Source organism: Girardinichthys multiradiatus, chromosome 9 (assembly GCF_021462225.1).
Source record: "Girardinichthys multiradiatus isolate DD_20200921_A chromosome 9, DD_fGirMul_XY1, whole genome shotgun sequence".
Lineage (NCBI taxonomy): Eukaryota > Metazoa > Chordata > Actinopteri > Cyprinodontiformes > Goodeidae > Girardinichthys > Girardinichthys multiradiatus.
In genome coordinates, this window is record NC_061802.1 from 8,308,162 (window position 1) to 8,369,438 (window position 61,277).

General features: G+C 37.4%; 2 protein-coding genes across 2 annotated transcripts; both read left to right on the forward strand.

Moving 5' to 3' along the window:
- Window positions 1–27,148: 27,148 nt before the first annotated feature.
- foxd3 (forkhead box D3) lies at window positions 27,149–29,209 on the forward strand. The gene has a single exon (XM_047374153.1). The coding sequence runs from the start codon at window positions 27,554–27,556 to the stop codon at window positions 28,751–28,753; it is 1,200 nt and encodes a 399-aa protein (XP_047230109.1). The 5' UTR covers window positions 27,149–27,553; the 3' UTR covers window positions 28,754–29,209.
- Window positions 29,210–37,850: 8,641 nt separating this feature from the next.
- alg6 (ALG6 alpha-1,3-glucosyltransferase) lies at window positions 37,851–60,601 on the forward strand. The gene is made up of 14 exons (XM_047373735.1): window positions 37,851–38,042; window positions 38,276–38,360; window positions 38,456–38,545; window positions 39,321–39,409; window positions 39,815–39,897; window positions 39,981–40,045; window positions 40,453–40,638; window positions 42,974–43,109; window positions 48,938–49,023; window positions 50,062–50,146; window positions 52,007–52,077; window positions 53,013–53,081; window positions 54,789–54,981; window positions 59,874–60,601. The coding sequence occupies exons 1-14, from the start codon at window positions 37,961–37,963 to the stop codon at window positions 60,069–60,071; spliced, it is 1,518 nt and encodes a 505-aa protein (XP_047229691.1). The 5' UTR covers window positions 37,851–37,960; the 3' UTR covers window positions 60,072–60,601.
- The last annotated feature ends 676 nt before the right edge of the window (window positions 60,602–61,277 follow it).

Sequence of the window (61,277 nt, forward strand, 5' to 3'; positions counted from 1 at the left end):
CTGTAGACAGCAGAGAGGGCAACAGCAGCAGAGCTTATTAGAGGAGGCCCAGACTGTGTTAAATTACATATGGGAGATGTTTGGAGTTCAAAACAATGCCACAGTGCTCTCTAACAAGCATGTTTTATTGTTGTGTAACAGCATAATCGGAGTGATCACAAAATTAGGTAGCAATTCATTCATTAACTGTAAAAGCTTCTAATACATTTTCAAAGATGCTTTTAAACTTCGTTGATGAAGATGTACGGTGAAAGTGTTTCTTTTCCAAAGTATTAGCTCTAGATTTAATTTACACTGTAGCAGATAATATCCTGATCCATTTTACAAAATATGAAACAAGTTAATCTTCTTAAATGTTTTCCCTTAACACCAGGGCTCAGTTGATAATCAACACGCCTGCTTTTATCTAATCCTGTTGTTTTTCTCTTTATATGTAGTTCAGTATCCTTCAATCATTACCAGGTTATTGTCACTGATTACTTGTTCATAGGTGTTTCCTGTTCTAAAACCTTTCTCCCTTTTTGTTGTTTTGTCTTTGTATTTGTACTGTGTCAATATTTTGAAAAGGTCTCTTGTTTGATTATTCTTATTTTGTTCATTTAAATATTCAGAAAGCTTTTAATTTTAAATTAATTAACATAGATTATTTTACTTTAAATGTCAATTAATAAATTGCTAATCGATTAATCTATTGCTAAATTCAACCTGTTTTTTATTCAATAAAATGAGTACATAATTGAAATCTTCAATGTGAAAACGGTATCTGTAATGAGATAGTATTTTATGTTAATTAGTTTGACATATCTTTGTTTCTTTTTTATCAAACAAATTTTCTAGTAATAAAAAATAATTATAGAATCCAGTCCTCCTTAGCAGTGTAACTTGACCTCTATGCTCTCAGTCGGCCTCTGATTGGCTGATCTGTCCCTTGTGATGCCTCCTCTTCAGGAAGTGCACATTGCCAGGAAAAGAGCTGAAGTTTCAGTAACACAAAACCTGCGAACCCAGCAAAACAGCCTGGCTGAGCCAGACTGATCATCAGTTATGTAACAATGTTTTTGTTTGCATCACACACCTTGCTTTGTTTTTTCTTGGATATGTGTCCAGCTTCCTTCCTTCAAAGACATCCAGAAGATCTGGGCCAGAACAGAAGCAGTCTCCAATTGACCTTTATGCAGATAAACTGCTGTTGTAGCAAAAAAAAGCACCTCCAGATGAGAAAGAGATGGCGGTGGCCGACCCCTGGAACATTTTTTTTGTTTTGTCTACATTATGTGACTGATTATAAAAAATGTATTACCATAAATATAGTTTTACAAAGCACATCTAGTCTACTATACAGGTCCTTCTCAAAATATTAGCATATTGTGATAAAGTTCATTATTTTCCATAATGTCATGATGAAAATTTTACATTCATATATTTTAGATTCATTGCACACTAACTGAAATATTTCAGGTCTTTTATTGTCTTAATACGGATGATTTTGGCATACAGCTCATGAAAACCCAAAATTCCTATCTCACAAAATTAGCATATCATTAAAAGGGTCTCTAAACGAGCTATGAACCTAATCATCTGAATCAACGAGTTAACTCTAAACACCTGCAAAAGATTCCTGAGGCCTTTAAAACTCCCAGCCTGGTTCATCACTCAAAACCCCAATCATGGGTAAGACTGCCGACCTGACTGCTGTCCAGAAGGCCACTATTGACACCCTCAAGCAAGAGGGTAAGACACAGAAAGAAATTTCTGAACGAATAGGCTGTTCCCAGAGTGCTGTATCAACGCACCTCAGTGGGAAGTCTGTGGGAAGGAAAAAATGTGGCAGAAAACGCTGCACAACGAGAAGAGGTGACCGGACCCTGAGGAAGATTGTGGATAAGGGCCGATTCCAGACCTTGGGGGACCAGCAGAAGCAGTGGACTGAGTCTGGAGTAGAAACATCCAGAGCCACCGTGCACAGGCGTGTGCAGGAAATGGGCTACAGGTGCCGCATTCCCCAGGTCAAGCCACTTTTGAACCAGAAACAGCAGCAGAAGCGCCTGACCTGGGCTACAGAGAAGCAGCACTGGACTGTTGCTCAGTGGTCCAAAGTACTTTTTTCGGATGAAAGCAAATTCTGCATGTCATTCGGAAATCAAGGTGCCAGAGTCTGGAGGAAGACTGGGGAGAAGGAAATGCCAAAATGCCAGAAGTCCAGTGTCAAGTACCCACAGTCAGTGATGGTCTGGGTGCCGTGTCAGCTGCTGGTGTTGGTCCACTGTGTTTTATCAAGGGCAGGGTCAATGCAGCTAGCTATCAGGAGATTTTGGAGCACTTCATGCTTCCATCTGCTGAAAAGCTTTATGGAGATGAAGATTTCATTTTTCAGCACGACCTGGCACCTGCTCACAGTGCCAAAACCACTGGTAAATGGTTTACTGACCATGGTATCACTGTGCTCAATTGGCCTGCCAACTCTCCTGACCTGAACCCCATAGAGAATCTGTGGGATATTGTGAAGAGAAAGTTTAGAGACTCAAGACCCAACACTCTGGATGAGCTAAAGGCCACTATCGAAGCATCCTGGGCCTCCATAAGACCTCAGCAGTGACACAGGCTGATTGCCTCCATGCCACACCGCATTGAAGCAGTCATTTCTGCCAAAGGATTCCCGACCAAGTATTGAGTGCATAACTGTACATGATTATTTGAAGGTTGACGTTTTTTGTATTAAAAACACTTTTCTTTTATTTGGGTTTTCATGAGCTGTATGCCAAAATCATCCGTATTAAGACAATAAAAGACCTGAAATATTTCAGTTAGTGTGCAATGAATCTAAAATATATGAATGTTAAATTTTCATCATTACATTATGGAAAATAATGAACTTTATCACAATATGCTAATATTTTGAGAAGGACCTGTATTGTACAGACTGAAGGGTTCAAGGCTTAAAACTGAAATAACCTGGTTTGTGGAACTGGGAAGGAAAATATTGCTGAGCTTGTTATGCTTTGTATACCCACTCTGTTTAGTGAGGAAATAAAGATATTCATTAAATGGACTGAAATTCTTTACACCATAGTTAACAAGTTATTTTACCATAACAGTTTTAAAAACAATGTGAATTTTTAAAACAAGTCACATGATTGTCTTTAGTGGATCTATTGACAAGGTGAATCCAGATTCTCAACTTTATTTATTTATTAACTGTATTTCTGCTCTTTCCATTTTATTTGACGTGTTTGACTTTGTTGCCCCTCAAAGCGAGGCATTCAGCTAAAACACTAATTTAACCATATCATTAAATTATTACCATATAAACGACCTGGGATCTTGCACGTGATCAAGCACTCCAAATGCCACCAAATGCTAAAAACTCCCATTAACAGATAAGTAACCCAGGCAGCCTTGGTGAGAAATTCCTTACTGAGCCATTTTGGGTAAAATAAAGACATGTATTGGCCATAAGGAGGGAGACATCTGACAGTTAAGGGGACCAGTAGAGGTGAGGATGATAATGATGGCTGATCAATGTTACACAAGGTCTTACATTGACTGGAAACACATGTGAAATTGCTGAGGTGGTAAAGGCAACACATGGCCTATTCATTTGTAATTAGGGTAGCGATCTCTGCAGGATGATTTGATAGGCGGCAATTGACTCAGTCCCTCATTAAGAGTACAGTCACATGACTTTCTGTTTCGGGGAAAAATTGATGATAAAAATCCTGTGATTGTAGAGGAAATTGATGCATATTTCTGTTTGTGTTTTACTTACATAGGTCAATTGAATGTGTCTTTTTACCTCAATACATATTAGTTTATCAGTCATCTACAGCTTTTTTAATCTGTTCACAACTTTTTGCAAGCTGTCATCATGGGTTATTCCTCAACATACAAATAAGTGACAAGAAAAATCAAATAGGGTGAGAAAAATAAATTTTAGAAAGCTAGATTTGGGATGGCAATTGAATTTGTACTCTTAAGTTTTAAATTACACCATTAAAAACATGTTTAAGTGTAATTTAAGTGTGAAATTTCATGAGGTCAAAACAACTGGTAAATAGTGAAGAACTGACCAAAAAGAAAATTTTCTTTGCTTCTGCATGCTTTCTAGTAATATATTTTGGATAGACGTTTTTATCAGAATTAACAAGGAAGAGTTTGTGTAGAAGACATATTAATTTATGGCCAGAAATAATGTCACTTGGACCATTTTCACAGGCACAATATTCATTTAAACACTGATCTTTTTGGCCTTCTATCCATGTGAAAATGAAACTTAGGTTTGCAACAAAATGCTCTCTAGAAAAACATCCCCAGCTTTTCCAACTTTTCTGCTCATATTTATGTAATATTTAGATAAATATATTCTCATTTTGCATTTTGATTTATCAGAAAAGTGACACAGGAGGACATACTTGCTTCCAAACTCAGTTTTTTCACCTATTTTGAATTGTTCTTTAATTAGAAACGCGCACACACTGATTTCTTTAAATAGTACATGCAAAATGGTACAAAGCGTTCTCTACATTTAATGGCACCCCTTAGTAAGGATGTACAAAGACTCTGAATATAATCTTCTATTAAAGCAACACTGACTGTGGGAGGAAGTCGGAGTACCTGGTGAGAACCCACGCGTGCATGGGGAGAACATGCAAACGCCATGCAGAAAGGACCCAGGACCTTCTTGCTGCAAGGCAACAGTGCTACCAACTGCGCCACCATGCAGCCCTTAAAGCGACATTGTCTTACACAAAAAAATGTAGAAAAAACACAATCTCAAATTTGAGTATTTTTATTTAGGAGGATGAAAAAATTTGAGATAGAATTTAATTACAATTTCACACTCATCTGCACCACTAAACATTTCTATAAAATAGCAATAAAAAGCAATACATCATGCCATGATCTAAAATATTTTAGGAACAGATGAGAAGCAAAGTCTGAAAAGTGATAGAGTGCACTGAAGACTTCTGCTGTTTTCACAAAATATCTTCAAATAATCTATGCATGGAAGAATTACGTAGCTCAGCCTCCAAAACATAATTTACTGAAATTCTCCATTAAATAAATCTGAGAGCAAGCAAAACAACTGAGCTTTAATCAAACTGAAAAAGTAAGATTGATTTTCTGTATAAACTGAGCTTTAGCAGTACACAATTCACTTTAGGAGAGTGACATTTTGGCTTCATATCTTGGTCCTGTCATAAAAATTGACACCATCACAGAGGAGGACAAGAAAATCAGCAGTGAAAGCAGGACAGATCATGGATCCCTCACATATCATTTATCTGGCAGAAGGCAGTGAAAGCAAAAGTGAAATTGAAAAAACAAGGAAAAATCTTGACTTCCCCGCCAATCTTTCATCCTCTCTGAACTACTCCATCTTAATCTGGTTCTGCCAAAGAGTGGCCAACAAAGACCTTCAGCCATTGAAAACAAATGACCTGGGCAGGGAGGGGCAACAACTCACGGTTTGCTGTGCAACACAGCTCAACATCTGGGGTTTACTTTGTGTTAACGTGGATTTAAAACCTTCTTGGTGAGCAAAGACCTTCTGCAAAAAATGCAAAAATGTACCGACCAAAACAGAATTACACAGATCCCCTAATTGAAGATGTAATCAATTTATCCACTTGAGCTCTGAACTGAAACTTGAGGTATGGTTTCGACAAAGATAGTCAGAAAACAGGTAATTTTAAATTTCTTGCAAGCCTAATCAATGTAAAACCAGATGTTGACATATACAAAGAAACACAAATGCCACAATAATGAGATATATATTTTTATTACTTTTCTGAAAGTCAGATATCTACATACATTACCTAATATTTGGTTTGGGTTCTTGTTTTGGGTCTTGCCTCTGATCATAATTGTTTATGTTTGACAGGTGATGCTTTAGTTCATTCTGTTTATGTTGCATTTTATGTTCTGTCACCTATGTAAGATTTTCCTTTGGTTAGATTATGTTTTTTGGATTTCTGTTTGGTTCCATTCATGTTTTATTTTCACTCTCTGCCACTGCCATTGTAATCAGAATGATTCAGTCCACCTGCGCCGTGCCAATCTGTCTCCTTGTATCCACCTGTGCCATCCACTTTATATGCCCTTCTGTTCTGTTTACTCCTTCATGGAGAATACCGTTTGCCACGCCAAGTCTGTCCATGTCCTCGACGGTTTCATGCTGTAGTCATACCTGTTTTCTTTGCTTTTGCTCCATGCTTCATCCGCCTCATGCCTACCAGTAAGTTCTCGCCTTTTATTTATTAAATTCTTCAAATCACCTGCCTGCCTGCTTGCATTCAGGTCTGCTCTGAAAACCACGCCGTGACAAACAATGCAAAAAAATGGACCGTATGACCTGAGGTACATGCAAATAATTAAATTATCAAAAGGGACATAAAACTATCAAAAGGTCATTGTATAAATCACTCAAGTTGTGACCGAAATGAAACAATGTAATTTTGACAAACTCCACATGTTTTCACTGATGTCAGACAATGACAGACATGCAGCAGAGACAGGACAAAGGCTGTGTTCGAGTCTCATTAAAAAAGAAATCTGTGTAGTGAAGTGAGAAACAAAGTGGCTACATGGTGACATTTGTGACTCTATCGATGTCAACCTAATTTTCCTGTGAAACCAGACGCCCTGTGTCATACTCATGTGAGAGTTGAGTAAGAGGCTTAGAATAAACTAGGGAGATGATACCCTGTACACACATACGCACAAACACACAAAAACAAAATGCAATCTACTGTATAAGATGAATAAAAATTATCAATTAATACAGGAAAAAATCTGACTTTTCACACAAGGTGTATGAGATGATATGATGCATATAAAGGCATGGTGATGGAGCTCCCTCCTCGGATTACAGCAACACTGACAAAATCCAGACGCACACTAGCACAGGGTAAACTTTGTGACTCCGAGGGATCATCGCGCAGATGCCTCTGAATGGACCATGTCAGTGTTTTCGGAGTGAAGACGTATGAGTCCCCAGCGCACAGAGAAAGCAATCTCTATATTACACGAGGAGGCAGAAAGCTCCTGTGGCCATTCCTCTGGGTGTCTGACTAGAAGAATCCGGTTTTGAACAGCACAGATCCCAACTGGTGCCAGATTGCCAGCCCCTTGCAAAAGGATCATTATCAGGGAATTAATTTTACATATTGTCACATTACAGTCACAAACTTCAATTTACTTTATGGAATTTTGTGTGACAGACCAACAAAAGTTGTGCATAATTGTGAAGTTTAGCAAAAAATGATACATGGTTTTCAGGACATTTTTTTGCAAATAAAAATCTGAATACAAATGCATCATGGTGTGCATTTGTATTGAGTCAATACTCTGTAGAATACCCTTTCATTGCAGCTCTAAGTCTTTTAGGGTATGTCTAAACAAGCTTTGCACATCTGGAAACTGACATCCATATTTGTTTTGAAAACATACTCTGAGTGGATGGAGCACATCTGTCAACAGGAATTTTCAAGTGTTGCCACAGCTTCTTGATTATATTTTGGTCTAAGGCATTGTAACTCGTAAATATACTTTGGTCTAAACCTTTTTGTAGCTCTAGCTGTATGTTTAGGGTTGTTGTCCTTGTGGAAGGTGAACCTCCACCCCAGTCTCAAGTCTTCTGAGACGTCCAAGAGGTTCTCTACCAAGATTGTCCTGTATAAGCTCCTTCCATCTCTTCCATCAATTCTGACCAACCTCCCTGTGCTGCTGAATGAAAGCATGACCACAGCATGATGCTGCCACCACCATGCTTCTTGGTGGGGGATGGAGTGTTCAGGGTGTTATTGTTTTTTTTTACCACCACACATAACATTTTTCATGTTGGCCTAAAAATAAAATTTTGGTCTTATTTGAAAAGGTTACATTTTTCCTCATGTCATGTTCCTTGGGTGTCTTTGTGTGTTGTCTATTTCTCGTCTTTGTAGGGTATTAAATATTTGAGGACATAGCCGCTCATGTTGCTCTCTTCTCCCAGTTGTTGCTCACCATCTTATCAGGTCCTATCCATAAAATGAGCTGGAAGAGGTCACCTTTCCAGCCAATGATCCACGTGTCTGTGCTAAACAAAGCAACAAGTTGAAATGTTCCAAGAGATTAAACGTATCTCATCTCACGTGTCTCTGTGCCTTAGAGTTACACCTGAGCCTCACCTCCTGTTTCCAAGAGGATGCACAGTGCTTCGATCTCGTCCATGCCACACCCAATATTCTCCTGGAGCCACTTGTCTCCATGGACGTATTTCTTCATCTCCTCAGAGCAAAGCTGCCCCACTTGAGTGTCTGTCTGTCCTAGTTCTTTATTCTCTGGTTGTAAAATAAAAGGTTTTACATACCTCATTGACCTTCCGGTGTGTTTCTGTGCTTGAGTCACAGTTAGACCATGATTATGAAACTTTCAGATGGTTGCTGTGTCTGCTTTATGGCTTATGGTAAAATGTAGAAGGACCTTATTTTGGCTTCCATTCAGCAATTTAACAATCCTCAATAATTGTTGAATTTGTTGAGTCCACAGCAATAGTTATCCTGTGGACAGATTCAGCCATCTCAGATATGGATCTCTGCAGCTCCTTCACAGTCGCCATGGACCTGGTGGCTGCTGGTCTCATTAATAGCGTCCTTGCAATAATCTGCTGTGGTGTTTTCATAGCCTTTAAATGCCCTCATTTGTTTATTGTAAGGTTAGCTTTTGCCAGAATAATTACATTTACCTTACTGCTTGACCAGTAATAAATAAATTAGCTTGTAAATTGAACGTAATATTTTAAAAGGCCCCTGATCTGCAAACACAACAGGCTGCCCCTTATGTGAGATTTGTACTAGCAGTGCGATGGAGAGAACCCCCATCAGATGACTTTGGTTTTAAGTTAATACAATTTGAAGTAATGAGTCGCATCTTTGAAATGGATCAAATGTTTATGAAGCAATTCATTTGATAAATTAAGATGAATCCTGGGGTGGTAGGAAAAGGTCATAAAATGTGAGCACACTGAACTCATTGTAGACACTTCTGAGGTCAAATTTGTTTCGTTTGTACTTACTACCCATAAAACAAAGCATCAGGCTCATTGTTAGCTTCTTTATGTGCTCGAAAAAAGGCATGTTTGCATGTTTAAAATTCCTAGTGTGACAATATCATGGATAATCTGCTGTTGCTAGACTACAATGTGGAAGCGTCTGAAACCCATTTTCAAACTTTAAAGTTCATCATTTTTTAATAAAGATTAGCCACAAGTTGAAAAAGTGTAGTGACCTAATCACTCAGTTATGACTTTTTCTACAGATTTAATCACATTGACCAAGACCTGTGATTTTCATAATTCATAATTTCCATAAGTGAAGTGGAAATAATAATTTGTCCCACAGATAATGTTCTTGAGATCTTCAATTAATTTCAGTTGAATTGTATTTATATAGCCCCAATTCACAACACCTTGAGAACATATAATGGTTATAAGGTATTCTGATGAAGAACTTGCATGTTTGAATGCCTGGTAATACACGGTTCAGTATGATGATCTCTGGGCTGATGGGGCTTTCAGTTAGGTCAGGGGAGCATGGAGGCCAGTCAGTGGTATCAATTCCTTCATCCTCCAGGAACTGCCTGCATAGTCTTGCCACATGAGGCCTGGCATTATCATACACCAGGAGGAACCGAGGATCCCAGGAACTAGCTACTCTGACCCCGGTCAAATGCAAAACTACTGAAAAGCAGTGAAACAAAATGAGGAGGTGGCCTCCACCTGCAAAACCATTCCTGTTTTTGGGGTTGTCTCATTATTAGTGCACCTGTTGTCAATTTCATTTACACCAAAACAGCTGACACTAACGAACAACCCCCTCTACTTTTGAAGTGACCAGATCAGTATTCTAAAAGTTCAACTGATTTGATATTATACCCTGATTAAAAATTTTAGTTTTTTGAGCAGGATATTTTTATCCAGTGTTTTGGATCTACCTCTTCTCAGAAATTTAAACAGAAGGGTTTGAAATTTAGTATATTCTATTTCTGCCTTGACTGTGTGATGTGCAACAAACACACATTTTGCAAACACTTCGCCTGTTGTTAAGTTCTTCCCAGTTGGATCTGTTAAGTCTGATTAACCTGTTCGGTTGCTTAGTTGTTTTTGTTCATCGTACATTTTTGTTTTTTAAATACATTTGATACTTTAAAGTTCCAGCAAGGTTCATTTTGTTTTCCTTTCAGGTACCTGTAATAGAGATGTCTCAGTGTGAAATTTTTTGGACTTTGTTTGTGACTTTGTTGTTTACTCTTTGCTTAGTTGTTTCACTTAGAATAGTTTCTTTATGTCTGTCATTATTATAGTTCTGTATCTCCCTTGGATTCTCTGTGTTTATTTATGTTAGGCATTTTGTTCCCTCTCCTAGTTTGGACCCTTAGGTTTAGTTCTAGTTAGGTCAACTTTAGTTATTGTTTACATCTTTGTTTGTCCTCGTTTCATCTGCTTTATTCTCAGTTTGTTCTATCAGTGTCGGGTTAGGTTTGTTTACTTTTGTAGTTTGGGTTTCTTTATGGTTTCTTTGTTTAGTCCTTAGGTCTAAGGTGGTGGTTACCTCTAGCTTCTCAGTTTCCTTTTAGTTCATGTTTATTCTTGATTCTATGTTTTATTTGTCTTTGTCTATAGTTTTCGTTCAGGTCTGTTTCACTGTTTTGTTAATTATTCCTTTTCCTCATGTCTCAGTTTTATTAGGTTCACCTGCTCCCTCTGCCTTCCTGCCTCCTTGTCTCACCTGTTCTTAGTTCCTCTGATTACTTGCCTTTGTCTCTCTCTGTATATTAGTTGGTTTTGTTTCATTATGCTTTGTTGGTTCCTCGCGTTCACTACCCGCATCCTTGCCTTGAGTACCTGCAGTACTTAAGTTTAGATCTGACTCTGGTTTATACTTGCAGTGTTTTGTTACGTTTTTTTTTTTTTTGATATTTTGAATAAAGCTGAAGACTGCTTTGAAATGCTGCTTCCAAACTCTTGTCTGCGCCTTCGTCCAACCACAAACCACACCGTGACAAGATGAAAGCCAGCTTATACAGTCCTCTTGACAAATTTGTTTAATATTCAAAGTGCGGAACCACCAAGATATCCAGAGATGGTGCCACAGAAGCATACAACCTTCCAGTTTACCTCCCTGGGCAGACAGAACAGTAGTTGGATCCGAAGATGACAATTCCTCACTCAGGGATATGGAGGGAGCTGATGGAAACAAGAAGGTAGGTATTCTTTTGTCTTGTTCTTTGATCATGGTTCCTCCTTTAAGTTCTTCTGTTTTTCTTCCAAACATTTCCTATTGATTTAAGTCACGTAAAAAAACAAATAGCAGGAAACCCTCTTGAAAATTTAAAGAGAGAAACATTGATGGATTTCTGATAAAGTTAGACTTTTATCAAATACTTGAAACAATCTCTTGAAGTAGTCTTAATTTTCTTCATGTTTTGTGTTACTTTGTTTCTTTATCGTCATTTATCAATCATTAAAATATATAATTATAGAAATATTTTTATAATCAACAAATTCAATTTATTCTTCCTAAAATTATTCAACGAGAAGGCTCCCTGTTAAAGACAATTTACTTCTTTGTTTTGTAATAGATTAAATAGTAATAAATAAAATAAAATATTTCATGAGACTGATAATGATGATTTTTTGACACTTAAATATAATTTAATGTAATTCTTGTCATGGGAGAGTTGCTAATCACCCCAGGAGTGGATGTCCAAGCAGATTTACTGAGGTCAGACTGTGCAGTGCTGCAGAACCTTTAGACTGGTTGCCTGAAGAAAAGTATCTACTACCTAATAAAAGACAATGGCAGTGCACCTTAAGTTTAAGTTTTTTGTTGAATTTGAACCAACCAGATTTATGGCAGAACTTATTTTGAAAGGACAAGACCAGTTCAGTTTAGTTTATTTATACAACCAGATTCAGAACAAATAGCATACATCCAATTGTTCTAATCATACAGACAGATTCCCATTCAATCACATACATACCAGTTTGATCCTATGACACAGTGTAGTCGGGTTCAGTTATTATGCAAATTTGTGGGAAAAAAATCCCATCTCCAGACAAGCATCTGAATGTTGGTGTCACTTGTGGCCTCGCTCCTGCTCCTTCTTTACTAGATGCCATCTTTTGCACCTGAAGGCCATGTTGTGGTGAAACTGCTGCTTGGTCTGGAAGCCTTTGGTTGTGTTGGATTTTCCAGTTTTTAGTTGTAGGGTGAGGTCTTTAAACATAGGGGAAGGGGAGCGGCCTGAATCCAAGGGTCAACTGCTAGCTGGTTTGTGACTTCTCCCACTCTTTTGTTAATTTTGCCAAGACTCCCAGTTCCTTTACTGTGTCCATACGTGGGTGTAATAAAACCTTTTGTTTTAAAACATAATTTGTCTGGATTTCATATGTTGTGCGTCCTGTGAGATATCTTAGACACCAGGACCATAACAGACAGGAAGAAGCCTCCAGCAGAAACAGGTTCAGTTTGAGCGCCATCTATTTAATTCAGTTCAGTTTATTTATATAGCAGCAATTCACAACACATGTCGTCTCAAGGCACTTTACAAAGTCATTTCAAACGAATCGTACAGATCTTAAGTCAAGTACATACATTCCAATTGATTCTAATTATCAAACAGTGCAGTCAAATTCAGTTCATTATTCAAATAGTTTAAAAGGTTTCGAAGGAAACCCAGCAGATTGCACCAAGTCAATGACTTGCACCATTCAGTTCTCCTGGATAAGTATGCAGCAACAGTGGACAGTTGCTTGCATTGACTTTGCAGTAATCCCTCATACTGAGCATGCATGTAGTGGAAAGAAAACCTCTGCTCACACATACTGGAGATGTGTCCCTATAAAACACTGGGCCATGTTATTTAAAGACCAGAAGGACCATTGCTTTTATTAAATTGTGGACAGCTGATGATTTGGAGTTCCTCCTTTGAGCTTATGCATTTGGGTATTAGTACATCAGAGAAGCAGTGTCAGGTCCTGAAATAAAAACTGCAACCCTTGTTGAATAGAGGCAATGTCCTTGTCTAAACAATACAAATTTTGAAAACTCAAGGTTGCCTTGTGGGGTTTGTTTCTTGTTAAATTTGGCTCAACAGGTTACTATGTCTTTAAGTGCAGGTTTATAATTACTGTCTCAGAATTTGGTCTTCTCCAAGACCCCTGAGAACCTTGTTAGAGGACATGAAATCAGGACATTTATCAATATCAGGACATTTTAAATACAAATCTGGTAGAACCTGAAACAGAAAATGGGTCACCATAGAGTATTTCAGCAGGGTACTGAATATTTAGCCAAATCAACACAGAAATGATTATCCCGACACAAAATCAACCTTCTTCCATCTCCTGCGTGGCGAGACTGTGTGAAGATGGTCAGAGATCCCTCTCTCTTTATGTTCAAACCTTGTCAACTGTTATAGGATTTTTACTCACTTAGGAAAATGTTCTCAAGGATCAGCTTTAACAGACTGGGGAACTTAAAACAAATATTACAAATTAACTGTGTGAAACAATTACTGTGAATGCATGGTGCCTTCATGACAAATAGAGCCCCATAAATCGTTTTTTGGTTAGAAATAAACAGTATCAAATTCATAAAGTCTGCCATGTTCGTATTGTGAAAATGATACAAAATGAATATTTTTCATCAAAAAAAAACCAAGAAAAACAAAAATCCTAAAATATTTTGAGTGAGAACAAATAATTTATTCACAGAACCTCTGGTTGTCTAAAATCTGATTTCTCTCTTTATTATCTATTGTTAATTGTTAACCATGCATAGAAAGCTCTCTTAGTTTCCGTCCCTTTGTATTGACTTGACATTCCTGGTGGGGAAAATCCAGAATTCCTAATGAAGTGCAAAACATTACACATGCAAGGAGAAATTTTGGATTGCTTGCAGCTAGTTCCACAGTATTTTCCCTGCATGGATCTGTACTGACCATTCCAATGCCAAAACAGCATGAAACAGAGATGACACATGCTACAAAACATGAAATGTATGCTACTTCCTCAATATTATCCTTTGTCTGGCTTGCTTTGTTTCAAATGTGTTTCCAAACCATGTACACAGATGAATGACTTAGCAAAGGAATTCCAGCCACAACTCAACGAAATGCCTTGAGCAGGGCAAATTTAATATGTGGTTTTCCACAGACAAAGCAGGGGTTTGAGCAGATCTAACATGCCCTGGAGCTGGGTGATGAAGAAGAGCAACATGGAGGAGAATAGGGCCTCTGTGAGGCTCCAAAAGTTTGGTGACTTGTTGTAGGAAGCAGCAAAACCTGACCCAGGATAATCAGTTTGGGAAAAGGAAGTATGATATGTAATTATTACAAAAGCACAATATGTTACGAATAGCTACTGAGTAGAAGCAAACTCAAAGTGTTACAGTGCCTTGCACAATTATTCATATCTACTTGACTTTTTCATATTTTGTCCAGTTACAGCTGCAAACTTCAGTGTGGTTGTCTGGGATTTTATAGACCAACAAAATCTAGAACATTATTGTGAAGTTGACTGAAAATTACACATGATTTTCCAACTTTTTCACAAAGAAAAATCTGAAAACTCTGGCATATAAATGTATTCAGCCCTCTTGACTCTGATACCTCTAAATAAAATCCAGACTTATCACTCACTTTCAGAAGTCACTTAATCAGTGAACCAGTTCTCAACTCTAAGTGTAACTAAGTGTAAATCCTGCTGTTCTGTCAGGGTTTAGGAGGTTATTTTGAGAACATTAGTGAACAGGCTGTATTATAAAGACCAAAAAACATAGCAGACAGGGCAGGGAGAAAGTTGTGGAGAAGTTTAAAGGATAAAGTAATATCCCAACCTGAATACCTCATGGAGCACAGTTCAATCCATCATCCAAAAATGGAAACCTACAGAAACATGGCCGTCGAGCTGACCTGACAGGCCAGACTAAGTCATCATTAATAAGAAAAAAAGATATGGGTCCATGTTATTCTGTGAAAGTTGCAGAGATTCACAGCTCAAGTTGGAGAATTTCTCTTACAAGAGAGCTATTATTCATGCACTCTGAAAAATCTGATTTTTGTGAAAGGAAGGCCAGAAGAAAGTTAGACTCAAGCCATGCAGATGACAGAGGAAACAAAAAATAAAAGGTGCTCTGCTGAAATGAGGTGACAATTGAACATTATGGCCTACCCACAAATAGCTCTGAGTGGGAGAAAACTAACATTGAATATTATCCTGATCACACCATCTATACAGATAGTGGTAACGTTATGCTGTGTGGATGCTTTTCTTCAGCGGGGCAAGGAAGCTTCTCGGAGTTCTTGGGAACACAGGTTTGAGCTAAAGTATTTAGAGGCTGCAAAAGACTTGCCTTGAAACTGGAAAGGAGGTTCACGTTCCAGCATGACAAAGACCCAAAATATACAGTCAGAACTACATTGTAATGCATTTTTTTATTTTCTTAGATTAATGCATTATATTTAACTAGAAAATGTGGCAAGAATTGCAAATTAACGTTTATATACGTCTGTCTGACCTTGAGCTATTGTTTTCTATCAAGGCACCCAGATGATCTATTTTTTGAACAGGCTGACCCTAAACAGTTCTCCTTATTCCCAGTCCCTGCAAAGGTGTTTTTAAACAACTAAAGACACTAAAGAGTGAAGAAACAACCTTTCATTCTCTACTAAGAAAATGCAACATTCAACATTAAATATTGGTAAAACTTCTGCCTAAGTTTTGTGTTTTTTTACGTTTCCTATATTTAATTTTGGTTGTCTTTAATAAACCACCAAGGCAATTTTGAAAATTGCTGCATAATGCTGCTGCTGGTGCAGAATAACCAGCTGCTTCCCTGATTGCATTTTCGCACATTAAGCTCTTGTAAACATTTGATAACATTCAAAGCAGGCGTTAGAATTTCCCAATTGACATTAGGCAACCACTAACATGAGTCATCTGACAAGAATACTTCTAATTACTAGAATAGATTGTTTTTGTGCAGAATTCTAACATAATTGAATTTGCTGTTCTGAGCTACTTTTTCAAGTCCAGTCATATGCTTCCATTAGTCATTTAAGTTGCCTTTAGTTCTTGAGTTAGGGCTTTACTGACCAAGCAGAAGTCAGCCAAATAACTATTTACTACATCACTTTGATTGTAACATGTTTAACAAACAAGCTGCTTCCTTGAGCCAAAAACTACTGGTTGAAAATAAGTCAGAAGCCAAAGTCCACTTTTGTAAACCTTTCTGGTACAAAAAATATTTCTATGATCAAAATTCTTAGTATTTTCAAATAACTATTCTGTAAAATTACAATCAGATCCTGGTTAATGATCAAACACATTTTGTTTTTATTCATCAAGAGAACTGAAGAAAATCTGAATTTGTTATGATCCTTAGGTGTTCGGCTTCTGTTTGGTCTTATCTATCCACTGTTGTTCATTATGTTCTTACCCCAGCAGTCATTGAAAGGAGACAAAAATCACTTGTAGATGAATGCATGGAATTTATCTTATCATTGACTAGTTAAAGAAATAAATATTCTTTAATATTGTAAATTAAATAAAATGAGCCAACATAAGGGTAGGAAGTGAGCTTTAATATCTACACACTGGCAGCTTTGAAAAGGGCCAGTTATTGAGGTGTGTGGAAAGAGTCACAAGATTAGCACACTGTTAAGGCCATATGTTAAAACCTTTTAAGAAATCCAAATCTGATCAGCTCATGCTGGCAGCTATACTCAGCTGTTACAGCATGTGCTCTTTCCAAATGTTGATATGACCAGGTGACCTTAAAAATGATCATCACTCAGTGCCTTCTACAAGGTATCACTACACTTCTATGTCATTGTACACACAAACACCTCACATTTCACCTTTCATCTACAGGAATTGCTTTTCTCTGGGTACTTTCAAAATGTCTCTGCTGGACCATGGGTCTACCTAAAAAATAACTTATTGTTCCACACAGGTGGTATCCTAAGGTTTCCAAAGATGAGAGATAAGCATATGACCAATCAGTGATATGTTCCTCAAAGTTTCTCTATATAGTCTTATTTTGCTAATGTATTTATTCTCAAAACTTTGAAATAATCAATGATTGGTCATAGATTTACATTAATTGTTTACTGTATTAAACCCAGAATGGGGATGCTACCTTTTATTCAATGGAATGTTTACTTGTTTTCAAAAAGTAGTAAAGTGTAAACAACCTTGTCTACAATTTGGTACTTGGAGAGGTATATCTCAATCTGATTTAGGAACAAAAATATATATTTTTTTTTATTAGCTGCGTAATATTACGTATCTTTTGCTGTAACCCATGTTCACTTCTGAATGGTTGGTCAGTTTCTCCAGATGCTTAGCCTCCCATTGAGCTGATTCTAGATACTCAGAAAGACCAAACTTTGGAACCCACCAAGAAAACTTGCCCAACCAAGTCCAACGAGAGGCCTGATCAATCTATTAAGGCCCAGTTGACACGTCAATGTTTTCTGGTGAAAATGGAAATTTGTTTTGCATTTTTACTGTTTGTTTACATGGTACACATTTTCTCTGAAAATGGCACAATTTGACAATGGCGGATTACTTTTGCTGCTGACTCTTTAAAATCTAACAACGATTTTTCAATAAAGTGCTAATTTGTTCCCTCATTTTGTAAGCCGGAAGCTTTTGCACGTTGAGTTTCAAAGATCATACCGCCTACTAGTGGTGTACCGGGGGAATTACACCATTTTCACATCTCTATTGTTGTAGTGTAAACAGATTCTAGTTAAAATGTTGTCATGTAGATTTGTAAACAGAAATGAAAATCAATGGATCGTTGTCGTGTAAACAGGGCCGAAGATTCAATTGGTAAAATGTTTTAATGACATACAATATGATATGTTTGTCTATTTTTGAGGTCAGCTGTGCAAGATTCCAAATTTCTTCCATTTACCACGGATGTTTACACAGCGTAACATCCTTTAAGGGCATTTCCCTTTGTTTCCAAATAAGTTCCGAATCCAAAGTTGGGAACTATCAAAACATTAACATTATCAAACATTTAATAAGTTTAGAGAATAATATTTTGAATGTTCGGTTTCCTGGTCATGAAACTTCCATTTAATCTGGAGAGTAAAGATGATGTAGTATATTTTTGTTTCATTCCTCAGCTCAGTTACAAACAAAGTAACAAATATAATTCTTAATTGCACTGATTACTAGTTCCAATTAATTCACCTCATAAACAGGATTATTAATGCTTAATCAGGTTAATTAAATTAAAGTGATCAGTTTTAATGTTGATCCTAAATAATTTATTATCCTAAAATGGTGTACAGACATCTCCTGGTGTCTGTTTTTTACCTTAATATGGTTTAATGTGGCTTAAATACATTATACCCTCTAGTTAAGAAAACCAATCGTACATGCAGCCATATGTTTCCAGGATGCCCTCAAAATCTCTGCCCTTTTGATTTAAAATGATCATGATGATCCAGACGTTGCTATGAGCAAAATTTTAATCTTTACCATCCTGCAAGAGATGCTAGTTATGCTGCACAGTCTAAATGTTCCATTTTTCCTACAGAATCTGGTCACTGATTGAAATTAAAGACGATAAAGGGACATCAATACAGCAGTTTTACATTTCACAACAATTTTAATGTATTTAGAGTTTTAAGGAGTATGTAGAGGTATTATTCTGGTCACAGTGGCCCATAGCTGTGTATGCAGAGGGTTGACGGTACATTTTGACACCCATTCATAAGCCGACGACGGATAGATTTTATTTTAACATCTAGCAACACTCTGAGCATTGTGGACCCTGTGAAACATATTCCAAACAGCTCCCCACACACTTTTCATCGCAGCTAACTCTTAGTCACCCTGACATCTAAGCAGATAAAAAAAAACCATCTCAGCTTTCTCTGAGAACAGTATCTGCTTGTGATCTGCCTGGTCAAATGGCCTCAGAAGGGTGAGTGGCAATGTGGCCTCAGTGTGTGGTGGTGGGAGAAATAATCCTATTGTACAGCAGCTCTGGACCAGTCAGGGTGTCCTCTTAGTTGCATCAAAAGAGCTTCCTCTGGTACTGTGGAGCAGCCCACCGCCCCTGGACCTACTCGTTATTACATGTGAGGGGGGACTTGTGATCTTTTTAATTATTCTGCACTTCATTTCCATCCCACCATTCAAAAACGCAACATGGAAATTGATTGCCTCACAGATCCATCTTTATAATCTCCCCCAGGCCCATAAATTATCCAACTTTGGGTCAGAGTGGAGTTGTGCAGACTCAGGCAGATCCCTTTCACAGCAGAGCATAGCCACCCCGTTGAAGTGCTGTTGGTAGCAAAGTGGAATAAGGGGGGTGCAATACTGAATGGAGCTGCTCTTTTACTCTTGAGGGGGAAAAAATGTACACTTGTTATCTTGTGAACCCTCAAACATGTAAGATGGGAATCTCTTGAATGTCAGCGACAGAAATGGAATTAACAAGAGATCTTTTTATTGTTGCAGAAGGTCATTAGGCTGCCAATCGGGGTAATTATGGAAATGATCTCCCCAGCTCTTTGGAATGTTTTCCTGATTCCATAAGGACTTGAAAGTGTCCAATCAGCCTCTCTCGTGGGAAAGTTCAGCCATAACTGCAAGTGTACCAGCAAAATCAAATTAAGCAAAGAGATTTCATTAGTATTTATAGCCCTGAGGCATTTGTAAAAGTATGGCTCAGTGGAGTGATGTGGAACTGTGGAGGGGAGAATTATTGCCTAATGACAAAGGCCATACCTAGAAGACATACACATGGATAATGAATAGAAGGCATTGATTGCATCTGCAGTGGGGATTCTTGAGGGACTGTAAAATATTGATGCTTGTGTAGCTGACTTTGGACTGCGAGCTCGGATTTCTGGGTGCTAACTTTCTTTCAGTGTTAACCATGTTTACATTCTTAACTTCACTGTTTATATATGTTGCATTTAATTAGGTATATGAGCTAAATAACCAGGCTGAGCTAAAGTAATACACAGTTCGGAGTCCATGTATTACTCAGTGCAATTTGAAGCCAGTTTATATATACTGTTCTTAGTTGTTAGCTGTTGTTCATTTTTGTTTTTATGATTCATTATGAAAATTAAAAGATACTATAATAATTATTATATACTGAAAAAAGTGCATGTTGGTAAGTGCAAATTAGGAGAACTTTTCCTACATGGGTCACAATAAAAAAAGAAATTCAATACATAAATGCATGCACACCTTGCCAAATTTAAATTCAAGCTGAAATTAAAGAATGACTGAAAAACATGTACATACAGAGCATATCTAGCAAAACAAATTCCAGTACTTGACCCCTTAATGGATGAAATTAAGTCCAGTAAGAGTGTACAGGTATAAAGAATAAAAATGCATTCCCTATGTTAAGTTTATTTATAGTCTCTTGCAAAAGTGTTCAGAACCTTTATACCTTTCCACAACATTCCCATAGTTGCAGGGAAAGGTGATTCCACAAAGTAATGACACAGTAATCAGGCAATTATTTTCAGATACTTGTTTGTAAAATGAAATGAAAGTTATGTATCATTTTTCTTCCACTTCACAAATACACATTATGTTTTGTTGATCCGTCACACTCATGGATAACTGATGGATCTACTTATTTTTTTTAAGTGATCCACTTAAATCACACATTTCTTAAATGAATATTTTCCCTGCAGGTAATTTATAGAGAAGTGCAGATCTCTGGGCTAAACAGAGGATCCACATAAATAAAATAATTTACATTTATTTTCACTATAATTTTCACAAAATTATGTGCATGTGTCATTTATTATTACATTATTAGTCATTTTTCAAATAGAAAACTAAAACAAATCAGTATATGGAAGATTAGTTAACCATCCAAGTTATTTTGGGATGGCAACTCACTGTTTTAAAGCATGTCGTATTTAACACTGATGCAGTTTTTGCCATTTGACTCTCATTATGCACATTTAGTCTGTATATATATCAGAAGGTAAAATTGACAATTCAAAACAAGTTTAAATAAAACATTTTAAATTTCAAAAATGCCATTTGATGATCACATTTTTAAAATAAACTTAACAATATGGAGAGGGTCTGTGTCACATTTGTCCACGTAGTGTGTAAAATAAATGCACTGCATTGTCAAGGCTCTGTGAAATGAAGCCAGAGTGATGTGCAATAAATTGTACCACATGATTTGAATCATTGACTCTATTCAATCTACTTAACCTCTGTGTAATTGACAATTTAAAGGTGCTGTTCCTAATTTCAAGAGGCAGCACCATGACTTTGATAAGGATGTGCAATTCCCCACTGCAATAACAGGCAAGGACACTTTTATAAAGCAAATAGGAGATGGTGTGGAAACTCTTGCTTCAAATCAAATAAAGCCCTCCATGAAAATATGATTACTTGTAATGTGAGCACAGCAGACTATTTATTAAGAGATTTCTTTACTAATACCCCTTTTTCTGCTTTTAACATAATATTACCAAAGAAAACTGAATCCGAACATGTTTCTCTGCCAAGCCCAAACCGTTTGTCTCTTCCTCATCTTCTGCAATAATTGGGTTCGACAAGAGGTAAAGTGTCTCATAGTGGAACCTGACAGATTAGGTGAAGGAACATTATTATGGGTGCAGGGCAGGCGAATGCAGAAGGTAATTTACTGTGATGTTATATATAAATGTATGCATCAATAGGCAGAGGATATTGAGTTCAAGGGTCGCGCTGAATGAAGGGTTGCTTTCAACCTGGTTCATATGCAGACAGGAATATCTGCAAGGTGTACGTTTTCATGGGTTACCTTCCTGAGGAATAGCGTTATGTTGGGGGTGTTTCATTGTTTGTACAAATGAACCTTTCTCTAAATGTCAGTTTAAGATTAACCAACTTTCCATGACTTGTTGCGAAAATGAATAACATTTAACATCATTTTATGTAATAATTATATTCCTTTTTATTTATAAGCCATAAAAGCAAACTATGTTGTTGATCAATCCGTCTCGGCTGTTTATTGACACAGATAAACACAACGCGTTGGTGCAAAAGCCAGACTGCATGTGTTTTGACTGCGCATAAAAGGCCAGCAGTGGGGCCAATTCGCAGCTGTTTGCGGCCTTATTCGGCCTTATGCGTGCGCTCACACAATAAGACAATATTCCGACGTGTAACTTTCAGCCACATCTGAATGACAAAAAGCTACAAACTGAGTAACATTGTAACTATTTAACAAGTATACATTGGCATGGTAATCCCCTGTTGCATTTAGCTGGAGGTGTCATTCTCCCACCACCAGAAGCAACAGCATCTGGAAATCCTCAGAATTTGATGCAAGTCTGTCCCCTCCCAGTGGTCCTCTCACTGCCGGGGTGCAGGGGTCTGTCCTGCTGGGGTGATCCAACGAACGTCAGGTGGCGAGACACTTTTTAGGTTAGTAAAGGACAGGAAAATAAATGAAAATGGACACAGAATGGTGTTAAAATGAAATTGTTTTAAACAGAGAATCAAATCCATAAATGATGATCTTTTCTTTCATGAGTTATCTTTTAAAGCTCATACAAATGTAAAGTTGACAGACTGAAAACAAATCGCATTTAACTTTGCTCAGTATGAATTAGTGTCGCTTTTCCTGACATACAAATAAACGTATAAAAGTGTATTAACAAACAAATAAATTAATTAATTTACATTGTTTCTAAAGAATTATTTAATTTTATGCAATGCATATATATCTATATATCTATGTATATATAGATATATATCTATATATATCTATATATATTCAACTATGCATTGTCCAGGTTGGCAATGTCACTATGAAACAAGCCTATAAAGCCTACATTAATTATGAATAGTAATGATAACAGTCAGGGCCACTCTCTACAACTTATTTTAAACACATGGGAATAGAGGAAGAATTGGGGTGTGTGGTGGTGGGGGCTGATTGTTAATTTTAGCTTCAAATGAAACCTAAAATATGAATGAGCTGGGCACAGATATAAAAAAGCAGAGAAGTACATGACATGCTGCGTTTAATTCAAAATATGGGGCCTCCCAACAAACAGAAATCAGGGCGCGCACACAGGCACGCGCATGAGACACCGCGTGGCTTAGTGTCTGGCCCTCCATCGATGCTTTGATGTGGTGGAGAAATGTGGTTGCCGCATATCCAGCAGAGGGAAGGCTTAAAGATGAGCTCTGTCTTATTCTGTGACTCAAACACACAGCTTGGTGGAGTGGACTCTGTGGAAAAAGCTGAAAATTTCCTAAAAAATAAAAAGAGGGAGAAAGAAAACCAATCTTGCCCTACATTTATCTCTCTGGCTGGGATTCACAAAATCCACATTGATCGATGTGAAACATTCCTTTCATCTATTCCATTCTAACTTTTCTCCGTGTTTTTTGTCAGCAGCAGCTTGAGATTTTTGTCTGTCATTAAAACTGACAGGATGAAGATTTTTCTGCTGGTGTAAAATAATTAGCATAATAACAGACGCGCCAACAATGCATTAATGTATCATATCTGTGCAATATAGCGGAAGCCCTCACTTGCACTTTAACCTAATTGAGTTGAGTACATCCAGCAATGCGTTGCTGCATATTATGAAAAAGATGACGTGCAGAACCCTGTCGATACAGAAAAACAGTTACAAATCTGCACAAAATAATTTTGCAAACAAGTTGAATTTATGCTTTTAAATGTTTCAAAGCTCTGCAAATTTGTCTTTAATATATTTTTCTAATTGCGCCACAGGGGATTTATCCCCAAAGCAGCTAAACATTTGCAAAAATATTTAGAATTAGCTCTTTTTTGACCTTTGTTAAACCTGAAATACCGCTGAACAAATACCGAGACGCTTCTGCAGGTGACTGACTTCTGACTCCAGCTGCACAAATAAAACCTAGAGGAAGGGGGAAAAAATATATTAATCAGAGTTTACCAGAGCAGCACATTATTGTGATCACAATTATTTGTTATACCAGCGACCTTGGTGGTAGTTTTCCCAACGCAGTTTTCATCACCCGAGCTGCTGCCGCATCTCTTGTGTGTTTCTCCCAACGATTTCATGCAGGAGCAAGATGGCTTATTATACTAAAAGGTTTTTGTCGCGCTAAGCCGTGCATGTGCTTAAAACGCACATTTCATTAACAAACTGCGGAGGTATAAAAGCGGATTTATGAGGCTTCAAAAGATCACAGGAAGGACGTGCTGAAAGCCCCCTCACTCTGTGCTGTTCCAGTGGGCTTTTATCAGCAGGTAACTATACGCTGCTTTTCACACAATACAGCAACACAGGGATATATATATATATATATATATATATATATATATATATATATATATATATATATATATATATATATATATATATATATATATATATATATATATATATATATATATATATATATATATATATATATATATATATATATATATATACTTATATATATATATATATACTTATATATATATATATATATACTTATATATATATATATACTTATATATATATATATTATATATATACTTATATAATATATATATATATTTATATATATACTTATATATATATATATATATATACTTATATATTTATATATTTATATATATACTTATATATTTATATATTTATATATATACTTATATATATATATATATATATATATATATACTTATATATATATATATATATATATATATATACTCACATATATATATATATATATTATATATATACTCACATATATATATATATATACTCATATATATATATATATATATATATATATATATATATATATATATATATATATATATATATATATATGTGTGAGTATGTATATATATATAGCCAAGACGTTATATGGCCCTGGGCTTTAGGGCCCCAATTCACATTAAATTAAATATTAAATAGCGGCAGTTAAAATAGACTACTAATAAATAACTAGTTATATGATTATAACTACTGCTTTTGTCAGTGATTTTCAAAACTAAATGAATTATTTTTTATACTTGTAAAAGTTTGCTAATTTGTTATTCGAAAGTAAATTTGAAAGTAACCTCCTTTTCTGACATTTTTAGCACAAATTTGAAGATTTGAGATCTAAATTGTGTTTGAGAAGTCAAGCACATCAGTGGGGAGCCCCCTGCTGGCCACAGAGTGGTCCTAAGTAGGAGTTTAGTTTGCTTGTGCCTTGGGCAGGCTGTGCTAGCTGCACCTGCACGGTCCGATGACAAAACAGGCAACAGTGAAAGATGGCCAACTCCTTAAAATAAGAAACGTGGAAGAATCAATAATAATAATAATTTGACGATCCTGTGTTTTACTCTTATAAAACATTTTTTTGACGGAGACTGATTGGTGAAATGGGCATTTCTGCAAATCCTGTTATTAAATGCATACACATTTGCAAAAAAAATTTAAAATAAAATAAAAATAAAAAAACAAATAACCTGTAGCCACAATAAACAAAGAAAAGAATATAAGTCTCGTTCAAATATTTTGGAAAAAAAATAGGTGCTTTTTGTCCAATTAGAAAAGCAGCAACCAAATGAGCGATTCCTTAAACACACACATGCGCGCCGCGGATGAGCAGGATGAAAGTTGACGCGGACTCTGGTTTCATCTGCTAAGTAGTCCGTATTGACGGACCTACGGATCTCACAGGTCAGCGGAAGATTAAACGAGAATCCAGGCTAATCTGAAGCCGGTTTTCCGTCCCTTTGACCCGTACACGCGTTATTAATGATAGCGTCTGATTAATCCTCGCTTTTATCCCGAACAGCAAAGGTGCCTCTGCGGAGTGCTGTTATAGGATCAGATGTCGGCAAAGCATCAGCCAAAAAAGGTTTTCAATAAAAAAAAAAACCTAATAAAAATAAATAATTTATTCTGCTTTTGCAAGTTAAATTCGATAACTATTAACGCTAATTATCTGATAAAGAAAAGCAACAAAAATACAATTATAATAGATTTGGCCAAAATTAAAACGGAAATATAAATTAGATAAATCTGTGTAACTATAACTTAAATCGAATATTTATTAAATAAATACTTTTAGTTATATCTACGTTCTAATATATAATATTTAAAAAGAAATATGTTCCCTGATTTTAATTATAGACATTCTCTTAAACCTGCTTTTGTGATACAAATTTTCTATATTTAATTTCCAGTTCTATCCCTTTCTCTTCAGCATGCAAAATCTGCATCAATTATTCTAAACATAGTGCCGAAACAAAAAGATCGTTCTTTTCCCAAGCCCAACCTTCACCCTTCAAGCGCTCACCTCTAAGCTTGTGAATAAAAAATGCCTCTCTCTGCATTCACCCGCTGCCCACATTTCTTGTTTTTGTTTTGTTTTGTTTTTTTCAAATGCAAACGCGGGCAATGATCAGGGTTGTTTGCACCTCTTCCAAACTCTTAAGGAAATCCGTTCCTCTCCCTCAACATTCACGATCGATGCCGCTGCAGCTGCTTCTTCACGTTCCTCCCACGAATCCTGCAGGAGTAAATAGATTTGGAAATCATGATTTTTTTTTTTTTTTTTCAACGGCATGTGTAATAATGTAAACATGAAGTGGTCCATGGCAACCTCACAGCAGACAAAATAAAAAGATAAAGCAGTAATATACGCAGAAAAAACATTCTCATCATGCATAATTTCACAGTTTAAAGAGTAAAACACCCCACAGAATTCAATCAAGCAAATTCCTTTAACTTAGCTGTCGCTGTTACTGCTCTGCAGCTGTCAACAGAGTTCGAATTAGCAAAAGTTAAAGGTTGTTTTTGCGCAGCCACGTTAGAGCGGATCAGATCTTTCAATCACACAGGCCAATTTTCTCCCTCCTCCTCCTCCTTCACCTCCTCCTCCCTCCGCAGCCGTTAAATGGTCTATGACGGAAGAACACAGAAAATCAGCGGAAAGCAGCGCTGCTGATGTCCCATTGTTGACAAATCCACGCAACAACTACAGTTTGCATGGTTTAACGGAGAGCGGAGAGAGCAAGGCTTTGGAAGCGAATGGGGAGATGAGAGGTGGGGGGGGGGGGGGTGTGGCGTCACCGAACCACGTGTCCAGCTCTGATAGTATATCTTATACAAGGGGGGAAAGTAATCTATCAGTCAGTTCGGCTAAAAAGCTCCGGCCTTTTTTCCAAAAGCATTATGTGTCATTTCGACTCAGCTCGCCAAATATCGCTGGTTTAGGACGCGCGCCGCCGCTGAGGAGAGACGCCGGAGCGCAAACGGCAAGAAAGTTGCGCTTTCTCTCCAAACAACTTCTGAGGCGATACGCACCATTCTGCAGGCCCGCTCTCTTATACAGAGAGGGGAACATTTCTACAAGTTTGAAGTTTTGCACACCTCTTGATCCTTGGAGACGTGCGATTTTTGTCCACCAGAGCCTCAGTGTGTGCGCACTAGCCGCTGCACAGCTGTTTTCACACTTGTGCGTTTTTTTTTTTCTTCTTCAGTTATTTACATTAAAGTGTGGGTAAGCCGTGAGATGACCCTCTCTGGAGGCAGCGATCGAGCCAGCGACATGTCGGGTCAAACTGTGCTCACAGCCGAGGACGTGGACATCGACGTGGTTGGCGAAGGAGACGATGAGGGCATGGAGAGGGTGGACAGCGACTGCGACAGCCCGGGGGGAGGCAGCATCTTGCACGGCTTTCGAGGAGAACCGGCCGACGATGACTTGGAGGATGAGATCGAGGTGGAGAAGGAGGAGATGAGGTCCGGAGGAGGGAGCCCATGCTGTGAGAGCTCCGGGGAAGGAGAGCCAGGCGCAGGGAAAGGAGAGGGTCACGACCAGAGCGGAGCGCCGGGAGGAGCGATTCAGAAGCCCAAGAGCAGCTTGGTGAAACCGCCTTACTCCTACATCGCCCTCATCACAATGGCTATCCTTCAGAGCCCGCAGAAGAAGCTCACCCTCAGCGGGATCTGCGAGTTCATCAGCAGCCGCTTCCCATATTACCGGGAGAAGTTCCCGGCGTGGCAGAACTCCATCCGGCACAACTTGTCTCTGAACGACTGCTTCGTGAAAATCCCCCGGGAACCTGGCAACCCCGGAAAGGGCAACTACTGGACCTTGGACCCGGCTTCAGAGGACATGTTCGACAACGGCAGCTTCCTCAGGAGGAGGAAAAGGTTCAAGAGAGTTCAGCCGGATCTACTCAGGGATCAGACCGCACTCATGATGCAAAGTTTCGGGGCGTACAGCCTCGGAGGCCCCTACGGAAGGCACTACGGAATCCACCCGGCAGCGTATTCCCACCCAGCGGCTTTGCAGTACCCGTACATCCCACCTGTGGGTCCCATGCTGCCGCCGGGCGTCCCCCTGCTACCCTCAGCGGAGCTCAACAGAAAGGCGTTCAACTCTCAGCTGAGCCCGAGCCTCCAGCTGCAGCTCAACAGCCTGAGCACGGCGTCCATGATCAAATCCGAGCCTTCAAACCGGCCATCCTTCAGCATAGAGAACATCATCGGGGTCTCCAGCTCGTCTTCCGTTACGCCGGGCGCCGCCCAGGCTTTCCTGCGGCCTCCGGTCACCGTTCAGTCGGCCCTGCTCAGCGCGCAGTCCCTCTCTCTGACCCGGACCTCAGCCGCGATTGCTCCCATCCTCAGCGTCCCTTCAAATATTATTTCTGGACACGTTTTACCTTCAGTGACGGCGGCGGCGGTGTCCAAATGGCCCTCACAGTGACTCAAAAGCAAGAACAGAAAATAAAGAAATAAACTCTTATTTTTATATTGAGACTTTATCACTGGGAGTTGAGAAGAGCACAAATCAATAGGCAGCACTGGACTGTAAAGCCATGAAAAAGACTCTTGAAATACAGAGTAATAAAAAATGGAAAGGAAAGTATTTCTGTACAGGTAACATTTGTAAATATTTGTAAAAAAGGGAGAATAATTTTACTCGTTTGACTTTTATCTGTTCTTTGTTCCTGTTTAAGACCTGTGATAATTATTATTTTGATTTTTCTTTTTTTCTATCGGAGGCTCGACTTGACACATTTCATACAAGACACGAACAAGTGCAAAAAGACTGTTTATTATAATAATAATAATAATAATAATAAAATCTAATATGTAATTCTATGTAGCTATTTGGTGTTGTAAACTGAAATTATTTGTAAATAAATTTATGAAAAAGTTATTTTCATTTCTTTTAAACATTTAAAATTATTTGACATATGTTTAAAGAAATGCGTATGCGAGATTAAATAACAAATTAAATAACAAAACAGAAAAATTGGTAATTTTGTCCAATAATTCGGAGTACATATTCCTATTTCTTACATGTAATTCAAGTTAGATTGTTGAAAAAAAATCCTAATTTCAATTAATTTACAAACATAAAACATATGTTCTTATGAATATACTTTTAACTATTATTTTATTTTTCATGATGGTAAAGAATCACAATGGTTATAATTGATATTTCCCCGGCTGATAATTAAAAAAGAATATAATGGCAAAGCTCTCTTTATCAACCTTGTCAACATCAATTTTTAGTTTGTCCTGCAATTTTAAAGCTTAAATCCAAAAATTCTTACAACGTGTTCTTAAAGGTTAGCAATTGATTTCACAGAAGCAGTAATAATTATATTCAAATAATTTTCACATGTGTCATAGAAAAGATTTATAGAATATTAAATAGTTTTGGCGCAAAATATCAACCTTCAAGCAATACAAAATAAAATAAAACAAATAAGGGGAAAAAAACAGCTTTTAAAAGTTCAGAATATGTTATGGATAATATTTATAACTCATACACATATGGAACTGAAAGGGTTTTCCAGCCAACGATCCTCGGCCTGAGGTCACAGTTTAGACACATTTTCATCTCCCATCGCCTCACAGCCGGATCATCTTACAGAATATTCAGCGGCTTGGCCACCATAAAGGTAACAGTTTCGCAGTTGTGTCTGGTTAATCGCTTTTAGACAAACAGCAAATGGCGAGTGTGTGTGAGAGTGTGTGTGAGAGAGGGCTTTCAGGCGCTATATTTATCCGATCCCCATGGGAAAGGGAAAGGACTTCTCTCCCTGCCTCCAGGCAGCCAAGAAGGTGCTGCTGATGCAAAGTTTCTCATCAGATTATTTCTACTGACGGAATTGATTCACTCCTTTTCGCCATATTTATGCATGTGACAATATTATTTGTCAGTAAAGACGCATAGTGTTGTGTAAAATTTACAAAGGTTGCTCCCGGTACGGGTCACCTTAAGTGTCAGAACCAATAAAGGTGCGAAAAGGGAAAAAACAGACATCTTTGGTTTTTAAAAATGTATACTATTCCCGTAATTCAGCCATAAAATTACGAATTTTCCAAAAACAAAACAAAACAAAAACAAAATACAGAAAAAAAGTTTATTTCAGGGTCTAGAAAAAAACCGAGAATTAAATTACAAACGAACATGTCAGTATTTTTATTTCTTGATTTTGACCGAAAACAAAATTACAATCGCAACTAGTCAAGCATTTGCTCTTTTCCACCTGTGATTTGGAGACACGCGTGGGGAAAGGCGAATGCTTGCTTTTCAAGCAAACCCAGCCTCTGCAGAGAGAAACAAGAAAGAATACCCGCAGAAGGAGTGAAGGCAGAGCCAGTTATTTCAGTGGGACTTCGCCGCAGGCTGGAAACACAACAGAGGTTCAAGCCGCTAGGGGGCGCTGATTAGCAACAAGAGCTGTTAATTAAGGAAATAACAGAAATGTTTCTCAAATCTTATTTAAAATTGATTTAGGCTTTCAATCCCTGTGATTAATCAGTTATGTTGCCCCCAAACTAAAGACAAAAATAACGTCAAAAACCCCTTACATTAAACAAATGTAGTTATTTAGGATCCAGAGTTGAACTGGATAGTTACATTTACAAACAACCTTACAAACCCAAACTTTAGTGTTTCTTATTTGGAATGTTAGGTGATAGACCAACACAAAGTAGCGCATGATTGTGAAGAGTGATGAAAAGAATGAATGGTTTAAAACATTTTACTAATAAACATCTGAACATCTTGGTGTGCTTTTGTATTCTGCACCTTTTATATTGACACCACTACATAAAATAATTAAGGTGTGATTTTCTTCAGAGGTCACCTAATACGTAAATGGAGTCCACCTCAAAGAAAATAAAGTTTTTCTGTGAAGGCCTCAGAGGACTAGAAGCATAATGAAGAGCAATGACTATGCAGACAGGTCAGGGATAAAGTTGTGGAGATGTTTATGGCAGGGTTAAATTATTTAACAATATTACAAGCACAGAGCGCCTTTCAACCCATTATCCAGAATGGAAAGATTATGGCATACCTGCAAATCCACCAAGCATGGCTGTCCACCTAAATTGACAGGCAGGGGAAGTACAATAACAACAACTATTTGTCGTGCTTTCTATAAACCTGGCTCTAATGGGTGGCAAGAAATTGAAGAAAGTGGCAAGAAAAAACATTTGAAAAAAAAAAACCTTGAACACACCAACTCCATTGTAAAACATCATAGTGGCAGCATCATTCTGTGGGGGTGCTTTTCTTTAGCAGAGACAGAGAAGCTGGTGGGAGGCTGTTAGAGGCTGCAGAGGACTTTAGACTGAAAAAGAGACTCTCCTTCCAGCAGGACAACTCAAAATCAAAGCATATCCATGTGATAGAATGGCTCAGTCAAAGTCTAGATCTAAATACAATTGAAAATTTCTTCTCACAGACTATTTGATCTTGGGGAACTATTTTGTGAAAAGGAAAGTAGGGAGGTAAGAAATGTCAGTCTCTAAATGTGCAATGATGGTAAAGTCATAAACCGAAAGGTTTTCTGTTGTAATTGTAACAAAAGGTGGTTCTACCCACCACACTTTTCACAATTTTCTTTGTAAAAAAATGAGATTCATGTATCATTTTTCTTTCACTTCAAAATTATGTATTACTTTGTGTTGCTTCGTTACATAAAAGCCCTAGAAACTGCATTGATGTTTGTGGTAGTAACTTGACAAAATGTGTAAAGTTCAAAGGTTATTAATGGTTTTGCAAGACTCTACCCACAACGTCTATTTTGACATTGCTCCTCCACAAGGTAGGAAAATGCCATTAACAAAAACAGATCTTTACTTAAACCAGCAAAATTACAATGTGCTTCTAATTGCTATAGTATGTTGATGAGATTCTAACAACCCTTTTGGATTAAATGCTCACAAAGACAAGCTGAATAACTTCTGATTTGCTGTACATCAAAGCCTAAGGCAAAATAAGGTGATGTTACAACCTTCATGCTTGACTACACATACAGTAAACTACACTAAATGTTATACCACTGTTTTAACAACCTGTGATGAGGCTTGGGTAAGAATTCATTTACAATAAGTTTATCAGCCAAAACCACAAGCATCTAGATGATAATTAAGTTTTCGAAGCATTTGAGCTAAAATTCTTATTATTGCAGAAGACTAATTGTGCCATTTATTTTTAACAATTATATATACCCTGAGAAGTAGCACAAAATTAAAAACAAAAAGTATAAAACGGTCTAATATTTTATTTTATTTTAAGCAGAATGCAACTCTTATTTAAACTGCTGCTCAAAAATACAGAATATTGAATATTTACAGATACAGTTAATTCTAATTTGTTTTCTTTTGGCAGATTTAGCTTTAAGATAATGGCTGAATTTTATCAATATTTACCTCCTTATATTTACCTTTTGGAGCGACCCAGCCAGAATCTTGACTTAAATTTGATAGAGAATCTGTGGAGGGAACTAAACATGAGGGTGATGGCAAGAAGGTCTTCCAACCAGAATGACTTTCAGCCCATCACCAAAAATACCTTGCCAAAAGCTGTCCAGCAATTATAAGAAGGGTTTGATAGCTGTGACGCCAATAAATATTTTTCCGGTTCCTGAAAGTGATTTCGAACGGTGACGTGTGTTTCCACGTAAGCTGTCTCGCAATCACGCTGTGTAACGCCCACTGTTGATGAGTCATGCTAGGTTCCTAAAACTGGTGGAAATGCACGACGGTGCTCAACAAAACACCCAAGTTTGAATGCATGCGAAACAAACCGGTTCAAGAATGAGAATTCCTTCGGTGAAAACACACTGGAGGACAAAGTTCCAGCAGAACCCAGCTCAGTGAGCGGCCATTTGCCTAAACCAACTTAGGGTTTAAGAAGACAAAGCAGACAGAGAAAAAACACAGAGGCACTGGTCTTGGTGTATTTTCTATGTCAAGCAAATAAAGTTTACAGAGTTAAAGGCAGTCGTAGCTCGTTTAGTGTCTTCATCTAGAAGAAAGACAATGTTAAAAACAGGCAAATATGTCATCCATGTTGAGAGAATTATCTTTTTTTTTTATTATTACATAAACTTAAGCAAAAATATAGAAAACACTAAATTTGGCAGTAGTTATAAAGTAGTTAAGCTCTGAGTCTGTAGTACAATCTATGGCAGGGGTTCCCAAACCTTTGAGCCTATGACCCTAAAACAGTGCCAGAGAATGGCGACCCCCTAACACTGCATATATAATTTTATTTATAAAATATAGAGTGAAATAATTATATGTATTTTTAAATTAATGTAGTTTTTAAAAATGACAATTAATTATTTAATTTCATCTTATATTATTTATTATTTAATGGGACACTTCATGGTACATTTCTTTATTTCTTGGTACATTTATTTATTTCATGATAAATGAATTTATTTGATTTGTCCCTTTTGGCCCACCATACCCCTCAACAGTCACATCACTATGATCCTGAAAGTCATCTCCCGACCCCTGATCGATGGGATGCAGAGTATTACTTTATCATTATTTTTGCTATTGTGCTTTTATGAAGTAATACAAGTACAATACGTTTATATTAGCTTGTTAATTAGTCAGTGCATCTGCTCCATTCTTACATTAAAAGGACTTTAACCTAAATGAAGGGTAAAAATACTGGTGATTTTAAAACTAACTAACCCTAACCCTTTGCAACTTTTTAAGACCTTGACACAAGTAACCCACCCATGCCTTTACTGCTGCATAAACAGCAAAACCTCGGCCTACCATCTTTACTACATCATCCTCCACCAGAAGCTACAGCCCTTTTCTGGGCAGAGAACACAGACAGTAAACCTAGATACACCAGTCGCTGAATATTTAAAAAGGCATAGAGATGAAGCAATAAATGACAAAGTAAAGCTGGCGTGGCCAGGCATTAATAACTAATAGGTAGCACTGAGTTATAGGCTGCTGCTGTTGGAATGAAAGTGTCATTGCAAATCAGCAGTTGTGCGAGGTTATTATTATTTATGCATAATTGATGGCGGAACCACAAGGAACATGTCACACCCAACAAATCCTAACACCTTGGGAACAAGGATGATGGTGTCAACAGAAGAAAAGGTCACATGGAGGAAGAAATGGCCCTGGGCTGGGATTTACATTGTGAGGGGAGGATGTACTGTAACACAGCGTCTGTGTACAGAGGTCTTCCAATACTAAACATACAAGGTGCCTAAGATTGTCATGATAATATCCCATAATAAGAATTAATTTTATGATTTTCAAATATGAGCTAATTTATAATTTATTTATTTATTTATTTATGACTTTTATTAATCAACAGAGTCAAAATTATACACAACTCTCAAAAACATGCACCCCAACTAACGGTTTAAATTGCATAGAAACCAAAACGTTTTTCTTCTAGGCAAAATTGGTGAAGATATTTTTACATCAGCTGCTTTGATACTTTGACCCAGCTTCTAAGCATACTGGACAAATCTTCAGTAGAACTTAGGCTTGGGCTATGAGGAGAACATTCTAGAAACTTAATATTAGCCTACCTCATCCACCCCAAAGCCAGTTTAAATCTGTGTTTGATATTATTGCCCTGTTAAAACCCCCTACTCTCTAGCTGTTGCATTGAGGTGTAGTTAAAGAACTTAGAGTTATTTCTCCTTCTTCATTATTCTATCCACCCTGTGCAATTGCACCAGTATCACTGACAGTAAAACAGTCCCACAGCATAATGGTGTCATCACCATGCTTAACAGTGGGTACAATGTTCTTAGGTTGGAAACCCTCACTTTGACTTGTCCAACAACACAATTTGTCGCTGTGTGGAATCATCTCAGTCTTTGTCTTATCTGACTGTAACTATTTCTCCAGATGACATCTCACTAAGTTCATTAAATGGGCCAGCTGCAAATTTGTCCCTGATCATTTTAGCCAATTTTCTTTCTTCTAAAGGTTTTCAAACAGGAGAGTAATCTTAAATGCATTACACATTCGTGTATGTATTTTAATGTGTATGTACAATTATGACCATCTGTGGATTACAGAAAATTCAAATGTGCACACATAGTTAAAAATAAAATTTTAAAAAGCACCATTTGTCTCAGTGTTCTGGGGTTCGATTGAAAACCCCGGGCCGGTTACAACAAGCATGTCTTCCTCTTCTCTTTCTGCTCTCCCTTCTGTCCAGCTACTGATAAATAAAGGCTACAAAAATCTTTGGATAAAAATAGCATCTTGTATCTGTTATGAAACAAATCACACAAATCGTTAACAAAGACAAGAATTAATCGACTTCGTAGCAGGAAATGTGATTAGTCAGTGAGCAGTATTTCATAGTTTTGGAGAAAGAACTCTATTAAAAATTCAAAAGATAAGTCAAACGAAGAAAGCTAACTGCTCAAAGGCGAATCTTATGAGATTTTACAATTCTCTCTGAATAGGGGAACAACTTTGGATTAGTTCTGAAAAAATATCGGCAGAAGTGGGAGCTAAACCAAACTGGCAGATGTGTCAAAAACAACACGTGTTAAATTTTAACTAGCTTTTTTTTAACACATCTCTTATAAGAGGGCACGCAAAATGTATACAAAAGAAACATATGTGTTGGTTTAATTCAGTTAAAATTGTGCAATGATGATACATGTACATCTGACTTGTTATCAAGTCATTTTAAACTTTTTTTTCTCTAGTCTTTCTGTTAGTTGTAATAAATAGGACCTTGCAGTTTGACACCAAAGTATATAAGTGTGAGGTGGAAGGAAAAACATTTTTTTTGTTTGTTTTAATTTATAATTTTTGTGTACCAGGTCTGAACATTGACTGTCCCATTTTAACATGTGGATATGCTTTGACCTAAACTATTCCAAGCTGTGAGTTTAAGGATATTATCCTGGAGCCTCTAACAGGTTTTCTTCTGGGATTGCTCCATATTAAGCTTCAACAATCTTCCCATCAATTCTGAACAAATGCCCTGTCCCTGTTGAAGAAAAACTATAGCATGATGCTGCCACCACCATGTTTCTTTTTGGGGTTGTGTCTTCAGTGGTATGTGCTGTGTTTTTCCTCAGCAGATAGCATTTTGGATCTACACAAAATAATTCTACCCTAGACTCATCTGGCCAGAAAACTTCCTTTTACACATTAATGTGTCCCTGGGACTTCTCATATTTAAATAATATGCTACCCCTCCATAACGGACAGGTTTGTGGAGTTCACAACTATTAGGTTACCTCTAAATAGATTATCTTCTCTCCTCGCCATAGTTACCATGGTACTGTTGGCTGCTTTTCTGATTTATGCTCTCCTTGCCCGATTTGTTAGGTTAGGTGGATAGCCATGTCTTGACAGAATGGATTGAACAGCACTCTGTGAGAGTTTAGGATTTTTTTTTTTATAAGCTAACCGTGCTTCAAACTTCTCCACGAGTCTATCCCCAAGCCAATCAGTGTGTTCTTTGGTCTTCCTGATGGGATTTTTTTTTCATAATGTTAACTGACAAACGTCTGAGGCTTTCACATAGCAGCTGTATTTACTGAGAATAAATTAGACACAGGTGGGCTGTGTTTTCTAATTAAAAGATTTCTGAAAGCCGTTGGTCACACTGGACTTTATTTAGAAGTATCAGAGTAAAGCGTGCTGAATATAAATGAAGACATTTTAAAATTTTATTTCTAAAAAAACAAGAGCTATGTTTCCTCTTTTTACACTTCAGCCTAATGCATTACATTGTGTTGGTGGATCACATAAAATCTCAATAAAATATTTTGAAGTTTTTGGTTGTAGCATGACATAATGTGAAACGTTTAAGGGGTATGAACACTTTTGCAAGTCATTGAAGTAATGAGGGAAAATGTCTGTATTCATGTAAAACTCGAAATACTCAGTAGTTTCTTGATTTGTATAAAACTCACCAGGTTGATTTCAGTTCTATTTACATGCTTGAATTAAATTAATTCATAATTTATTTTGTTATTTAGTTTTGCATTTTAAGCAGTTGTGTCGTACATTCCTACAAGTAACATTATCAGTATACAGTTCCCTGCACATTTATCAGTTTCTAAATTCCAGCAGCCAAAAACAAAATAGCATAATGAAAAAATGCTAGCTTTTAATATATATCTCCGTCTGTTAAATGGTGTATTCCTATTGGCAGAACCTAGTACCATCGGAAACTGAAATTGAATTGCTCGTACTAAATCTGTATTCGCGCTATTTGAAATTAAATGCATTGGTTTGAAAATGAAAAAAAATGGCCCATGCGTTCACCCTACGTGGGAAATGATAGTATCAAATTGTACATCCTACATGGTTAAAATAACATGCTGAAACCATTATTAGAAAAGTCTTAGACTTTAACACCACCTTCCAGCTTTTCCACCACAAACATCTGAAAAAGCCACACAATTAACATATTCTTACTTCAATACTTAAGCGACAAATGCATCTACAAGTGATAAATCCAGTTTTACTGAACGCCTCATCATACTTCCTCTAACGTCATAACGCTATGACCAATGAGCCTGTGAAACGTAGCCTTGGTGGATGACGTACAAGGAAACGGGCTCCTGAGGAGACTGAATGAACCTGCTTTTCTCGCTCGTTTCTGAAACAACGTCTCGTTGTACCGCTCACAGTTATGCAGACGTGGAGTTTAGTATCAATTAGCGTTTTACTCGCTGTTGTGGTGAGATGGGGAGTGTCGTTAAACTCATATTCAGGTAGGAAGGGTTTGAAGCTGCCTGTCCGCCACACTAACCGTTGGCTGGGTTGTTTCAGTGCAGCTGCTTTGATTGATCTATAAACTATTTCTTGGAACATGTGCAGCATACGACGTTTCTTTATTAAGAAAATATTTACTGGCTTACGTGGCTGTTGATTGTTTGTCTTTTTGCTTTCTCTCATTCATCAATTGTGGCTCAGCTTTAGCTGACAGCTCATGATTTGTGTCCAGGTGCAGGGAAACCTCCCATGTTTGGTGACTATGAAGCCCAAAGACACTGGCAGGAAGTGACCTACAACCTCCCTCTTCAACAATGGCTAGTCCGACACAGTCCTGGTGGTCATAGTATCAGATCCCTGCTTTGCTAAAGCAATCCCTTGTTGTCTTGTTAATATTTTTGTTTTTCAACAGGTACTTCAACACCTCTGACAATGACTTGAACTACTGGGGGCTGGACTACCCTCCTCTCACTGCCTACCACAGCTGGCTCTGTGCTTATGTGTTAGTAATCAATCATCTAGACATGACTTACATTTCATGTTCTTGTTGAAAAAATAATTCAAGGATTTAATTAATTAATTATTTATTATTAAGAAAGAGGCCCTGTCTATAGTGATGGGAAAAAACAACTTTAATATATTAAACATATGTCAAAAAATGCTTTGCCATTAAACTCAGAAAAAAACTATATGGTGCATTGTTGTTCTCAAACAGCAGTCTTTAATGAAACTATTCAAATTTATTGTTTGTCCATAAAATCTTTTGTAACACTTTTTTAGTAAATTTGTATTAAGTAAATACCAAGTGTAGGGGGTGTCACCTTAAATCACTGACAACCTGTCAGAGTGATTTAAGTGCACTGAGTCAGGTATTTATTAACAACAAAATTGTGCAGTATTAAAATATAAACTACGAATGGTCACCTGCCTATTGATGGACAGGCAGAAACTGAAGGTGTGAATCAGATAAACAGTCTTTATGCAAACTTTAAGACAGAACTTTGATGTCGGCATACAAACAACCCTTGTTTATACAAGCCACAAGTGGACATTTGTCACTTTCGCAACTTCATCTGATCGGGTAGAAATGGGAGATACACGAGTGCAAACCCTCCTCCTTCTATTCACTGCTTACCTCAACAGCACATAAATGACGTATGCCTCTGTGTAATCTTAGTTGGGTGTATTGTGCATTTTCTCATCTATTCTGACTGTTTGGAGAGTTAGCGATTAGTAATTTGGATTTCTCTTTTTTTTTCTTTAATTTCTGTTTGCAGAGCAAAGATGATAAACCCTGAATGGGTGGAGCTGCACAGATCCAGAGGCTTTGAAAGTCCTGCCCACAAGTTATTCATGAGAACTACAGGTATAGTTACATTGAACCTATCTGAATCTACTGCAGCGTTTTCTTCACAATTATGTCTGTAAACAATTTCAAGTTGACATTACAGATGAAGAGATTTTTTTTTAAAGCTTTTTTTTTGTCCTAATTTTCTGTACCTATTAAATAGATGTGCCAGGATATGTGCACATTTAACTTTACAGGGTTTAGTTGTTGTTTTTCTGAACCTGCTTTTTATATCTGTTTCTTTGTATATGTATTTTTTAAAGCTTTTTCTGTTTTTTTATTATTCCAATAACTTTATAATGTGAGGTTTTGGCGGGGTTTTTTTTTTTATGTAAAGCGAGGACACTGAACATTTGGGGACACAAAAAGTTTTAGACTGCCTTTAATAAATGAATGTAATTTTGTTGTTTTTCTGTCTTTTAGTCCTGGTGACAGATGTGTTGATATACATTCCTGCAGTTGTTTTATACTGTTTATACCTGACAGATGGCTCTGCTAAGAAAAGGGTAAAGGTTGTACCAAAATGTCTACATAGCAGTTAAGTCTAAAGACCGAAGTTTAGTCATTTGTTCTAAATTTCTCTTTCTAGGTTTCCGTTCTTCTCAGCATTCTTCTTTACCCGGGACTAATTCTCATTGACTATGGCCATTTTCAGTATCCTTTACGTACACATACATTGTTTTTTTCATTGCAGTATAATTTGTATACTTTGATTTGTTGAAATGAAATGTACACTGACTTTAAGTGTTGCAGTTGAACAGTGTAGTAAAGCATCAAATCAAATATCAATCAAGTTTTCCATCACATGCACCATATCGTATTTTGAAAATAAACCTATTTTGCAGTGGGGGTTAAATAATGTTAGATGCAACTACAGGAGAGCATTGGCTACATTATATGTTATGTTATGGTATTTCCTCATGGTCTGTACTATTTTTATATTTTGTAAAAATGTCTTAAAATTGTAACTCTTTCCACCTGATTTCCCTTTTCTTCGTTGTTTAGACATCAGTAATGACGCCTTTGAAACTATTCATTTGTGTTTACCTTGACTGTATTGGGTATAATGGAGTGAGCCTGGGTTTTACCCTGTGGGGGGTTCTGGCTCTGGGGCTGGGCTGGGACACTTTGGGCTCCATGGCCTTCTCCCTAGCCCTTAACTACAAACAGATGGAGCTGTACCATGCGCTGCCCTTCTTCTGTTACCTTCTTGGAAAATGTGTCAAAGCTGGGCTAGTTGGGCGTGGGTAAGCATTTCTGCTTTATTTCTGCAGGTTTTTAAATTTTTCATATCATTATTATTGGTAGCACTGCTGCCTTGCAACAAAAAGGTCCTGGGATTGAATCCCAGCCCGGGGTCTTTCTGCATGGAGTTTGCATGTTCTCCTTGTGGGTCCTCCCCAGCTAATCCAGCTTCCTCCTACAGTCCATAAACACAACTGTTGGGTAAACTGGTTACTTTAAATTGCCTTTAGGTATGAGTGTTTGTATGGTTGCTAGTCTTGTGTGTCGCTGTGTTCCACGGTGATCAGCAGGCCAGGGTGTGTCCCACCACCTGCCCAATGAATGACAAGTATTTTATTTCAGTTATATGCATTAGGCTGGGCATAGATGTATTGGCAATATAGGGCTATAAATTATTTGTCTGAATAGTTCTATTGCTAAAAGACTTGTACTTACTCCCAGTTTCCAGAAATCAGAACAGGGTCAGAAGTGTCAAATATTGAAACAGAATTTTTAATATACTCTCTAAAACAGCTAACCATAAATTAATAAAGTGAAGAAAGATAATCTTCAATCTCTAAAACAGTGGTGCCCAAGTCCAGTCTGTGACGCCCTGTCCTGCAACCTTTGGATACATCCCTTCTCCTACGCATCTGATGAGTTCCCTCGTCAGGGTGTCATTCAGCTCTGGAAAGGCACTTCTAACAACCCATTGATTTGATGCAGGTGTGTTGGAGAAGGGATGCATCTAAAAGCTGCAGGATAATGGTTCTCAAGAGCTGTTGTTGGGCATCCCTGCTTTATAAGCTTGCAACATTGTTTGTTCTGAAAAAAAAAAGGTGAGCTAGTAAACACAAGAATACGGTACGGACTACATTTCAGAGGCGACGCCATTCTAATTTAGGCCTGTCTTACTGCTGATGGATACTGTGCCTCAGACGTTCTCAGCCCGATCTCCAGCTTCAACACAATTAACTGTTTATTAAGTGAGACTAAATGCAAAGCTGACTGTGAAATGGGTAACTCAAACTTTGTAAGTACTGCAAGAGAGGCTGTTCAGAAAACACAGATTTATGTCAGAAACTACTGGGCCCTCCACTCTTCTTTACAACCCTGGTAAAGTTAAGAAAAATGTTGCAAGGCTTTGGTCCCCCATTCATAATGTCATGCTTTGTAAAAAGGTCACTTAAAGAAGAAATTGGCCCACAGCATCATAGGTCCTCCATGTGGATCTTCTTTTCACACTTTTTTCACACTTAGCTATCCATGCCAGACCCACCTGAAGTGTTTGCTCCTGAAAAGCTTAATCTTAGTCTCATCTGACTTAAGCAAATGATCCCAGAAGAGTTGAGCAAACTCAAGATATTTAAATTTGTTTGTAATATTTTAGAAAAAATAACATGTTGTGGGGAAAAATTACAAAAACGTTTGAGTTGTGTTTTAGGAAATACTAAATTGTACATATATAAATGAGTAATAGTTGTAAAAAAAAAATAGATATTTAAACAGTCAGTCAGTCATTTTCTGCCGCTTCTTCCAGTCTATGGGCAGGTGTTCACCCTGGACAGGTCGCCAGTCCATCGCAGCAGATATTTAAACATTATTCTTATATTTATTTTGCATCAAAAAGTAGTTATTTAGGAAATGTTTACTATTGTTTTCGGTGTAATGTTATGTTTTCTGTTGTCTGATGTTTTGGTCAACTTTATGATGCCCAAACTCCACCAAGAAAAATAAGACTGCTTAAAATGATCCCTGTGACAACATTGTTATTGAAGAGTGCATTTGTTGATTATATTGTTTTGTCAGTGTGCACAAATGTGTCAGCTGCAAGCCCACACTCGTAATGTGAGCCTGTAAGAGAGCAGTGTCTTCCTGAGAGTCACAGAATGACTGAGGTAATCAGATTGGATGCTATTACCAGTGTGTCCAGTGTCGGTTTATCTAGTAACAATGTACCAAGGGCATTTAGTAGCAAATGGAGTGCCGGATTAGGCCCCTGGGAAGATATGTCCAGATGACACTCTCGCCATGCCCAAACTCCTCAGCAATGCCTATGTGTGCAACTTAACCATCAGCTTCATGGTTACAGCTGACAAGATACTCTGACCCATGCTGGGGAGTTTCAGCTGATGCATGGCTTTCACTACATTCCTCAGCAGGAGGGTCAAAACCCAAATTTAGGACTTGCAGATAGTTTGTGCTAATTGTCTAGGGAAACCCTGCAGAAGCAGACATGTTCAAACAAAACGCCAACACCTATGTCCTCTATTTAGTCCAGAGTTACTTAGTTTTTTTTATTGATATAATATAGTTTTACTCCCCACAGGTAAAAAATATTGTCTCTCTGTCATGTAGGTTAATCCTGTTGGTGAGAATTGCTGCCGCAGTGTTGGTGACCTTTGCCCTCTGCTGGCTGCCCTTCCTACCTGACACCAGTCAGGCCTTGCAGGTGGTCAGGAGGATATTTCCCGTGGCTCGTGGCTTGTTTGAGGTACAGTGCAGAATATTGAATCTACCCTCAGTCCCGAAGACAAATTATTAAATTGATCAAAATTGCAACATTCATACACACACCAAAATTGCTTTATAGAACAATGAAGAAACACAGGTTAAAAAAAATAAAAAACAAGAAATACTATAAAACAATACTAGACATTTAGGCAATACATACATTTTTTAAAATGCTAACTAAAGACATGATTAAAAAATTAACTGATAATGTTTTACCTCTATGGGGAACTGCAGTAAACAGTAATATTTTCAGTCCCGATTTAAAGGAGCCTACAGTTTTTGAACACTTGAAATTTTCAGGCAGTGGGTTTCAGTGTTTAGGAGCATGGGAAACTAATTGCTGACTCTTCTTGTTTTGTTCTGGTCGTCGTAACACAGAGTGAACAGGTCTCAGTAGTCCCGAAGGGTCTGCATGGTTCATACACGACAAGTAATTCTGAAATGTATTTGGACCCATAACCATTCAGTGTCTGATGGATCAACAACAAGATTTCAAAATCAACCCTTCAACAAACAGAACCAGTGCATTAAGATAAAGATGTGTGTGATATGGTCCATTTTCCTGGTGTTGGTCAGGACTCTGACAGCAGCATTTCTGTTAAGCTGCATCTGATTTATTTTTGTTACTTTTTGTCTTGTCAGAGACCGGTAAAGACAGGATTACAATAATCTAAACTATTAAAAAATTAATTGCATGAACTACTTTTCTGTATTTTGTGTAAGCCCTTTATTTTGGTTGTGTTATGATGATGGCAGGCATATTTAGTAATAGACTTTGTGTGAATCTTGAAATTTAAGTCTATGTCTATAAGGATGCCTAAGTTTCTTCTCTGTGTAGTTGAGTGCTGATCTCTAACCTTATATTTTTTTAGGACCAAACAGAATGACTTCTGCCTTCTCTGCATTAGGTTGGAAAGTTAGTTGAGAAATTTGAAGTTTGAATCATCATTGTGAATATGGTTAGAAATGTTGTAATCCTTAATCTGACATTCTAAATAAGTGACCTAAGAATAGAGCCTTGAGGAACCCCACATTTAATGATTGTTTGCTCAGATTTATAATTACCTAAACCACATCACAGATGTCTAAGAGAATTTGGTGAATTTATAACTCCCCATGTCAGGCTTGAGGTAAATAGGTATTTGTCGATACTGAATCACAGTCGGATTATAAAGACATGTCATTAGTATCAGTGTACACTTAATCAACAGTAATGCTCCAGACTCGGCAGACTCCTATATCCTATTTTTCTGTCAGTAAGTCAGCTTAGTTGGGGACCCTTATTATGCTGCCCTAACGTGAACATAACTAGGTTATAAAGCTAATATAATAATCTGATAGCAAGTCACCTAAAACCTGCTTTATTGTCAGTTTTTTCTAAAATGTATTTGACTCAGTACCTTTCTCACCTCTACACTCCTCAATAAATGTATGTTTTGGCCCTGCTGACAAATTTTTAATCTGGAGCAGTTTGCTGAAATGCTAGGCTGACATTAACATTTTTCCTGTCTGTTTTGATATGATTATGTCATAAATCAGCTCATAACATATTTCATAGCAGTTCAAGTTTATTGTGTAGAAAAAGCTCATGGAAAGTTTTATTCTCTTGCATAAACTGAGCACTTTGGATTGAATGTAGTATGGTTTAATGGTGTGTTCAGTGCAGTTGTCTCCCATATCAAGAGCTGACTGGATATCTGAGCAAGTCACTTGACATAGTCAGTCAGAAAGCTACAGCAACCAATACAATCTATTTTACAGTGAAGAGCATTGTAAAGGGTGTGAAACACTTTGTTTGAGCAAACCCAGATTCATTTAATCCAGAAAATAATGTGCACAGCCCGTACTACAGTTGAGAAAGCTGTGCCCATAAAAACAGAATTGTTATTTTAAAAGACCATAACAATATCTTGTGGTATTTATTGCAATCATGATTAAAGTGACAATAAAAAGTGAATGAAACTCAGTCAGGGCCTCGGAAAAACAAATACTGCTCTAAAGGCAAAACTTACCCTTTATCAAATATTCTGCTTCAAAACATCAGTTGCATCAGGTAGTGCAATTGTACTGCTAGGCAGAACACATCAATCATATTTTCAAATATTAAAATTTTTCTTGATGCTTTCATGGAATCAGCGGTGAACAAAATGGTTTAAACGGCAAATGTAGCAATTCCAACAATACGGTTGGTTTTTGGAGGGAGTTTATCATTATAAGGACAAGTAGCTATTCTCATTTGACTAATAACAATAAAAGGTGCAATATTTGCCCAACACATATTGCACGACTCGCTGTGGTTAACAGACAAAATCATTGAGATTAGACAAGTATTGGTCAAGTATCGGTTTAAACACTGTGATCTGGACCCTGTTCGGGATCAGATCAGCTCAGATCCAGTGTGTATTACTAAATCCATGATCTGACAAGCCACAATGCGAGTAATCAATAAGAAATATTTAATCTGTTTTTTAAAGTAAAGTCTCTGAAAGCTTGATGCTGCTCCAGAAGGTAGACCCATAATAAAGGATTTTAAACTGATTTAGTTTAGAAGAGAAAATTCCCCTTCACAATTTTTAAATTTTCTATGTAGGATTTTGTTGGTTGAGTCAGGAGTTGCTGTTTTACAACCTGTGACATTTAACAGTTTAAACTCATTTTTATAATAGTTTCACACCAAGTTATAGCAACAAAGCTGTGTCTGATGATTCCATTGACGTCAAACGCAACCCATGAGGCACACCTCGTTCCCTACACAATGTTCCCGACTTTCAGCACAGCGAATAGCCTTCCAGCCCTTGCAGTGCTTAGCTTGCTGGAAACCGATACCCCACCGGATCAAAGAAAACAGTGGAATAAAATGATGAAAGGTCAGGAGATCAGTTTCACCCTTTTCCCTGGGAGGTGTTGGGACTCATGATGTACAGTAGGAGGATGCAGATAAATCTAACTAATTTATGGCCGGCTTGTTTTCAGCACTTCATAGCTCAGCCATGTTTCCAGCCATAGGGGCCGATGAAATGGGCGAGTGATACACTTAAAGGCATATCAGAGCACATTAGGGACAGCTGGTGTTCCCCTGCTGACTACGTCTTTGGAAAAAAATTAAATAAAAACACACATGTGCATGACTGTTTCAAACACTTATAAATGCTGTACTGTGACCGCTCAGTTGTATAGGTGGTAACTAGTACATGATTTTATTTTAAAAATGACAAAGGACGATGGAGAAAAAGAAAACTTGAAACACTTCCGAAGTCACAGTGTTGAAAGCTGTCATGAAGGCAGCAGGGTTAAAGTAACTTCTGTTTGAATGTTTAGGTGACAGCTCAGAGCCCGAGGTTTGCAGCTCTTGCTTCTGAAACCTTGTAACCCTGAAATTTCATGTCCTGGGCCCCAAGGTGGCACCTTACTACAAGGTGTCAATGATATGCGGCATAATTAGATGTTCCACTGTAGGAGCAGGATGCATCAAGGCAGTATTTGTTCAACAAAATGGTTCAAATATACAACACAGGCTTTGTTGACAGCATGAAAGGTTTCATGTTGCAGCAGAAATCATGCACTGCAAGCAGAAGGCCAGAGTGTGTTGGTGGGGAAGAAAAGGACTGCTGACCGGTGGTCCTGGCGACTTCTGGGAGGGAGCAGTTGTAAGTTTACCCACCGAGCTGCATTCTGCTGTCTCATGTTGCTGCCTGCTCACAAAAATGGCACCAAACGCTTAGCGCTTTGAAATTCTTTTCTGGCTTCGAGACTCGTATTTGCCAGTGGGGTTCTGCCTTCAACTTGGTGTTCAGGAACATTGCCACAATGGCTATTTGTTGTCAAGAAAGAGAGAGGAAAAAGGAAAGGATGGGGCTGTGAAAACACAACCCTGGTCAATTTGGTGCTGCTGACGATGCTACCATTAAGATCCACACAGTTGTGCAGTAAAGCAGCTGTAGTACAGTGAGGAGGCCAGAAATAGATTTTCTCGATAGGATCGCACTTAGAAACAGCTACAGAGGAATTATTAATAAGTACATCTAGACATGGGTGATATCATGGGAGCACTTGTGGCTCGGATCTTATTTTAAGTGATCCCTTAGCGTCCGCTTAAGCACTTGACCTCCTCATTTGATCTTTACTACAACTACCACACAGCTGTCATGAAGTTAGTAGCATACCTTACCTCTGACAAGATTTGTTTCAGGCTTTTTAGTGTTAAGTTACATTAAACCATATTAATGTACATTAATCAGTTTTACAATATGCATCATAATCTATCAAAAGTCTGTCTGAAGGATTGATTCTTTATCATGCCATTGAACAATCTTTATCACCAATCTAAAGAAGTAAGGAGACTTTTTCAAATTAAGTTTTATTTAAAATTAATTACAAGAATTACACCTGCCTAAAGATTGTAAGAAAAAAACTACTAGGATCTTGTAATAACAATAACAAATGTATTTATGATTAATCACGCTCATACTTGCTAAGTAGAAGAAAAAGTAACTTTCAGGGGGATAAAGGGTCAGAAATTTTAATTTTCTTTACTACCTTTTGCTCCATCATCTTCCAGCACCAGAGCTGCCACTAAAGAAAGCATTCAGTGCCTTACTGTGGTCCAGAATCAGCTTTGTGCTCGCTCGCAGAACTGACTTGGATTAATGTTCGTGCTGCTCCCATAGTTCCATTTCGAAGTTTAGCTGAGATGGGCATATCGGGCGCAACAGCTATGGTTCCTGGCGACAGGTCAACTGTAGACTGGTAGGCTGTTTGATCCGGTTATTTGATTGAATGCCTGAGTGGATCTACACTTTGGGTTTGAAACCAGGTGACACAAATGTAAAAACAAACGTTTGCTCCAAGCTAAAATATTTCTTGACCCCAAATCTCAACAAGCTGATCAGGCTTCTCATCGACTGGGTCCGAGAAATCTTCCTTTTGGTTGTAGTTATTTTGTGTCTCTGGACTAAGTCAGACCTCTGCAGCCTCAGGAGCTGGCTGCTTCAGGGTAGGAGTTGTCACAAGGACTGATCAGCCAATGAAAGGACCAGACTAGAGAAAAGAAGAATGTAAACAATAAATCGTCTTAGTTAAAACTATCATCTCAATGGAGATATTTCCAAGGTTTTAGTCATTAATCGTTTTGTGAATAAATACACTATTAACATTCAGAGTTTAGCACAATCATTATTTAAAGTTACTTCAAAAGCTTTTTGTAGTTTCTAAATTAGCAAAATAAGATGTTTCATATTTGAACTTTGACATATGAGGTTGTTATGGCTAAATCTGTGGTCCATTAAGGATATTTTGAAGACACTTGGTGAGAACCAGTTAAAGTAAATAAAAAGGTAGAATTCAGTTCTGACATTGTCAATAAATGAATACTATTTTGCTGAATTGTTAGTTTTGGTGATTTTAAGATGCGTTGGATTAAGGTTTTCATAAGTTAAAATTTACAGCTTTGTTTAATCATTTAAAGATGAATGTTGGCATTATATGATGTTAGATTTGACTAGATTTTAGTATTTAGTAAAATTCATTTCAAAACAATGCGCACTACTTATTCTGCCTTTGTTTAAATCAAGTGGATTCCAAACAAGAAAATTAAATGAAAGCTGAAATGTGTTAAGGTAACACTGTGAACACAATCATTAGCGTTCATTTTGTGGGAGAAAATAAGTGCTTACAATCGATCCAAAACATTATTCCACACTAAAGCTGAAAATTTCCAAAACTAAAAAGAACAGTTGGTAATGGTAACCTAAGATAATATTGTGACTCAGACATGTTCCTAATGTTGTTTTTGTTTTGTGCTCGTTGTAGGATAAGGTGGCCAACACATGGTGCAGCCTGAACACCCTGATAAAGATCCGATCCATTCTGACAGGCGACTCTCAGCTTTACCTCAGGTAATCCTTTTATCTGTGAAACAGCTTTCATTTTATTCCACTTTTTTCTTCCTGATGCTTCTTTGTTTTTCTGTGTCATTTTTCTAATCTATCCCTTTCAAACTATTTTCTTTTTTTTATTTTATGGGAAGCTAAGCTTGCCCTCGGGGAATAAAAGCTGTGATCGAGTGAATCAAAAAAGATCGTCCCCGAAGCAAAGGACTCACGAGAAACTTTGAACAAGTTATATTTGTGTTTTGTAAATGTGGCTCAGAGATATGGGAATGCCTAAGGGATAATATAAAAAAACAAGGAATAAATCAAATCTTTCATGTTTCTGCTGAAAACCGAAAGTCCAGCAGCTATGCCATGGTGGAACCTGCTTAAATAACCCAGCTGGCTAAATGTAGGAGTCTTGGACACGTTTCTGCCGGCTGCTAAGACCAGGGATCAAGATGGACCTCTTTTATTGTTGTGTATTTCAACAAATGAAAAACTCTTTTGTGTGTTTTGGGAAATGGATTAGATAACTAAATACTCTGGTATGGGCATGCTATCTATACTGAACAAATCAGCTGTGAAAATGTGAGCTGTATATTTTTGAAAAACGTGCATACCCAACTCATGGTTGTGCATGTTAACACACCTACTGATCATATAACTTTTATATTTGTTTTGTTTTACTGTTTGAGTCTCTTTTTTTATTTCAGTTACCTATTACTTGTAGTTTGAACACATTGTTGACCTCTCGCATAACTAACCCCTGACCTCTCTGCACATTTATACACATTCACTCTGACACATAAGTCTGTCTGTTCTGGTGTCTGTGACCCCAGCAGGTGACACATTAGGGGTTAAACTAAAGCAGACTAACCTTTATGAACCATTATTATTTGGTCAGTTCCTACATGTAGAGAGGTCTTAGCTTCAGAGCGGGTGTTGTCCTGGAAAGAAATGCACACAACAGTGTGGACAAGAGTGTTTTTGTGTGTTTTGTCATGTGTTCATCTTATATTTTAGTTAAAAAAATATATATATATCCTGTTTCATGTGTTTCAGTTTTGCCTTCACTCTCTTAGCGGCACTACCATCCTCTATCAGACTACTGATAAAGCCCACCTTCTGGCACTTTAAACTGGCTTTGGTGAGTGTACTTTGGTAACAATACTGTGCCTTGCAGAAGTGTTTATACATCTTAAACTTTTTTACATTTCTTTTGTTACAGCCACAAACTTTAATGTATTTTCAACACAAATCAGCAAAATTGTATTCAGCATCCTTTACTCTGATACCCTAAAAAAGCTCCAGCGCAAACAAGTGCTTTCAGAACTCTGCTAACTAGTAAGTAGAGTCCACCTGTGTGTAAATTATTCTCATCATAAATACAGGTGTCCTTTTAAATGCCTCAGTTTTGTTAGAGAACATCACGAAGAGCAAGAGAGAACAGTAGACAGCTCAAAGATAATGTGGAGGGGTAATAAACCAAATCCCAAGCTTTGTACATCTCACAAAGCCCTTTATCCCAAAACCGAAACAGACAGACATCCAGCTAAACTGAAAGGCCACGCAGGGGGTTCATTAAAAAGAGAGCAGGCAAGAGGCCCAGGGTAACTATGGAGGAGCTGCAGAAAGCCACAGCTCAGGTGGGCGAATATTTTGCCAGGACAACCATTACTTTGGCACTTATTTTTCTCTTTAAATGTTAATGGACTCACACACTGACCTTAATGGAAAGTAGCAAGAAGAAAACCATTGTTACGCAGAAGCCAGAAGAAGTCCTGTTTACAGTTTGACAGAAACCACGTAGGAGACGCAACAAACATGTGGATGAAAATGCTATGGTCGCATGAGAACAAAGTTGAACTTCATCGCCCAGAAATAAAACCCTATGGGCGCTGGTAAGCTAACACTGCACATCGCCTTGAACAAACCGTCTCTGCGGTGACCCATGGTGGTGACCTTATCATTCTTCAGGGATGTTCTTTTTTTAGTGTGGGCAGAAAAGCTGGTCAGAGATAAATGGATGCAGCTCAATACAGAACAATCCTGGGAAGAAACAAGCTAGAGATTCACAGCTTGGGTAAGAGAATATGTTGACAGGACAACCATGAGTTGGGCTCGTCCCAAAACTGGTTATTAATGGAAAGAAACAAGAAGATAATCATTGTGGATCAGAAGGCAGAAGAAGTCCTGTTTGCAGTTTCCCACAAATCATGTAGGAGACACAGCAAACATGTGGATGAAGGTGCAATGGTCACATGAGAATAAAGTTGAACCTTCTTCCATAAACGAACCCCTAAGGGTACTGGTAAACTAACACAGCACATCACCTTGAACAAACTGTTTCCGTGGTGACCCATGGTGGTGATATAATGCTTTACGATATTCTTTTTCAACATGGACAGAGAAGCTGGTTCTGGGTGGAAACAGGTTAGAGAATCCACCAAAAGAGTTGGAGCTTCACCTTCTAGTAGACTAAATTTAGCCATAGCTACAATGGAATGGTTTATAGATCAAAACACATATTCAAGTGTTAGAATGGCCCAGTCAAAGTCCAGGACTGAACCCAAATGAGAATCTGTAGTAAAACGTGAATAGCACTTTTTTCAGATGCTCTACATCCAATCTTACTAGGTTTGAGCGGCTTTGTAAAATAAAAAAAGCGAAAATGTAAGTCTCTATGTGCAAACCTGGAAGAACAGTAACCCAAAAGGATTGCAGCTGTATTTGGTTCTTAAAAGCTTTCATTCAGGGATGCTAAATACATTCCATGGCACACCTTTCAGATTTCTTTATCAAAGGATTTATAAATCATGTATGCCTTTTATTTTACAATTATGTACTACTATATGTGGTCTACCATATAAAATTCTTATAACATTGTGATATGAATACTTTCGCAAGGCACTGTGTCTTCTATCATTCGTGCTTCTTTTTATACAGTGTCTTGCCATTTTATTCTCTTTTAAATGTTTTAGGCGTTTTCTTAATTCTTTGCTTTCAGGTCAACTCATCTCTGGCATTTTTCCTTTTCTCCTATCAAGTCCATGAAAAGTCCATCCTGTTGGCTGCCCTGTAAGTTTGGATTATTGATCTTAAGTGATACTTTCCTCAGGTTTTTCTTGCATCTGAAGTGTTTACATCGATTAGCACCCTTACCTCACAGGATGAAGGTCCTTGGTGGAAATCCCTGTCTGCGTGGAATTTGCGTCTCACCTCACCTATCCCTGAGTTTTCTGTATGAAAAATTAACGAATGAAAGCTTTGCATAAGCGACCCATTTTAATATGTGTGCACAAGCATAAAGTGATATCATCCCCCGGCTGCTGTCACAAACCTTCAAATTACCATCTGTTTATACCCAGACTTGCTAGGTCATCCATCCCTGCCTTTATGCTCCTTGTTCAAGCAACCATTGTCATGATATATGTGTAATTTTAGAGGTGGGTCAAATGAAGGTTTCAGAACTTGGACATGTGGCTTTAAATGTGTGCATTATCATTTACACTCATACGTATAAAGCTGTTGACAGAGAGTGAAACCTGGGATAGACTTTGCAGTGAGGGTTTAGTTCTTGGATTTGGAATCATCTATTAATCTAGATCAGTGTATATTGTTGCTTTATTAACTATGGAGTTATATCTCCCACCTGTCACCCTGAATCAATCAGTAATGCATGCCCAGAGATTAGGAGAGAATAGTAAGCAGCAGCTTAAGGTGTTGTTAGTGCAGGATCAATTATTGGGCTGTAACAGGATCACCAAAGAGCGCTGACTATAATTATAGGCTCAGGGACCGTTGGAAAGTGCCTCTGTTAGGGATCTGTAGAACTGATGTTGGTAGCCTGCTTCAACTTTCTTGCCACAGCCTTTTCCGATCTGTTTTGGAGTTTAATAAGTCACCATTTGCATTCAAAGACGTTCAATTGTTTCCCAGCAAATATGTAAACTGATACAATTGAGAATTGGCGTAAAACTGTGTGCAACCACCTTTTTTTGTTTTCTTTTCAGCCCAGTCTGCCTCCTCCTGAATGAATTTCCATTTATGAGTATTATGTTCCTGCAGGCCTCAACATTCAGGTAAAGAAAATTCCAACAGCAGACAACAAAAATCAGCATAAAGGCTGTATGTCATTTTTTACTGCTACTATTTGTTGACTCTACAGTTTATGAAAATGGACTGACTTTTTATAGCACATTTCCAGTCATACCGACCCCTCAAAACTCTTTACACTGGAGCCACATTCGCCCAGTGTGGGAAATCTTTGATGCTTGTTTCTCTTCTAAAGGCTCACAGAATTTTATTAGGATGAGTTATTTTAAATACCAGGAAATGTTTAATAAAAATCCAGTAGACTTTACCAAAAACAAAAAAAAGAAAATAGGTTGCAGTTGGTTTTTTTTAGCAAGATAATGATTCAAAACATTTGACATAACCGATGCAGAAATGCTTCAGCAGATTCAAATGAATCTTTTTTGAGTTGTTCTCCCAGAACAATGGCCAACAATATTGTGTAGTGTATTAACTCCAGGGGTACCAGAAAGTAATAACTGTGACTTTGTAAAATAACCACTGTTTCATAATGTGAGATTTTTTTCATACATGCTTGGCATGCATTTAGAAGGGCTGGTTATTTTCAGGAGACGCTGTAAATGAATAAAGTTGGACTATATGTAATTGAATGAAAAAATGAATTTATTTGAAGATGTGAGACTATCAACAATGATTTAAAACAGAAAGCATCTTTTTTTTTTTACACATATTCAAAAGTAATAGGTTGCTGTAAAACGTATTTGCTGTCAATTGGTCTTAAATCTGAGCCTGACTGCACTGACTTAAATTTTTCTTAATTGTGTTGTACAGGATTGGATGTAATTTAGAAATGTTTGTCATGTAAAGTGCGAACCAATATAATCCTTAAAATCTGGCTGATATAGGTCTAAATGAGGGCACCATGAAGGAAAAAGAAAAGTACCATTGCAAATGCTGCAACTAACTTTCATCAGCTGTTGTTAAATTCTTCCGGCAGCACTAATTGTTGTGCATGTGGTTTAGTAAAGGGATATGTGGGGCTTACACGACATATTCTGCATGCCTGGTGTCTGAGTGTGCTGTGTAGGGACAAGAGGTCATTCTGGAGCCATTCTCTCGGTACAGTTTCACTTGGGCTTTCACATCATCTCTACAGACTCCTTCATTAAAAAAAATACATCTTTTGTTTACACAATTGCCTGGTGGAATGCTCGAACAGTGGCCATTTTATGGGTGAATGAACCCTGTCTGCTTGCATCGAGGAAGTATGTATTTTTTTAAGTGTTAAACATTTAGCTGCTGAATGGCACTTTTTAGTTTGAATAAGTAGTTTGTTGCATAGAGAAAGGGTTTTCTAAGCAGGGTGTTGTGTGTTTCCTATGAGCCAACTGTTGTTCTTGCCTCTGCCCCGCTGCTAAACTGAGATAAGCTCTGCATGAATGTCATAACCGTCTCTCCTCAGGGGACATGCTGCTCATAAAGGCCTGCAGGATAAAAATGGTTTATTTCCTGTTACTTCTCTTAACCAGACGGGATGCTGAACTGAATCATGTTCTGTTGAAAATGGTCAAATTTTGTTGTACCGCCATGGATTTTCTTCCAATACATATAGTTCATTTAGCGATGCATCACACCTCAATGTGTACATAATATTTTAAACATAAAAACGAATGCCAGTATAGCCAAATGCCTCTTTGACTCCTGGTCAGAAAAAGGCTGAACTATGACCTCATTGTTTCTCTCCTTCTGTCAAGCATGCTTCCACTCTTCCTGAAAGATGGCCTGCTGGTGCCCTACGCTGTGACCTCAGTGGGGTATCTCTTCCTCACCGTCTACCTATTGTCTCCCCTGGATGACCGCTCAGAGGGCGAGCTGAAATTTGGGACCTGTGGCAAGCTGTTTTTCTTTTTACCCAAAATGCACCTGGCTTGTATGATGAGATGGAAGGTGAGTGTGGTCTATGATTTGCAAAAACTGCAAATGTTTTATGTAGGATGTTTTTTCTTGGGGATAGAGGCTTTTGGACAGTTTTGATGCATGCTTTTTTATTTAACTGACCAAAGTGTAGAAAAAATCCAAGGACGAGCATGAATGACGTGCAATGGGTGAAATAATTTGAAGATGTGAAAGTAACGTTCAAAGCATGTGCTCTTGTCCTTGCAAATACTTTCGGTAATGCATTATGTTTGGTATTATTTCCAATCTTGCTTAACAAGCATAAAAAATAATACAAATGAACAGTGAAAAAAATGGTTGTTGACCTAATCAGTTTAATCAGTCCTGACATGTCAGAAACTCAAACATTGGATGTTTTTCCAATCAGTTGCAGCACCCTATCTAACAGTTAAAAATAAAATTGGAGGAAGCACAGAGATGAAAGATGCTTTTTGAAAGGAAACTGCTTTTGTCAGTTTTAAGACAGTGTATTTTTAGTTTATTTAAACAGAGAGAGAGAGCAAAAATTTCAGTAGATAACAGAAAGACATTGCAACATAGTTGCTGTGTTTTTCCCTTTTGAGCTTTCAGCCTCTTTATGTAATGCAACTTGCTGGATTTAGAAATGTTGTAGTAAGAGTAAATTCTCTACAAATACATAGAAATTTCTGTTTCAGTAATGCTGCTATGCTAATCGTGTTTATTGCTAATTTAAGATTCTAAAAACATATGTGAATTCAACCACATTCCTCACAATATAGTGTGATGTTGCTTATGCTCCTAATATAAACAGGGATTGTTCACGACAGAAAGGTAAAAAATACAGTATATAATGAATGCTGTTGATTCCTGTACCATAGTTGTTAAAGAGAAATGGGTATCAGCAGCTCAAAGCTTTGCAAAAACTAGTAATCAGAAATATGTAATGATATTCCGATTGGTGCCTTTTTTGAACAGTAAGGTCTGTTGCTGGCTGTATGGCTAATTATGCAGTATTATCATCTTAAAAATGCACCATTTTACAAGCTGTGATAAGTGATTGTTAGCTTCTTGTTAGCGTCTGCATTGATGAAAGTGCCTCACCTCAGCATGCTGGATGCTAGAAGTAGCTGACATTTCAGGGTAGTTGGATAAATTATGGTTGTTAATAAATATATGACCACTTAGTGGCACTTTAGAGATGTTTAGAGCATTGAGCGTTCAGCCCAACGTGGTTAGGTGATTATTGAGTACAGAAGGAAAAAAAAGAGACGTTGCTGCAAAAGTGTGGTTATTTCGACCTTACACACTTTTATTTCAACATGTTTTGACTTGCATGTGTTACTCTGGCAAAATGTACATTTTAAATTATTTGTTATAACCATTATGTATTGTAGTTTGTCAGTCTAATTATCGATCATACAGATTATCTTTTACTTGTTTGTCTTTAATAAAAAATACAGACTGTGGTGCAGCAAACAGCAGATATAAATATGTAGAGCCATGATGCAGCAAAATAACATCAGTGAAATAATAGGCATGTATATTAAACAAGAACTTAACCTTTCAAAAAATATTTATATATATGTCTGTAGTAACATTTAAACAGACTTGGCTGTAAAAGGAAGGGTGCTGATTTCAGGATCCCAGGTGCCTTGTATTTCTAAAGTGGCTCTAGAACTAAATTGCAACGTTGTCAGACGATATATCCAACTGTATAAATAAATATCATGTGCTGATGTAAGCTTTGTAAGCTGTCCCGGGACGACCGCTGCTGCCAGCCTTAGAATTATTTATCACTTCTTTGAGTTTCCACAACATCTGAAGTGGCTTTGCCGCCAACTCCTTTGCGACAGCGGCATCGGTAGGGTGTCAGAGATTAGGAGAAGGTGTCTTTTTATAGGACATGTCATTAACACAGGTTTGCCTACATATATTTATTTACACAAGCAGCATAAATAGTGAACCCCGACGATGGAGATAAGGTTTCATGGGTTTTAGGTGGCAGAGAAGAGAGGGTATGAGATGTTTCCTCATACCTATGAGATGTTTAAGTAGTGTAGTATAATTATAGTAGTATAATTATAGCTATACACTACAGCTTTTCTTCAGCAATTTATTGCCATTCATTCAATTGTTAATTTTAAGTTATTCCAAAACGTTTGTTTTAGTTTAACGATTCATTGGTTTACTATTATTTAACTATTAGTTACTAATATTGTTGCCATTAAGATAAATAGCAACAGTTTGTTCATCAACCGACGTGAACAGATAGAAATATTGTTTCATGTTCCTCAAATTAATCATCTTTGATGTGGCTTTTATCCCCACAAAGTACTGGGATTGGTCTCTTCAGTTAGGATCAAGTAACTTGTTAGACATCCTGAAGTGTAACTTTTAAGATTGTGTTTAGGTTATAATTTAAAATCTAGTTTTTATGCAAAAAAACAAAAAAAGAAGCAGGCAACAGTCAGTTGAGATTGAAATTAGTTTATATAAACTTGAGTAAGTTGTTGCAGTCTTAATTTTCTATAAAGTAAACTGCAAGTGGGCTGCCACTAACAACTACTTATTTTTATTATTTTATAGATTTATCTTTTAAGTAATCAATTAATCTAAACAAGCTATTTAATTCTAACAAAAGCTACTTTATTTTAGTTTACAACATTTTTTTCTATAAACTTTCACATTTTTTTGTGCCACAAATGACAACTATGTATTTGCATATAAAAAAGCCTGAATATTCAGAATGTCAAGTATGATGAGATTAAATGGGAATAAACAAAAAAAAGACTATCTAAGCCTTAAAAGTAGGTTGAGAAAACAAAATTTGAACTTTTTTTATTTTTGTTTTATTGTTTCTTATCTGTTTTAAGATTAAAGACGAAATGGCCAAGAGCAAAAGTTGTAATGATGAGAAAAAAAGTTATATTGACAACTTAAAGTTGAAAAATGTATATAAACAATAATGTCGAAATGACACAGGCACAGAGACCTGCCACCTCCATGCCTTGGGCAAATGAGCAAGCAGCCTTTTATGATTTCAAATAAGATTTAATAAGAAAGAAATGTTTTCTATTTGGAGACGCACAGCAGTTTTATCATTCAGCCTTTTTTCCAAGATATTATTTTAACTTTGTTCTCAATATTTTGACTTTAATCACAAAACAGAATTTAGTTTGTTTTCTCAACATTTTCACTTTATTCTCAACATTTTCAATTTTTCTCAGAATTACGACGCTATTTTTGAAATTGAATTCTTTTTTTTTTTTAGCATTTAAACTTTATTTTTTAAATCAAACTTTTTTTCAACTTTATTGTGTAATGAAAAACAAATGAAAAAATGAATGAAAAAAATAATGAAAAAAAAAACCATCCACCATTATTTTCCAGCAGTGATCCCAGAAAGAAATTGTACTATGTGGTTTATGTCTATCCTCGACACGAGCCGCGTTCATCTAAACACTTGTTCCGATCGTGTAATTCTGATTGGGACAAACTGACCTGACTGCGCATGTGTGCCCAATGTAGACATGATGCATTCATCCACTGGTTTCTGGGCTCAGATGGAGGAAAGGTTAGCAGAGCTATACTTGGAGGCAGCACAAACCTAGGAGGGATGTTCATTTCCTCCCACACTCTCATCCTGTGACGCAGGAACAGCAACAGCATGTCTTGTTGAGCCTGTAGCTTAATTATGGAAAGCAATAACGTCTCATCCACTCTCAGAACCTGGCGCGGGTACAGTCGTGTTGCTCAGAACAATCAGAACCAACATACTTCCACTTTTGATTTTGTTTTTCAGCACAGGTATAAGTACAACTTCTGCTGTCGTTTTAGGGAAATTTGACATCTCAACGCATGTCAGTGTGATTCTAGGTACATTGTCATCGGATTATTTGATTTTGCAGCCATATAAACAGTGTATAAAGATTTATTGTATTTCTTTTCAGTCCAAAAATATTTGGATCCGATCAAGAAACTTTGCACCTGTAAACCTGGATAAGGATAGTCAAACGTGTCCATAAACACTTATTCATGGGTAAAGGTGGCAGACACAGTGCATTCAGCACATAAAAACAACTTCCAGTGGCTTTGCCTTTACTGTCTGCTCATCTGTACCCCCTGGCTGGCATCTCCTCCATCGTGCTGCTCATCATTCATGGTGTTTGTATTGCTGTGGCAACAAAATCTAACAAAACCATCCAAACTTCCCATTCATGTCCCCCAACCTGACGGCCTTCTAAAATGTAGACATCTTTGGCCTTTGAAAACTTTGAAAAACATTTAGAAACTGGTTCATTTAACAGTGAAACTGTAACAGTTAAAAAAGAGAAGACGGTAAATACATTTATATAAAATGTTGTATCAACTAAACATCATGATGTAGATTGGTTATGACTTGTCGACATCAATAACATTGACTAGTTGAGTTTTAATTAAAAGCATAATATTGTGTCTATTACAGTAGCTTGAATCTTTATTGCCTGGACCTGAATTACCCTGAACCTTCCAGGGCTTTTTGTTGTGTGCATTTCCTTTCCCTGCACTTGTTTATGAAAATAATGTCCTAAGACATTCAGAAGGTCATGCCTCTCTTCTCTTCGGTTTACTGAGAAGTGTTGCTAAATGTGAAGGAGAATGGGGGGGAATAAAAAGTCTTGCTGTGATTTTCACCAATGAAACAAAAACAGATGATGCTATATGCATTGTGCTACCTCCCTACCAGACCTCAGTTTTTAGTTTTTACCATTGTGTGTGCATTTTACCTGTTATTTGATGGTTAAATTCCTAAGCTCTAAAGTCCTCCATGAAAATGCCATGTTCATGTTAATCTGACCCTAATGCATCCTTGTTCAAGCCTTGTAACATTTTGTTGTCATTTCATGTTTTTGACGCAACTATTTTGCCTTTATCGTTGATAGTTCTACATCAGCAATGCTCTTATGGCTGTGTTGAGCATCCTGAGTGTAGTTTTGGACCCACCGCCACATCTACCAGACTTGTTTCCTGTCCTCGTGTCAACGGCCGCCTTCCTGCACTTCCTGGGAGCATTTCTACATTTTAATATTGTCCAGTTCAGTGAGCTGCCCGCCAACAAGAGCCAAAAGAAAAATGACTAAGCTTGTTTTTATTACTCCAGGAAACTCAGTGTTACACTAGGGGGGTAAATTGGTTCTGTACATTTATACTGCATATGAGGCTTGTAGGACAGTGTCTAATAGAAAAGTAAAACAGGTTCTCATTGAAAGCATCTGTATTTATAACAGCAGATCGAGGAAAGTTGTGAGATCAAATGAAAGGAAAGAGTAGTGGTAGTTTTTCTGTTTGGACCAACAAAGCAGGTGAAATATTTTTGATACAATTTTTTTCATCACCCTATCATTTCTGACTTATAATAAAGATTTATACAGGCAGGTATTCTGGAGCCTAGATATGAGACTTTCAGTGCCATGTCAATAAGAACTTGTAGTAATTATTTTTGGAAACAGAAAAGGTGTTGACTTAATTATACTGTTACTATTCATTGGCTCTGTAGGGATTGTGATAAATGCACATTGACCCAGTTGACCAGTTTTGTATTCATGCAAACTTTTCTTTGTTTTCTATTGTGCATTTCTTTGCATCATTAAAGTTATTTTGTACAAACTTAGTTTTCATAAAATGAATTCTCATTTCTCTCAGTGCTGAAGAGAACATCATTTCTGGTAGTGTGATATTAAATAATTAAATTCAAACCAGCTTCAAATAAATTGTCTACATTAGCCAAGTAGTCTGCTAAAATCACCCTCAAAGCTCTGGTGGAGACAGAGCTCATAATTAGATGGAAATTATATCTTTCCAAGCTTTCATTCAACATCATTAAATATTAATTATGAGTCCTTGATGCTACAAGGGTCCTCAACAAAAGACCTGCACATTTAAAATAAAAGCAGTATAAGGAGAGGCCTTAAAAGGTTTGATGGAAGGTGACATATCTGAGCATAATGCTATAAAGTTGAAATACCACACAAAAAGGTACAAGCAATTTCTTTCTCCAATCTCTCTGCGAGTTAATGACGGGCATAAAAAAATCCATTACAACTATAAATGTTATCGGGTCAGCGATGGGGACATGTGGATGGAGGGACCAGCCGGCTGCTGGTAATGTGCTGCAGGGATAAATAGAAACCCCACATCTGAGTTAACTGGCAACAGAGGGACATGAACACAGAACGATACCTATGCCCCTGTTTAAAATGATCAATTATAACCTTATTTATTCAAAAACATTATGCTAAGTGGAACTAGGTGTAAACTGCAAAAATGTTTGCTGTAACTGATGAGGA

Coding starts and splice junctions, on each gene's coding strand:
- alg6 (XM_047373735.1), top strand. CDS start 37,961: ATGCAGACGTGGAGTTTAGTATCAATTAGCGTTTTACTCGCTGTTGTG. Junction 40,639..42,973: donor GCTGGGCTAGTTGGGCGTGG/GTAAGCATTTCT, acceptor TCTGTCATGTAG/GTTAATCCTGTTGGTGAGAA. Junction 43,110..48,937: donor TGGCTCGTGGCTTGTTTGAG/GTACAGTGCAGA, acceptor TGCTCGTTGTAG/GATAAGGTGGCCAACACATG.
- foxd3 (XM_047374153.1), top strand. CDS start 27,554: ATGACCCTCTCTGGAGGCAGCGATCGAGCCAGCGACATGTCGGGTCAA.